General features: G+C 37.0%; 1 protein-coding gene and 1 long non-coding RNA gene across 5 annotated transcripts; one reads left to right on the top strand and one right to left on the bottom strand.

The window, feature by feature from the left end:
• Window positions 1–53,372: 53,372 nt before the first annotated feature.
• LOC110597595 (uncharacterized) lies at window positions 53,373–58,044 on the bottom strand. Of its 3 annotated transcripts, none has more exons than XR_013423684.1 (3): window positions 56,599–58,005; window positions 54,304–54,393; window positions 53,373–53,974 (listed from the first exon to the last, which is right to left on the bottom strand). It is a non-coding gene; the product is annotated as an uncharacterized LOC110597595 (long non-coding RNA). The 3 variants fall into 3 exon arrangements; XR_013423686.1 differs by lacking the exon at window positions 53,373–53,974 and having other exon boundaries at window positions 54,207–54,393; window positions 56,599–56,688; window positions 56,811–58,005; XR_013423683.1 differs by lacking the exon at window positions 53,373–53,974 and having other exon boundaries at window positions 54,207–54,393; window positions 56,599–58,044.
• On the top strand, window positions 57,602–70,435 carry Isl1 (ISL LIM homeobox 1). Of its 2 annotated transcripts, XM_005319648.4 has the most exons (6): window positions 57,842–58,409; window positions 59,227–59,416; window positions 62,080–62,339; window positions 64,105–64,391; window positions 65,566–65,733; window positions 68,052–70,435. In XM_005319648.4, exons 1-6 carry the CDS (start codon window positions 58,382–58,384, stop codon window positions 68,166–68,168), a joined length of 1,050 nt encoding a protein of 349 aa, XP_005319705.1. In that variant the 5' UTR covers window positions 57,842–58,381; the 3' UTR covers window positions 68,169–70,435. The 2 variants fall into 2 exon arrangements, with proteins under 2 accessions (XP_077872635.1, XP_005319705.1); XM_078016509.1 differs by lacking the exon at window positions 65,566–65,733 and having other exon boundaries at window positions 57,602–58,409.
• The last annotated feature ends 1,654 nt before the right edge of the window (window positions 70,436–72,089 follow it).

The following is a 72,089-nucleotide window of genomic DNA, read 5'->3' as shown; positions in this document are numbered from 1 at the left end:
AGAGAGAGGAAAAGAGAGGAGATAGACCTGTCTGACATACACAAAAACAACCACTACACCTACTTGGAATCTTCAATGAAATGGAAAACCCTTGTGAAGTTATGATTGACAACACAGAAGGGTTATCTCCTTCATCATCTTTCAGCAGTCACTTGATTTTCCTCAGCATGTCGAAAATATTATCATGTCATTTTTTGATGTATAGTTTGAAAGGTTGGAATCCTGATAATCCACTGGGTGAAGAAAACCTGTTGGCAGCATTTTGGTGGAGGAAATGATTATGTTAACCCATAAGGGAACTGAATTGATCCAGCAGCAGTGACCGTATGCCTTCCCCCAAAGAAGAATTTATATTATGTGTTATATTATGTGCATGAGAGCTTTAACCTCTCCTTTGTCACTTGATGGTCTACTTAGAAAACTTCACATTTATTTTCTGATAAGAGTAACTATAAAGCTTCTTGATAGTACCTCTATTTCCCTGAAAATATGATTCGATTCAATAAAGATTTATTAATGTCATTTGATAAGCTTGTGTTGTGGCCAGAAAGAATCCTAGTCAAATTATTGGTAGAAAATCATCACTATATATGTGGTTCATTTTATGTGTATTTAGCTAGGCTCTAGTACTAGGCTCAAAAGTCAGTCTAAATGTTGCACTGAAGATCTATTCAGATGTGTTTAACATTTAAGTCAGTAGACTCTTAGTCAACCAGATTATCCTTTATTATGTGGGTGGGTCTCATCCAACCAGTTGATGAACTTAAGAGAAATAACCATGATCTCTGGAGGAAGAAGGAATGCTGCCTCCAGACTGTCTTAGTACTCAGGACAGCAACTTTAGCTTTTCCCTGGGTCTCTAGCCTCCCTCTGCCCTGTAGATTTCAGATTGGCTAGCTCTCATAATCACTTGAGCCAATTTCTTAAAGTAAATCTCCCTTTCGCTCTCCTTCTCCCTTTACCCCGTCTGCCTCAAGAATCCTGTACAGTAGACAATAACGTTTGGGTGTTTGCTATGGGCCACTCTTCTAAGCTTCTGAAAGTATCATTTCTTTTTATTTTTGCCCCAATTTTATGAGGTGGACATTGCTGTTGTCTCCAATTATTAAAGAAGAACCAGGGACCCAAAGAGTTTCGATAACTTGCTCAAAGTTGCAATAGTAAATTATGTAGCCAGGGCTGGTTACATAATTTGTGCAACAGAAAAAAATGTGAAGTTCCTTGTTCAAATAGCAGGGGAGAGAACCATTAAAAGCATTAAAAGGTAAAGCTTTTTCCTCTTATCATAGGATTTTTGTTAATGTCATTTTAAGCAAAGAAAATTTGAAAATTTACATTATTGGCAGGATTTTACCATTCACCTTTATGTTATACAAGGTCAGTTTTAAACACAGATGTAAGAATTCTTAACTCCTATGTGGAATTACCAAAATTATACAATTTATATTTCCTAGCTTTTACATGTATACACGTTTCCTTTCTGACCAGAACCATGAAACACTCCACACAACTGTTTTTATTTCAATTCTAGATACACATACATTTTACTAAAACTACATACTTTGACTTAACTGCTGATAAGGGAAGCCCAAAAAAGAAAAACAAAACTATGCATTGCTTTTTTTCTCTCTTTCTCTGCCATAATTTTCAGCATGAATATTTGACTAGTGAGGACACATAACAGGATGAGAAAGTGGAGTTTCTTGATTATCCAGGTTCTTACAATCTTATTACTATCTTTCTGCCTTGCAATTTTACTTCAAACAGAAAACCTGGCCTCTCAAGGCTACCAGAGCCACCAGTTACTCAGTGTTAGATATAACACTTCTGATAATCATTTTGAGCATCACTGAATCAACCCACACATTGAGTCCACTCAAATTCTGTACTCATCAATCATTGCAAATGCTATATGCAAATAGAGCAGCAAAAACATGGTGGACATGCACACTGTGCATATTTCATCTGTCCATACAAAGGTTCCATTTTTCCATCACCAGCAAAACACCAGTTCCAAGTTAAAATTATTAAAGATTTCAAGACAGCAACTGGAAAGCATTAAGCCAAGTAGGATCTCTGCTGAGCCCAGGGTTTAGTGCAATGCCCAGGTCACACATTCTTGGGTCCTGCTCCAGGGAGTAGCCATGATTTGAGCTTATTTCCTCTGACTGGTGCTTCTAACTCTAATGAGGGAAGTGAGAACGTGTTTGCTGCAATACAGCAATTTTATCTACTTGAAAGTTAAAAAAAAAATGTTATGAGAAAACATTGTGGAAACTTCATTGTTTCTAGGAAACAGTTTTTATCTGTTTTCTATCGATTGGACAATTCTTTGATGCCCCTGGGTTCTTTACCTTTTTCTTTTAAATTTACAGCTTATTTCTTAGCAAATGATTCCATCAAACCAGGTGAAGACTGATACCAGGTATCTTTTATGATTAATCTTTGAATCTAAGCTACCAGAACCATGCAAGATTCATTATATCTTTTCTAAATTAGTAAATTTTATTTTTTAGAGAAGTTTTAGATTCACAGTAAAACTGAGAAGAAAGTACACAAGGGTCTCATACACCTCATTTTTCCACATACACATGAAACATCTCCCTCTGTGGACACTGTATCAAAGTGGCACATTTGTTGTAATCGATGGACTTACACTGACCCATGGTTTTCACCTAAAGATTGTAGTTTACTTAGGTGTCACTCTTCCTGGGTCTTGATAGAAGTATAGTGTCAAAATGCATCCACCATGACAATATCATGCAGCCAGTTTTACTGCCTTAAAAATCCTCTGCCTTATTCCTTCTTTTCTTCCTAACTCCTGGCAATCACTGTTCTTTTTTACTGTTTCTATAGTTTTGTCTTTTTCAGAATTTCACATAGGATTACTCTACACAACCTTTTTAAGCTAGCTTTTTTCCACTTAGTCATATGTATTTTGGTTTCCTTGTCTTTTTGCATAGTTAATAAATTTTAGCACTAAATAAAAGTTCCCTGTCTGCATGTACCAAGTTTTATTTGTCCACTCACTTACAGAAGAACATCTTGGTTGCTTCCAAGTTCTATCAGTCCTGAATGAACCTGGAATAAATATCCATATGCAGGTTCTGGTGTGGACAGAAGTTTGCATGCCATTTGGGCAAATACCAAAGAGTATAATTGCATTAGTGCCTGTGGAGGTGTCTATTTACAGGCTTCTGCATTGATGTAATTCTCTGCTTCTTCCTGTCCCTCTCTCCAGGTTTGGAGACAGCAGTGTGCCCTGTGTCCTCACTTCTCTCATCTAAAGAAGTTTCATTGGGTTTTCAAATTCAATTTTTACTTATTTGGATACAGTGCTGACATTGAAGATCCTTATATCTCAGGACTTCAAACCAGAAATCCTGATTCATTACATTTTTAATGGTAAATATCTGAATTCTAACAACAACAACAAAATTAGGTATTACATATTTTGACATCAATAGCTATTGAAATAGGAATTTTAAGTAAATTCTGGTATAGTACATGTTTGAAGAACATATTAAGAAGAATTTGGGGGGATATTTTCATTTAATACGAGTCTAAAGGTGGACATTCAATTAGAAGAGAAACAAACTGTGGCTTTTGTTCTGATTAACACTGACACAGTCATTTCTTTCACCTCAGAGGCTAACCTTTGAGTCTCCGCTCATGGTTTTCATCTGTAAGATAAAGTACCATCAGTGTTTTAATAATTCTGTTTATATGTACATTTTTGGTTCTTAAATAGTTATACATGACAATAGGATTCATTTTTTATGTAATTATAAAAGCATGGAATATGATTTGTCCTGATTCAATCCCCAGTGCTTCTCCTTTTCCTCCCCTCTTCTCTCTCCCTGTTCTCCTCCATCTGTACTACTGATCTTTCTGCTATAACCTTACAGTTGTTTTTTTTTTTTTAATTAGTGTCTTCTGGTGAGGTTTGCTGTATTGTTTGGTGTATTCATATATGTACGTAGGAAGGTCAGTCAGATTCATTCCACTGTCTTTTCCTATCTCATCTCACCTCCCTTCCTACATAGGGAATTACCCCCATGGATGCTTCTGCCTCTCACCAGTGGGAAAAGAGGGTGTTATCTTTGAGGGCAAAAAAAAAGCCTTCTTATCATTGCAGTCATTGTGGCTGGTATCGAATCCTTGGAAGCAGGCAGCAGGTGGCACAGCTTGACCTTTCAGATCAGGCAGATTAAGAACATTATATTTTCCACCCCATCAATGCAGGGCCCATGGTTAATGATTACTTAAAGTCTAAATCCCACAGCTGATTTTCTGTAATTTGGAAATGATCAGAGCCCATGTCCAGCAAAATCTGGCAGTGACATTTTTGGCAAGCTCTTTCAACAGCAGATGCTTTCAAGAAAAAGAGAGGGCAAGTGAGGATGGCAGGCAGAAGTAGCCTATGTTTCAGGTAAATTTTATTTTGCTGATAGTTCAACCCTACACTTCATTCTTTGAAAATGTGTTGTTGACACTGGAGACTTTCAGCATGGTAATGAATCACATGTCACTATTAGGGAGGAGTAGAATTGCCTTCTTGCTTATTCCCATTGTACAACTGTAAATTCTATTTCCATTGAAAAATAAAACCCATTGTCAGAAATGCACTGAAATAGCATCAGCCACTTCAGGTGATAAGTTTTTTTTTCCCTTAATCAGGATAACTTTCTCAGGTCATTAAAAAGGGAAATCAGAGAGGGTCACATTTATTATTATTATTATTATTATTATTATTATTATTATTATTATTATTATTATTTTAAAGAGGAGTAGAATCAAATGAGGAGTAATGTAAGAAAATGTGGAAGCTGATCCTAGAGGTGACTGGAAGATATTCTTTCCTTCTGTTCACCATTTTCATTGCTGCTTCTGTTTCCATTTCCTCTCCTTCCCCTTGTTTATAACTGCTTGCATTTAAACTGCTGGCTGGAATGGACGGCACTATATGTCTACTAAACAAAGGGCCTGGGCTGAGCTGGGCTGGAGATGGTTTCTAGACTGCAAGATTTTCCTATAGTTTTCATCTGGCCCCACTCCATGCACCACAAAAAGCAAACACAAGTCCTGGTGACCTATGTTTCCCTACCTGTGGGATGTGTTCCACAAATACAATGACCATGAGTAGATCCAAATCAGAATTTTAAGGGAATCCCATGTTAGCTTTTGATCCTTAAAGTTTTGTTTTTCTGAACCCTTTATTTGCTACCCTTTAGTTGCACAGGGCTCTGACACTGGCCCTTTTATTATTCTCTATTTCACCAATTCTACCTAAGGCTCATCGTAACCAAGTGCTCTATGCTCCCAAACTAAACCTCTGTCACCATCAAACTAATCTCCAATCTAAATTTTTATTATTCTCCTCTAATGTCAATAATGTTTTTTTGGGGGGGCGGCGGGTGAGTGGACTTTATGATTATATTATAGATATCAAGTTATGACTGACTGATAGGCAACACTTTCTGAAGCCTCCACACATGAAAGGAATACCTACTAATATAAATTATTTGTGTGTGATAAGATTACTAAATTCAAAGGCAAAGGAATAGTGCATCTATTAGACATGTGACAATTTTTCCTCTCCTGCCATTTGCATTAACTAATGCACTAACTAAACAAATGTAGTAAAGTGACCTAAAAAATGTAGCTAATGTGGGAGTGGTATGGAAATACTACCATTGTTTCCATGTGGCTTCCAGCAAGTCCAAGGCAGCTGCTCTGTTTATTGCCATCGCCCAGGATGTGGGCGAGAAGGGAAAGTTGGAGACCATTTTAAACACCATTTGATTGACCAAAATGCTGTCACATGGCCACACAAACTGCAAAGGAGTTCAAAAAATATACTTTTTAGCTAATAAAATGTATTCCTAGACAAAATTACCATGTTTAATGAATATGACCATTATATAATCAACTTTTCTTTTAAAAAGAGAGGTTAGTATTAGACAAACACAGGCACTGGCATGCTGTGTTTATGAAATGGGTGGGAATATGGATGAGAAGACAGTATTAGTAGGTGCTGAGTAAACAATATAATGCAGAGAGTTTTGACTTATGTCTCAATTGCAACTTTATATGGTTATTTCCTGAGGTAAGTCCAAGAAAGGCTTCACATGGGTCCTACCCCATGTACCACAATAAGCAAGGATAGAGAATGTGTTCTCATCAATTTTAAGAATCATATAAAAGTGAACAGTTCTCCAAAAGTGAGAGAACTAAACTTAAATCTGGGCAGACTAAAATAGTGAGCTAAAATTAAAAGGTAGAAATTAATAATAATTAAATAGAAAGTGACAAACTCAAAGCTATTGTGTAAGAATAGAATGACTTAGCAGTTCACATATTCAGGATATATAATTTCTTTTGAGAATAAATATTAAGAATAAATCTAATAAGCATTACCTACTCCAAGTGCTAAATCCACTTACATAGAGAGAGTTACGATTCTACTAAAGGATGTATCAGATGAACACACAAAATATGTTTCTTACATATTTCGGACAATTACATTTTATTTGTCAATAACTTGATAAAGCTTAGAAAGATAATAAAATTAAAGTAAAATGGATTCTAGTCTTGTGGAAGTATTCTAAAGAAAGTCTCAATTAATTAGAGAAAAAAATAAAAACTACTGTTTACAGTTGCTTAAATAAAAACACTGTCTCAGTATTCTTTAGGGTCAGGTGAAATTTTGGTGCTTAAAGCTCATTGCAAATGTAAGTTGTGTACAGAGTGGACAGTCCCATAAATTATCATATTATTCATCTGTGGTGCAATGAATTTATTTCTTTACATGCAAATGAAATATTTCAAAATATGGAAATGTAAATTAAGATTATTAAAGGTGAAACTTGAAGTATTTCTTAAGCTGCATATTTTTCTGTATTATTAGCCTAAAAAGTCATAGTTGAAATATTAACAAAAATTTCCTTTCATTCAACCAGAAAGGAAATTCTGGGGTCATACTACACATTTCACTTTTAAGGGTAGCATTTTATACCTCTCAGCATAGAACTTTGGAAACATCTTAAGCCTCCCTCCCTCTGCAATTACATGAATTCAGATTTATTCACTAGGCTTTGAGTCTCTCATAGCCAAACATGGTGTACATTGTGCTGGTTTGCTAGGGCTATTGTAACTAGGTACTCAAACAGAGTGGCTTAAAACAACAGAATATTTATTGTCTCACAGTTCTGGAAATGAGGTGTTTAATTCAAGACTTTGGCCAGATAATGATTTCTATGATGCCTCAGGAAGAGGATGTTTCCTTGCTTCTTTCCTGCTCTGGTAGCCAAGGTCTGTTGCAACCTAACTCCACTGTCTGCCTTCATCTTCTCACGGCTGTGCTCGCCCTGTGGATGATGTGATGTCTCTGCATTCTTTTCTGTGTCTTTACATGGAACAGTGTTCTCTCCTTCCTTGTGTCTGTATCTTGATATTCTCCTGCTCTACTAAGGATAACAATCATACTGGGTTTGGGCTCACCTTAATGGCCTCAATTTCATTGTATAAATAACAGATATAACAAGGTCATATTCATTGTTACTACAATTAAGACGTCAGTATCCTTTTAGGGGAACATAATTCATACTTATAACCTCAGTATCTATCAGAGAATATAAAAAATTCTAGGCATTTCATATATATTAACTAAATAAATGTTATTTTTATATCCTACCAAAATATTCACAATGTCATTTAAAGTTTTGTCATTTATTCTTAATTCAAGAAAACAAAGAAATGAATGAATAATATCATTTGGAAAACATTCAGTCTACTTGAAAGTTGTGATCCTTTTGCCATGTCTTTTTACAATTCAATTATTTGGATACTTCTACCTTCTATGTAAATACTATTTTCTAGTCGTCAATCATCTTTGTTTCATGCACTGTACCCTAAAATCAAACTCGTAAGTTTTCCCTTCAGAAATATGTTTTGGGTTACTTCAGACCCCCAAAACAATTTATGTAAAAGAAAAAAAACATTTTATATGGACAATATTATTTTTAGTAAACTCCTGTGCTGACACCTTGGTGTCCTATTTTCTCCATGAAGTTCTGACGGAGATCCTGGATGCTTATAATAACTTTAGTTTGAATTTAACAATTTTTTTCATGTGGAATAACCAAAAATATGGCCAGAAAGTTCTTCTATAAACTTGATGTTTTTTTTTTCTTTTTTTTACTTTAAAATGAGAAAAAGTCACATTTGAAAGCTGCAAATGTTAAACTGGCGTGTTTCACCTAGCCCTCCAAGGTATTTCTTCAGTTATGTTGTAGTAAACTCTGTGAGTCACAGTGCTCTCTCTTGGTTCAAGGCTCTTTGGTACTTAAGGGTCTTATTTAACATCAGGAACAGCTGGATTTCACACCTATATTTGTCACCCTTCTAGATCCTTCCTTCCAAGCTTATTAACACCATCCAACAACTACTTTGAAGATATGCTGCCAGGAAAAAATAAATGTTTTCTTCAAGGAGCAAAAAGGTTTTCTATTCCCATATGTCAGCATTTCAGTTCAGGCCCATTGCCAATAACTAATAGCATTTAAACAATAGTTCATTCAGGTGAGAGGAAAATGCTCCTCTTCTAAAATGATTCACCAGATATTGTTATTCAAAAGTGAAAAGAAAATTGGCTGATTTTGCATTTAAAAACTACCAAAGCTCATTGAAAATGAACCTAGGGATCCAGTTCATAGACCAAGCTTGTAAAACTTACTACTAGGTGATCAACTTCCACATGACCTGTCAACATCTCCATTTTCTCATACGGCAAATTAAGAGAATACTATCTTCTTTACCTACTCATTGTGAAGAAAAAGAGCTACTGCATGTGGAATCATCTAAAATTACAAGGCACTAGGCATATTTGATATATTATTTGTATCCCAACTTAAGTTTAAAAATGTTAAAATCGATAAATTAAGAGATTTAGCAAGAAAGAGAGCCTTTGATTAATGGTTTCTTACTTGATTTCTCATTCTGTGATTGCATTTAGGGAAATTAGTTATTTATATTCTGTAACTTGTATATAACTTTCAACCTAGAATATAATGTGATATTTTCATTTTATTATTGTCTCACTTTTTTTCTGATGAATTTTACAGTACATTGGAGGTGACAAGTTCCGAATAAGTGGAGTCACACACCCATGATCCTAGTTTGAGGGGTTAAATAAACTCAGTAAGACACTTACTCCTGTCTTATATTTATAGCCATTGTATTTAGAAATTAATGTGACCAAATACTTGTGGATCATAATAAGGAAAACTAGACTGATGATCTATGTTAGTTAGATTTGTGTCACTGGGACAAAAGTATCTGACAAGAGCAACATAGAGGAGGAAAAGTTTATTTGACTCAAGGTTTCAGAGGTTCAGTCCATGGAGGACTGCCTCTATTGCTTTGGACCCAAGTGAGGCAGAACATAGTGGTGGAAGGGCTTGTCAGAGGAGCACTGTTTGGCTCCTGGCAGTAAGAAAGCAGGGAGAGAAAGGGGAATGGGTCTCAGGGGAGAGGAGCCTTTCCAGGGCAAGCCCACAATGACCTATCTTCCACAGCCACAACTCACCTGCCTATGGCTACCATCAGTTAGTCCATTCAAACAAGGATGGGCCTGTTAGGTTACAGCTCTCATGATCTAATCATTTCACTCTCTACATTAACACAGGAGCTTTTGGAGGACTTCATATCTAAACCATAACATGATCATAATATCCTATGAACCTAATAAAGAAAATGAGTAATGATTGTAACTCCAAGTCCTTGCTTAATTTCAAATTATCAAGAAAGATGAAAGATCTAATCCCCTGATTTGAGCAGAATTTTGACATAGCTTTGATGAATAAACACAAATCAGATAAAAGTTTTAACAAAGTAAAGATAGTGGGAAGGTGCATGATTTTTATCTTACGTTAGCTTTCATCATATTTATTTATCTTGCTATAATGAACATTATTTACCTTTAAAATTTAAATAAATACATACATACATTTAAAGAAATAAATCATTATCCAATGTCTAAAGCTCAACATTGATGTCTCTCCTAGATGTTATCTTCACCAACTCTCAACCAATAGGAATAGCATTTTCACTTAATTCATAGCTATTTATTTCTCTTAAAAACTTCAAGACTGCTCCTACAATTCAATTTAATAAATAGGCTCTGTATTATGTTCCTATTTGCATATACTACTGTGCTTAGCACAGAGCCTTGTAAGAAATAAATATGTATCGAATGTGTTGAATTAAGAAAGTCATGATGACAAGGTGTGATAAGTCCTTGGCACCAAGTACAGTCATCTGGTATATGATCATGGAATGAGAAATCTAGTATCTGAGATGTGAAAGTTTCTTTAAAGCATTTGAAAATACATTTGGAAGATGTGTTAAAATGAGTGAACAGCCAGTGGGGTTTTTGAGTAGAAGTCTAATGTTCTCTATGCATGAACTCAGCTTCAGATAAATACACATAATTATTTGACAGAAAATGTCACCATAAGATACTAGAACTCCGAAAGAATACAGAGATTCAAACTATTGAGAAATCAATGTGATGAGGACCCTTGAAAAGGTTAAGGCTCTCAAGAAGCAATTTGAAATTGTTATTAGCAATAGTATTCTGCAGGGAGAAATGTGATGGTGTGATGTTTTGAGGTGATAAGTTGTCTTATCTGGGGTCTGTGAGGGCAAAGACAAAGTTCATAAGAAAAGCACATTTTTTACTTAGGTTACTAAACTTTGTGTGTGGATTTTTTTTTTGGCATTTAAATGAATGTTAAAATACATGACTATGGACAGAAGATCTCTGTTACTCAGTGATAACCTTGTTGGTTTTTACACCAGTCCATGTGATATAAAAGAGGGTCATTTTCTGGAATAAAACTCACTTTCTATTTACGGTTGGTGACACAGATTACTGACAGCTGGAGCTATCTGGTGTATGGCATGGGACACAGACTCCTGTATTTGACATTGCAAATTGGTTCTGGTCAGTAGGAGATAGAAAACATTTAGGTCACTTTTTTTTTTTTTTTTAAGCTCAGCTAGCTAGCTTTGCTTTATGGGTATGAGACATACAAGGGAATGCACTTCCTAAATTTTCCTTCAATAAAAACTTGCCTCAGCTACTAGACTTCGGTCAACAGTTTTCACCTGTTTGCCCCTTCAAAGAAACAAAGGAGGCACATCAGCTGCAGGGAGCCACCTTGGTCAAGTTCACATTCTTCAAAGAGGGGTCCATAACTGATTGATTGAAGCAATAAAGACCTGGCCATTTCAGCCCAATTTAAGACAACTCTGATGGGTCATTCTAGCTCTACAGCTTCCTGTGGGGCCAGCTCAAGTTGTTGTTGGCTTGCTTTGCACCTTGACTTCTCTCTTGGCCCGATTCTGTTTATTTTTTCCTGCCTTTTATAGACAATTACTCCTTAATATACGTGCTTCACATTTTAAATTTGACTTTGGAGAACGCAATCTGTAAAAGAGCAGAACTGATAGACTTGAAAGGTGACATTTCCTGACTAATAACACAAGCAATGATTCAGAGGAAAAAAACTAATCCTAAAATGCTAGAGAGGATTTTAAGCAGTATGAATAGTTCATAGGAACATTCCCAGCAGGACAGAGTGTGACCTGGGTGAAGCTAAGGAAAGGAAAGCTTCATCAAAGAGAGGAGTGTCACAATACGAGGCTGGAGGAAAAAGGTAACTTGAAAGATTACAACTGACCATCACTAACAGTAGGAGAGTGTGGCCATATACTGGAGAATACTAAGAATAATAAGAGGACATTTCATTTGTGATCAAAGAGCAGATAGTGAGTTTTTTTAAATAAAGGTGAGAATTATGTTTTAGGAAACTCTGAAGGAGTCAGCATGAAAGACAGATCACAAGAAGAGAAAAGATGGAGACACAGAGGATGACATCAGGAAGCTATTAAACCAATCCCACCAATTCCGCCATAATGAAAGCCAGACTATTAAATAAGAAGGTGTGTGTGTGTGTGTGTGTGTGTGTGTGTGTGTGTGTGTGAGAGAGAGAGAGAGAGAGAGAGAGAGAGAGAGAGAGAGAGGAGGGGGGAGAGCCTTAGGGATAATTTCAAAGGAGAAATGTACTCTAAGAGACTGCTATGTTTAGAAGAGCAGTAGCCCTTCTAAAGCCTTCTCTGGATGTCAAAAATCATATAATGAAGACCATTTATTGAACACTTAAACATATTCAGCACTGTTCCAAGTATTTTAGATATATTCGATCATTTTAGTACCCTTTTGAGATACATATTTCTTTTCTGGATTTGTAAATTTAAAAAAAAACTCAATTTAAAAGTGCTTGAGAATCCATCCAATATCATCCAATTAATAATGTCAGAGCTGGGATTTTAACACAGGTTTATCTAAATTAATTGTCAGTTCTCTTCACCAATGTAATACTACATATTTAAGATAAGAAGACTTTAATATTAAAAGAAAATTTTCCCTTTATTAGTAAGTAATGTGAGGCACAGAACTGCAAATCTTCCATCCATGATTACTTATTGATGCCAATATATTTTTGAACCAGTATATTCCTAAGCCATTATGTCACACAGATTCAGGAATACAAGTAAACCATTAGTTATCTGAAATTAGACCTGCCAGGCAAATATGGTTACCTCTTCTCCTATTGGCATAATCCATTAATCTGACTGAGGTTTTAATTTGTGAACCTGTCTTAATATTTAGTTATCTGCAAAAGTTTCTCATCTTTTACTTTAGCAGATGAACCCTTCAGGAGAGTCATTGACCTTTTAACACTGAATGTTTTGTGCCATTTAATAAAACACAGCATGTTCTCAAAATGCTTTGAGTTGTTTTATGTTATCTGATCCCCAGTGGAAAATCAGCTTTATGGTAGGTCAGTAGTGAAGATGGTTAATTCTGGAAACTGGAGTTGACTGTGTCAGCAATAAAGCTGCATGATGATTATGATAAAAATTTTCTTAAATTGACATATAAGACAACATTTATACATTGTTATTTGTATTATAAGTTCTCAATTATGTCTAGAGGAGATGACAAGGCTTATAGAGAAATATTACTTCATTCAGAAGGGCAATGGTATTTAGACAATATTTGTCGAGTGACAACAAACCTACTTAAACTTGTTGGCCAGAAGCCTCCCAAAAAATGCTATTCAGATACTTTGAGATAGCTCCATTATTCTTACAATGTAACCATGTACCTAACTTTATAAAAGGAACCTACTCATAAATTTCTTAAACTCAATTGATGGTATACTTATGTGCTCCATATATTTTATGATTGCTGAAGAGGTTAGTGATAAATCTAGGAACTCTTTGCCATATCTGTTAAAGTTTGTTCTCAAACCTAAGAGAATCTTCTAAGGTTAATGTGGATTCATAACAAGGCAAATTGGTCATATCCTATGGAAATGTTGCTGCCTTCAGGTAATAATGTGTCTTGGCATGCCCACTTTTTCTTCAATTTCTTCATCCCCAAAATCAACTTGCAGCCACAGAAATGCCTTCAGTTTCAAGGTAATGTCCCATATAGATAATTAATTAATGTGCTACAGAAAATCACAAATAGCAAAAAGGTCACACCACAAAGAGTTACAAAACTGTTCTCTTCTGTGATTATGGCTTGGACCCCTTCAGGTAACCTGCTACCAATTGTTAAGAATAAAAAGATCAATGATAGTAGAGCTTAACATTCTGAAAAGTGTTATCATCTTGACAGGTCAATTTCATGGCATAATCATATCAAGTAAAATATCAAGCAGGTTAGCAATCATGGCATTTTATAAAACACTTTTACATACAAAATGTCTTCAAACACACAAGGAAAACAGAATTCCCCCAAGGAGACATTAGGTGCATGTTTGGATTTCATGAGGTCATGGAATGGATGTCTATTGTTTGAGGAGTCAATATCAGTGGTAAGGAGTCAATATGAGTGGTATCATTTTTATTCAAGGTCAATAGGGATTTCCAAAAGCCTTTAAATTTGTCCTTTGATAATCAGACATGATCAGAATGTGGTTGGTTATCCTTGTCATTCAATGTTCAGTTTCAATATCATTCCTTTAGAAAACCTTCATTGACTATCAAATTCAAAGTAACTCCTCTTTCTCTGCACAATCCTCTGCTTGTTTTATTTTCAATTAAAGTGCCACTGCTTGATATTTTCCTTTTGTCCATTTATGTAATTTCTTTCTTTCCAAACTTAGAATTTAAGCTATATAAAGGTAGAACCCACTTTGGTACATACTGTAGTCTGAATACCTTAATCTCCATATAATGGAGGATTTCCATAGAAATGCTTGGAAATTTAACACTACCCAAGTCTATCTAGATGATATATTTCAACTAACATTTATTAAGGTCAAGTAATGTTCCTGACTCTAAGTTAGGATATATAATTATACCACTTACTCTGCATAACAACCCTGTAAAGTACATATTGATATCTCCTCCTACAGATTAGAAACTTAAGGTTCAGAATTCTTTTCTTTTTTAATTAATTTTAACTGACTTGTAAAAACAAAGAGTGTATATATTAAGGAATATTATGTAGTATTTTTATACATGTGTACATTGCATAATATTTAAATCTGGTTAACATATTTCTATCTCCTCAAATAATCATCTCTCTCTCTCTCTCTCTCTCTTTGCAGAACTGGGGATTGAATCCAGGAGTACTCTACTACTAAACTAAACCCTCAGTTCAATTTATTTTTATTTTTTTAAATTTTGGACAGGATCTCACTAAGTTGCCCAAGCTCATCTCAAACTTGAGATCTTCCTGTCTAAGTCTCTATAGTTTCTGGAATTACAGGCATGTGCCGCATTTATAGTGAAAACTGTCAAAATCGTTCTTTTAACTTTTTGAAATCTACAAAAATTGTTGTCTAGAACCATCCTACCGTGTAATAGAACACAAGAATTTCTTTTTTCTGTGTACATGTAATTTAGTACCCATTGATTAATCTTTCTTCTTCCCTATTCTGCTGGCCTCTGATAACCACCATTTTTACATTTCATGTATGAATGAGATCATGCTATACCTGACTTATTATCTCCATTTCCATTCATGTCCCATATAGCAGGATTTCATTCCTTTTTTTGTGGTCGAATGTATTCTATGGTGTATATTTACCTCATTTTCTTTATCCATTTATCAGCTGGTGGAGAAGTAGGTTGTTTCCATTTCTTGGCTATTGTGAAGAGTGCTGCAATGAACATGGGAGTGCAAAAGTCTCTTTAAATACTGATCTTATTTCCTGGATTTGCACACATTGGTGGGATTGCTGAGTCATATCATAATTCTACTTTTAATTTTTTAGGAACATCCATACTGTTCTCCATAATGGCTGTGCTAATTTACATTCCCACCAATGGTGTGCAGGCATTGGCTTTTCTCCACATTCTTGCCAGCACTTGTTATTTTTTGTCTTTTTGATAATAATCATTGTTCCTGTGATACATGATATGTCATTGTTGTTTGATTTGCAAGAAATCTTTTTTTTTTGTATTCCAGTGTTCCACATGATCTATCACATGATTAAACATTCATATTTTAGCTTTTGGCCAACTATACCTTAAATTTCTTAATGACAGGGATATCTTCTATTGGTTTTTGTCTTAACAGTAGTATTCATTACAGGGCTAAGAAGTTTTGGGTGTATAAATATTTATAAGTAAAATGGCTATGTAGGCAGATGGAAAATGCACCTCCATAACTGGGATCAGAATATGATCCTTTGTACATATTATGAAATCTCTTTTCATGTCTTCCAGGAAATAGATCCCTAACTAGGAATCCAGAATCAACTCACATATCTGCTCTGACTTAAAACTAATAACAGACATGATAAAATTCTACATATTTTGAGATTCCTTGAAGAAAGAATCTTTTGATAAGCAGTATACAGTAATATGAAAATATTACTCATTTTAAGCCTATATTGATAATTCTAGCTTTTATCCAGGAAACAAGAAATGGAACAATGAGACTTAAGTCCCTTCTAATCTAGGAAAGTGTGAAGCACATGATGTGGAAATGACTGTGATGTTAATGTTTAATAGGTGTCAAGCACTTTATGGGTATTGGCCTTCTCATTCTCTCAAATCCCTGTCTATAGACTAGGAAACTGAGATACAGAGAGTCTGAGTAACATGTGCAATGTCATATGGTCAGTTAGTGGCTGATCTAGAATTTTGGCAAAGATGTTGTAATTATGATGCCTAAAACTCCAGGTCTGAGCTAGTTCTTCTGGATGCATCCCCCACCTCCAAAATAAATTCAAACCATGTAGGTGCTATGAATGCAATAACTTCTATGCTAATAAAAATTTGTCTATGTGTGCTTTCTCAGAGTACTCAATTTTAAGTCTCACAAATAATAAACTTTCAAACATTTAAATGAAGATTAAAATAAAGAGCAAAGATCATATGCATCTTAAAATATTTATAATGATAGTATACTACAAATAGGCTTTTTAAAGCAGCACTGAGTCATTTTTAAATAAAATTAATAAAAAACTCAAAATGGATCTTTTGCTATAATTTCATACTAAAACACTTTGTATTTTAGTCTGTGAAATTTCCTTTTGTTAATTAACTAGAAAGGTATGATGAATTAAACATGCTATTGCATGTACTTTTGACAAGCTTCAAAAGTAAGGTAATTAAAAACAATTTTGTTTCCATTTGTATGGTCCTAGTGCTAGTGACATTTAAGTAATGCTTTAGATAAAGTAAATCGGTGTTAGAAATAATGCTGTACTTTAAGATTTCTAACTTAATAATATAGGCTTATGTTTTAGGTGATTCTATTGTCCCATAGCCATTATATATTCTGTTTACATTATATCTGGTATAAGATGTGTTAAACTACTGAAAATATGGTTTATCTTCATGAAGCAGTTATAATTTCAATCTAATTAATGCATTTCTACTAAATTAAGATCCCTTGAAATTTCTTTTTTTTCCCTTGCTTTTCCAAAATAGAGCTGCAGATAGCCACAGGAAGTAAACTGGAAGAAAATAAAGTCATTAAGTAATCTGATTTAGTAAAGATATTTTCACTGGACACCATCTTTTAAACAGATAATCTCTTCCTTATTTATAATTTATTATTCATTTCTGGTACTTTCAGTTTAACATTCTTTTTTTCTTCAATAAAATATATTTTTTTGTCAATTCCAGAGCTGACAAATTTCTTTGTAATACAAAATTCCTTTGTATTTTTTCCAAGGAATTTTGAATACATTTTGAAAACTGTGAAAGAAATGAATTCAAAGGAATAAAATGAACTCTCTTGGCACAAAAACATGGTACATGTATACAAATTGTTCATTTGAATCACAAAAACCCATAAATACAGGCTGGGTAACATATTTGCACACTAACCAAAATATAGCCTAAAACTATATTATCATAATTTAATTACTTTATTTATAACTTAATTCTTTTACATTAGCTACAAAATATCACATTTAATGTTTTTGTGTGTCATAAAACATATGTATTTGTAATCATGCAACCATATTAAATAGATATCCTACTTGGAAAAGGAAAATAGGAAAAATCCATTATTTATTTTTGTATTGAAAGAATAAGAAAACCTGGCATGGGAGTAAGCTGTCAAGTGTGTAACTCGTTTTAAATTGTGCTGGGTTTCCCTTTGTTTACATGACAATGGTACTCCTTCTCCACAATAATACAGAACAGCTTTTCCATTTTCAGAATTCTTATCTGAGACTTAACATGCTCCAAAACTGCAGCATGCCTTGCTGCTCAACTAAATCTATATCTTTCAATTTATAGATGTAGGGAAGAAAGTGTGCAGTAAAAACACATACTTTCAGATCCGATTCCTTTAGAATAATTTTCTGGTGTTTGTTGTAAGCACTCAGCATGAACTGAATAATTATATTTTAGGAGGTGATTATTTTAATTCTATATCAAGCACAGTACATTTATTGAACTAGCAAAGCAATGTGATAAATGCGTGCCATGCATCATTTAGATCTAATGAATTATTAAATTTTATCAATTTGTCCAGTGTTCAACTTACCTAGGATTATAGAAGAGCTTGATTTGAAACATGTTTTTAATGTGTTTATTTTCCATCCAGAAGATTATATCATTTGGTACTAAAGAGAGAGGTTTTTATTTTAGAAAAAAAAACTAATCTCTGGCTTAGGAATTACCAGAGGAGGCTTTGCAGTTTATGTTTATAAAGAAATATTAACAGGAGTGTCAATAATCAGATCAATTGATCAATCTATTTGTAATATGAAGCAAATGATGTCAGACCAATTTAAAGTATTTGGTATCTTCTTGGAAAAAGTTATGCACACTTTTCAATTAACACCACCTTATTTGATATATTCTGATATGTTCATTTGTGTTTCTTCCCAGAAATTTAACACAGGCATCTCTTTCCTAATTCCACAGATCTGAAGCTGTTCAAAAGCAAGGACTCCACTTACTCTTCCTCAAAGTGTTTGATTCTGTGCTTTAAACACAGTACCAAAAAAAAAATTGTTAAGAAAGGTAAATACGCATGATTAAACTTCTGACAACTGTTACGATTTTCTCATTCACAAAAAATTCAAGCACTTTCAAAAACTATTTTCCTTTCAATATGTTTTTTAAAATGACATTTAAACCAGATATGGTGGGACACACCTATAATCCCAGCTACTCAGGAAGCTGAGGTAGGAGGGTTGCAAATTTGAGAAAAGTCTCAGCAACATTGTGACATCCTAGCCAAAATTTAAAAAAACAAAACAAAACAAACAACAACAACAACAATAAAAAAACAACAACAAAAAGAAAGAGTTGGGGATGTAACTCAGTGGCAGAGCACCCCTGGATTCAGTCCCCAGTATCACATACACACATACAAATCTAACATTTAGATTTTTAATGACTAAGAATATAAACCTGAACCTGGGCTGAGGGACAATATTATTATTTAACAATGTTTTTACAAAGAGTAAGTTGTAAATGGATGCTAATTCAACAAAGATTGGTAGAATATACACCAGGTGCCAGGAACAGTGCTGGGATATGACAGCAGCTAATTGTGCACTGGTGGGAAACTATTTCAAAATCAAGTTGCTTCAATAATATGGTATCTTGCCCATCATACAACTGGAGCCAAGTGATTATATAGCCAACCAAGTTTCCCCTAAAAATTATAACATTGGCGAAGACCTGAATATTAGGATATTATATAGGAATATGACCCCAGGTAGCAGAAGTAAAGGATGGGATAGTTAATAAGCTGGTGTCATCTGAAGAGACAGATAAGATACATTTCAGAACTCTCAGACCAGAGGGTTGAAAAGGGGAAGCATTTATCTATCAGCTCCAGTCACACATTGGTGAAGGGTGACCCCACTGGCATTAATTTTAGGAAACTTCAGTTGCATGTACATGAATGCTGGCGGGTTTAAACAGCCTCACCATGCTAAGGCCTCAGTGAAGGGCCATGTGAAGGAACACATGAGAAATAAGAAGCAAAGGGCTACAATGAGGTTCTGTCCAGTTGTACCTGCACGAATGAGCCAAAGATCAGTGAGGTTGTCACTCCTGCTGGAACACTGGTTGAAGTGATTGCAGTGAGAAGACACTGAAGGGCTTGATACACGTGGTCGATACAGAGATCAAAGGTGATGCTGCAAAGAGGAAAATTGGCCTCACCAAAGTTCTAAGAGGGAGAGGGAGAGGGAAGCCCTTTCATGTACACTACTGCATGGCCCAGACTGCAGTTGGCAGGCAGTGTGGGACTTGGAAGGGTTTTTAGGTAAGGGAGTAGGAGTGTGTTCAGATCTGTGATTTGTGCCACAGTTAATTTTCTCATAATGAATGAATTTTGTATTAGTCTGACATTAAAACTCATAAAATTAGCCCATCAACTTTAATATTTCTCCTGGTAACAAAGAAAACCATGTTAAGAGCACATGGGAAGTTCAAATTCATGCCTACAACCACTGTTAGAAGAACGTCTTAATAATACCCACATTAAGAATTAAGTTCATTTATGAAGACTTGAATTGGGTGTCAACATACTTCATATACAAACAGAGATATGAAAAATTGTGGTATATATGTGTAATAAGAATTGTAATGCAAAAAAAACCCCACAAAGTACATGTATAAAGGCATGCTTTGTTGTGACTACTTCATATACAAAGATATGAAAAAGGGTGCTTTATATGTGTAATAAGAATTACAATGTATTCTGCTGTTGTGTATTTAAAAAAATAAAATCTATTAAAAAATAATCCAGAACCAAAATATTACATTTACGCCTTAATTCAAAGCATCACAATTAATTCTTTTTGTTTGTTTTCCACACAAATACACAAATAACCAGTTCATTAAAGATCTTTCTAATTTAGCAGCTTGTATAATTTGACTAGAGCATGCATTTTTTTTCAGAAATAGGTTGCTCATGAGATAATTTTAATGTTTATGTCTAGAATTGGATGTGACTAATTTAAAGGTCAGACTTCTTAACTGTTATGAATATTTTCTATGGATCTTTGACATTATAAAATGAAATATAATCTTATAACACTCTAAAATTTCTTTACCCTGGAGATTTTATTTCATACCATAAGCAGTTTCACATCTTGAAAGTATGGGATTTCAAGCTCAATTCTTAAAAGAAAATTAGCCAATATTGTGAAATTGATTATAGTCTTACCCAACATGAATAGCACATAAACTCTCTTTAAGTGTCATGCAGGATAAAAACTACTAAAACCAAGTCATTGGGAGAAAGCCAAAATGCAATCATCTCTAAACTTTAATCAGAATCTGTATTTAAGCAAGATATATTTCATACTACAAAATAAACTTGAAAGGAGACATCTAATTATAAAAAATGAAACGGAGATTGTCAGTATGCATATATCCTTCAACACAATGTCCAAGTTTCTGAAAGTATGTGTTCACATTTTCTAATGTTTTCACATGTAGAATTAAAACATATAGAATGTTACACAGAAATCATGAAAACTCTCTGGGCACTACAAAATGCATGAAATTCTAGTTGGAGCATTAAAATTGCAGAGTACTGTCTTTTAGATGACATGTTAAATCAAAGTTTTCCAGAGATTAAAGATTACATGGTAAATCTGGTAAAAAGAAGTGGATATAAATCTAAAACCCTGACAAATATCTTCAAACTCTTATCTCCTTTCTAAAACAACAGCCTGAATGCAACATTAAATCTTAGAAGTATTTTCTGATCAAAAAGCTGCCAAGACGTTATTGGATATTCAGTGTTGTAACACACATTTATAATTTGTAATTTATGGAATGCCAGTTTCACGGTTATGGTCAATATTGTTTCTTTTTTGTAGAATGCTGAATAAATATGGGTTTGTTTTACCCTATAGAAACTTGGAATTTGAAGTGTAGTTGTGAGGTATTAAAGAATATTGATTTAAAAAGAATCTTAGGCCACTGGCTTGAAATTTCAGGGCTCTTGAGAATTTTTATAAAGGAATTATTTTCTTCTTTTATGTTAAAGTAATCTAAAGGAGAACCTTTTAAACAATAAAATATTTAGAATTCACAGTTGCTTCTTTTTCATTTAGTTCCACTATTTTAATTAAATACAATTTTGGAAAAATTAATTTTGATATAACATGGTAGTCTGTCTTGACTATTAAGTGGCTTCTTTTGGGGGTTGGGGGTGTACTGGGGATTGAACTCAGAGGCACTTAACCACTGAGCCACATCCCCAGCCCTATTTTGTATTTCAGTTAGAGACAGGGTCTCACTGAGTTGCTTAGTGCCTTGCTTTTGCTGAGGCTGGCCTTGAACTTGTGATCCTCCTGCCTCAGCTTCCTGAGCTGCTGGGATTACAGACATGTGCCACAGTACCTGGCCTGTGGCTTCTTTAAAAGCACTATTTATGTTAAGAGATTTGGTTTTGATTTAGTAAAAATTATGAATTAAATTATTGCAAAATATTTAATTTTGTCTCATATTTTCTTTTTTGGTAAGTCAGTACAGAGCTCCTAAAATTCCATATAGACTGTATCTTTAAAAGTCTTTTGGAAAGCACTTCTCAGAAGGTAGAAAAATAAGGACTATCCTCCAAGTAAGAAACAATAAGTTCAAAGAATTAGTCAAATTCCTAGGGGCATTTGATAATACTTAGTATCCCTGAGTATAATTGTTAGCAGACAGGTTGGTAGTCAGAAGACAAACTCAGGACTCATGAATGAAAATAGATTATTAAATCAGAGACTTCTGCATAAAGTCAGAGGTCTGTCAGTGGGAAAACCAGAAAAAAAAAAACCAAAAAACACATGCCTCACACAGGGAATTGGAGGCAGCCCTTGTTCATCTGACCTATATTCAAGGTGGAGGAAAAATTACCAAAAAGCTTCCTAGCACATTCCTACTGATAAATCAGTCCTCCTTTAGACCTGGCACAAAAATTCTTATGTTCACAGAATCTGGAAACTCTAAGCCCAAACTCCATCCCAAACATTGAGAGAAAACATAATCCTAGTGTCATCAGTGCATCCCAGGAACATGAAGGAAGCACATGTACAAACACTTTGAGTGGGGGGTGATTTAATGTGAACCCCTGGCCCAGGTAACACAAATTCATAAGGAAAAAGTGCAGAATGTGCAAGGAAACAAATGAGAGAAAGTCAAGAAATAGAGTAACTGCAGAAATATTCCCACAAAAAAATTGTAGTTGCTGTAATGACCAGAAACAGAAAATAAATGCTTAATATCTTTAAAGAAATTAAAATAAAATATCAAAAGTGTAATGAAAGACAAAGAGATTATCAGAAAGAAAATGATGGATTGAAAACAATAATCACTAAATAAGATATCTAGGGATAAAGATAATAATAATAATAATTAAAAGGACAAAAGACAGGTAAGTCAATAGATTAAACACAGTTGTCACAATTAGTGAAGTGAGAGAAAGATTGAAATATAACTCAGAAAATAGCAAAGGTTAAACAAAGAAATACATATATATTTTAGTGAATCAATCCTGGAGAAAACAAATGTTCTAAAATTTAAGCTCCTTTGATAGTGTGCTAATATACAGCCTAAAGAAAGACTGAAGTCAACTCAAGGAATTTTTGTTGTTGTTATCAGGGATTGAACCTATAGGTTCAGGGGCTCTCAACCACTGATCCACATTCTCAGCCTGTTGTTATATTTTATTTTGAAATTGAGTCTCACAAATTTGCTCAGGATCTCACTGAGTTGCTGAAGTTGGCTTTAAACTTGTGATCATCATTCCTCAGCCTCTCAGAAAGTTTTTAAAATTAACAAGAAAATGCAAAATATTTCAATGTTTATAGTGAATGTCACTTTAAATACAATATGAATAATACTTAATCTAATAGGAAAGTTTATATTTAACACAAAATTAATAGAAACTATACATTTCTATTATAGTTTACATTATCCATTATATTTATAAACTTTATGAGACTAAATTGACTTGTTAAATTCCCGTACAGTTTGACATCTAGAAAAACAAAGGCAAATTATAATAATTTGATTTATTTGATATTCAAAATGTGTGTAGTTAAAATTCTGTTAATGTATTCATTTCATCTTTCAGTTCTGATACTATTTTAGTACCTATTATACATGCTAGATAAAACATTTTTATTTGAGAAAATTACAATCAAATATAAACCATTCAGCATTTTGCAAATTGTATAAAAGAAAACCTGATCAATAAATATGACTGATAAATAGTCAACCCACATATGGTAAGCCACTGTGAGTCTAGTATGAGATACACACAGTAGAGGATATAGAAAAGTAGAAAGTGTGATCCATGAATGAATGATATCAATATATTTACATTTAATAAAGAAGACAAGAGTACATACATACTTTTTTAGAAATTAAAGAAAATAAAAGAACATGTAGAAATGTAAAAATGCATATAAGAATGAAAATGCAATGTGATTGTTCAATTATTTGAAAACAATTTCTATTTATCACATAGGTTTAAAATTAATTGAACTAGGCTCACATTCTCAAATTAAAATGTTTAAATCATTGAATATTTATGAATAAAAGAAGTTTAAATTTATTCACTTCCTTAAATTCTTTGCTTGAAAGTAATCACATATTCATATTCTTTCTTTTCTTTTCTTTGATTCTCTTCCTCCCTCTTCCTCTCCTTTGTAGATTAACTTAATCACATAATTGTTTAAAGTGTAAATATCTTAAATGCTGTTGGCTGATACTTAGATTTGCACCATAAATGATTTATTTATGCATGTTAAATATAAAAATAATCTAGATATTATTGAAGTACATATATCATTTAATATAAATTATTTTAAACACAGATCATGAATGACAGTAGCTCTGTACATTAAATATACCATCATTTATTTTAGCTTCTTAAATACTTATAATTCTGACACAGGGTATAATTCCTCATTTGTTTTCTACTGTACATTTGGCTATATTATAATAAAAATAGTAATATGTAACATAGTTTTGAATGATTCTACTTGCTTGAAGTGTGGATGTTGAATCTCATATTGAATATAACTAGATTTTTCTATAAACTGTACATCCTATTTATTCCAAAAATGGTCACTGTGCAGTCACACTAACCATGACAACTCATTCACCATTATTGAATATGCCCGTTCATGTTCCACAGTTGTTTCTTTTTGTGGCCTTATTTATGGCTTTATGACTTTGTCTACAATTCAGATATTACAAATTACCAATTGCCTCAGATATTTAAAAATAAAATACAGTCTTTGGTAGGAATAGTAATAAATGATTAATTATAACTTAAAATTCTTTCCCACATCTGAGAACTAGAAGGAAAAAAACAAGGAAAAGTATAATGGGGCTTAATACTAACTTTCCTTATTGACTGTGAAGATGAATCTGAAAACACTTTGAGTTAAAAAAATAATAGTATTTCCCCCTCAAAAAAAAAGCGATAGTATGATAGTATCCTTCAATAATGGGGGTGAAGTGTATATTTAAGCTATAAACAAAATGGGCAGGGACCTTCAATTCTCCAATTGATGTGGTCAGTGATGAAGCTTGTTCATGAATCTTCACAAGCACACGACTGGTCTTCAGAAGGAACCACTCCTGGGGAACAGGGAATAGAAGGTAAGGGAGATTGCAAAGGAATATTTTTAGAAAAGAGTACTTGAAGGTGAGCCTTAATTTATACTGTTTATAAATAAAATTTCCAGGAAAGAGTAAAGACTGTATTTCTGGTTTCTAGAAAGAGGTAAATAGTAAATGACAACAGGTGACTTGTTTTATAATATCTTTTAACAAAAACTGAAGAGAAACAACTGTAATGGAGGGTAGGCAGAAAACAACCAAGTTTTCTTAAAGTCTCCAGGCCAAATGCCAACATTAAAACAACCATATTAAGTAACTATAAATGGAGGTGGTTGGGCCCAGACAGGCTGGCAAATATTACCTTAAGTGAAAAAGGCACCAAAATGCTTCCTCCTCTATTAAAAACCCAAAGAATTTTAATTTAAACTTAATTACAGTTTTAAGTAAAACATTACACATTAGTTATCCAGTCTCCAAGGACATGCAAAATAATGTCCTTTTGCAGGAAGTTGGTTAAGCATTGATTAGTTGCCAACTGTCAAAGTAAGGGATTTTTAAAGGGACCTGTATGCGGAGGTTTTAAAAGGAAGAGGAAATAAAATAATATATATGTATAAGTAATTAGCATTACTCCTGTTATAATTCTCTGAGAGACCATAACATTTATAATGAAAGAGAAGTATAGAGCAAGTTAAAAATTATTATTTCAATGTTTTAAAAAATGTGAGAATATATTATCATTTTACAAAAACAAATGCTAAGTAAGTTCCTCAAGAAAATATACAAGTTTGGGGGCTGGGATTGTGGCTCAGTGGTTGAGCACTTGCTTAGCATGTGTGGGACCCGGGTTTGATTCTCAGCACCACATAAAAATAAAGGCATTGTGTTGTGTCCATTTACAAAAAAAAAAAAAAAAAAAAAAAAAAGATTCTCTTTCTCTCTCTCTTTAAAAAAAAAAAAGAAAATATATAAGTTTAGAAACTCATACACTAACAACTCACAATTATTTTCTAATTTATTCTTGGATATCTATTTATTCAAAAAACAAATGATGCATCTACACTTTAAACACAAAAATTATCAGTAGTGTTATCTAAATTAATTAATAAGTTAAAACACAGGAATTTCTCATGTGCAAAATGTGTCATTTATAATCTTCAAATTTTACATGTACATCATACAAGCAATTAAACTCAAAACACAGGAAATAATAATTCCTGAGAGTCTAATGTTTATTATGAGCCTAGACCTTGGCACAGTCTTTTATAAATAAGAAACTTTTGCAAAATTTCAAACCGCTGGTAACTATTTCAACAGAAATTAAAATAAATTCTGGCTCCCAGGAAAGCAATTGAGTTTCCATCTTCCTCCATCTCCCAGGAGTATTTTGTATATGTCATGTGGACACCATTTTAAAATATGAATGCTTACATAAATGGAAAACTATATTCAACTTAAATGTTCACTGAGAATAATAAAATTAACTCCGGCTTTAAAGTTTTTTAATCCCTGTTTCCCATCTTCATTCTTTTTCTCTTCCCATAGAAACTACTCTAAAATGTTTAGTGTATAAAGTTTCATTGTAGCCATTCTTGTGTTTTTTTCTGTCCAGGTATTTAAATTTATAAAAATATTTTAATTCAGAATTCCTTCTGCTTCTTTGTTCTATTTTAATACAATATTCTTTTTTTTAAAGATAGGTCATTTTATTTGTTTTGTGATAGTACATTAATATGCAATGACAATAGTAATTTCTAGTTGTTCAAAACATTACAAAGCTCTTGACATATCATATTTCATGCATTTGATTCAAGTGGGTTATGAACTCCCCTTTTTACCCCGTTAATACAATATTCTTAAGATCAGTTTTTCCACGTTACATTTAGGCTTCTATGATAGTCTCTAATGACCCACACTCTTGTTAACTGCACCCATGTGTGATATCCCTCCACATTAAATGTGTGCCCAGTAGGATGCAGTAAATATTATGCTTTGTGATGTCTGAGGCTAGGTTATGACAGGCAATATGACTTTTGTCTGATTTTCTCTCAGGACTTGGAGTCTAGAAATCATACTGGAAGGATTTCCAGGTCAGAGGGAGAAACCACATGTAAGCATTCCAGTCAACAACCCCAGCCTTAACCAAGAGTCAGTTTCAAATGCCAAAGATGTGAATGATTTAGGGTTTACATCATTGTAATCCCTAATCTTTGAGTAGCCCCAGCTGAGGCCAAGTAGAATGAGATATGTTACACTTGCTTAATTTTAGACCTATGAATGTATCTGTTAGAAGCTCTGAGAAGCAAGTAATAAGAAGAAATTATATATGCAAAAGATTGGTTGTGAAAAATACCTGTGAAGGATAAAGAGGACAGAAGCATGGGAGGAGGAAAGAGCCTACCAAACTTTTCAAGAAAAGACAATTGGGTAAGAGCTTCAGATTACATTGCATTTACAAAAAATTCTTGGCCACACTTATAGGAAAACCTTAATAAAGGTCGCTTTTAGAGACGATTCATCTGAAATTAAAGTGATGGGGCATCAGTTCCCTTGCTGTGTTTAGCTGTTGGTTGTGAGGAATTCTGGGAGAGGATGGTTTTGGCAGGAACACCACAGTAGATTCAATGACAGCTTGAGGCTATCAGTTATCTGTTCTCCACAAGGAAGACTAGCTCACTGCATCACAGTCTGGTTTTTACAATGCACTGATCCTCTTCTCCAGGTTTCTTTAAGAAGCAACTTAACTTTGCTTCCCATGAACTTGGTCACCTAAGGAGAACTTCCTTCTTAAAGTATCATATTCTGATTGTGTTAGATCCTATTGGTTCTCTGTTCATTCCTGAGTCTAGTTGGCCAATTCATTTTTTTCTGAATATCCAGGTCTTATCAGGAACTTTGTATAGATCCTTCTTTTAAAGATGGAGATTGGTGGGACAAACTACAGCCTTCTTTAATGCAGTTGTTCTCAAGATCACAATTGTATTCATTATCTCCCTCCCTTACTGTCCTTCATCTCTCATCTCTGCAGGTCAGAATGATGACGGTTTGTATATATGTACACACACACACACACACACACACACACACGGTATATTTACAAAGAGTATATATGTTTGTATATATGTACACATGAAAAGGAGAAGGAGAGATATTATGAAGAACTTGCTTGTGTGATTATGGAAGGTGAGAAGTCCAAATATCTGCAGGTGACAAGTTAGAAATCTAAAACCAATGCATAGTTCCAGTCAAAGCGTGGGCAGTTAGAGACCTAAGATTGGCTAATGTTTCAGTGTGAGTCTGCAGGCTATAAAAGACCAATGTCATGCATATCTAAACAGAACAAATAATAATAACAAAAGGCGAACACAGAAGTATAAGCCATCATGTAGGAGGAGATCCCTCCAACTGAAGGAGAGACAGCCATTTTATTCTATACAGACCTTCAACTGATTAAATGAAGGCCAATATCATTAGGGAGGGAAAACTGCCTTACTTATTTTACCAAACCAAATGTTAATCTCATCTAAAAGCATTCTCACAAACAGACCCAGAAGAATGCTTGGCCAAATATCTAGGCAGCCTGTGGTCCAGTCAACTTGACATATAAAACCATCACATATAAAACCTGGTAGAACAACCCAAATCTTCATTCCTGAGGGGGCTAGGCTTTTGATAATCATATTGTTCTCAGGCCAAGGTTGTTGCACATATCCTCTTGCAGTTATAACTAGAAAAGATAGAACCTCAAGGTCAAGTGAACAACCTGGATTCATCATATATTCTTCCCTAACAGAATTACCTTCATTAGTCATCATTTTGCCTGCATGATATTAAAATTTTAAAATCTTGTGCAGAGTATATGTGGATCTTTTCTGTTATCTGATATTCAGCATCATGCTAAATGAATTATTTGGTGGTAAGTTCTTCAATATTTTCAATATTACTTTCTTTTAAAAAATATTTTTTAGTTGTATATGGGCACAATATCTTTATTTTATTTTTATGTGGTGTGGAGGATCGTACCCAGTGTCTCACGTGTGCAAGGCAAGTGCTTTACCACTGAGCCACAACCCCAGCCCCTCAATATTTACTTTCATAAATGTAATTTCCTTCATGAACTCTTAGGTTTTTTTGCTTCACAGCAATCATTTCCTTAAAAGAGCAACAACTTGTGGGACAAATATTCTTTGTATATTGTGATTCAATTTTGTTAAAATCTGATTGATAAAGTTCAGGCACCTTCTTGAGGTCAAGACAATACCACACCTCCAATGGAGCTATGTCACACGAGATACTGAACATAATATTTGAGAGGGGGAAAAATAACACTTAGGCTCTTTCTAATCAATAATACCAGAGGCAAAAGAAACTAAATACTTAGATAGTATCTTCCTAATCAATAAAAAAAGAGGAATGTCTAGGAATATTATCTATTATCAAGAGAAGCTTGTTTGCAAGATTTTCTTTTTTCATGTACCCTGTTATAAATAATCACAAAGATAACACTCCTATAGTGATCAAACACTTGCTTCACAAAGCAATCTTAAATGCTCTCTTGAGGTTAAGCAGTTTGGGGAATAACACACCAACAAAAATTTTAGCTTGATAGTACCTTGCAATTTCTACTGAAAAAGAATGTTTGCCAATCTTTGGATGCTTTAGGTTTGGCACCATTTTCTCTTCATTGTCTGTAATAAACCTACAAAATAGCATTTATCTCCAATGATATCCAACTCCATTAGTACTGAAATTTTGCTTGCATAGGAACTACATTTATCATAGTTTTCTGGAATTCACCATGAAAGACCACTGCAGGTAATATGCAGTAGATAGACGACTTACTTCTGACCTTCAAATTACATGACCTTGTATGACTTTTAAATGTCCTGAAGAATTTTTGCCTGCTCAAACTGAGGCCTTTTAATGAATGCTTTCTCTCCTTCTTAACTTTTTTCTTCAGATCTTTAAGATGCACAGTGCTTTCTTATATATCAACATGTGTCTCAATGGCACTCCACACAGGCTGAGATTTTCAGTACACAGCACATGATTATTTCTCTAGTTTTACAGTATTTTACAGCATTTCAGTGATGTGGTAAATATTTGCAGTGCCAACAAGACTTGTCATATTTTTTTCACTGTGCTTTCTTGTAGAAAACCATTGCATGTTTCATAATGGAGACAGGTGCATTGTCAAGCTTATGTCTTTTATGAATTCTTCTCTCTCAATCCAAGTTAATACAGTTGTCCCTTACTGATTCCAGAACCCCTGTTGGATAGCAACCGCTGTTGGATAACCCTGTTGTTCCTTACACAAAATAGCAGAGTATTTGCATATAACCTAAGCACATCATCATGTATATTTTAAATCATCTATTGATTACTTATAATGCCTAAAATCAAATAGATACCATTTAAATAATTATAATACTGTGTTGTTTAAGGAATAATAAAAGAAAGTCTTTACATTTTCATTTCATTACAGATATGATTTTTTTCTGAATATTTTCTACCTATGGTTGATGGAGTCCATGAATGCAGGAACCATGGATATAAAAGCTGAATGAATTTATAACTTTATACCAATACAGGGATTTTCTTTTTCTATACCTTCAGGAAAACCTAATTTCTTAAAGACATTTTCACTTGAGCATGTAGGGAAGAGAGTAGATAATGCACAATACTTTAAAACAATGATCCTAGTAGGAAAAGAGATAATATATGACTCTAACACAATCCATATTCTCTCATTCAAACTCTTAAGCAACTTAGATGTTTTCACTGGTACATTACACTGTTTTCAATTTCAATAATGAGTGTGGGGGAAATTTTGTAAGTAGTTATAGAGAATATGTGGTTGAGAGTTCATATAACTAAAGCTACACGTAGATCCACAGTATTATATGATTCATTGATGAGTCACTCACATGAGATGAGTACATGTTTTTATTTGGATCTTAAAGCAAGTATGAGTGGGATACAGCTGTCAAGAGAATCTGAATTTCAGAGTGTGGGTGGAGCAATGCTTTTAAAACCAGAAAAAAATAATACTATTTACATTTAAAAACATAGACTGGTGGGAAAAAAAAGATTGATCTGAAAAATAGGACTTAAGGGGAATGCTGTCATTAAAGCAAACAGAAGAGATTATATAATAAATTATGTCAAAAGTTTGAGAAAACACCAAGTATTGTTTTCACATAGAAGATAAGACTGCCCTTAATAATCCTACATTTTTACAGTTGGTCGTTATTTCAAGTAACTTTTCCATTTTTATATATCTTAGAAAATAATGAGAGAGAATTTAGTTATATCTTGTAATTTATGGAAATTTTCATGTCAAACATCAAATAATGAACTCAGATGCTGGAGATGGGGCAAAATATAGCTGTCTTTGGATTACTGTTATTAATTATTTTAAAACCTAAAGTCCTTTAGCTATTAAGAATACATCACCACCTTGTGGAATCCCTTTAAACTACAGACACATGATCCCAAGAGCCATATAGACTTAGGAAATTGACTATCAGATCAACCTATTTTGTTTCCATTTAATTTAATTTTGTTCTTATTTCTATATAGTTCTCAAATTTTACTCTCTGGACCTAAACCCTCTCTCCAACCCTAGTCCTGTATTGGCAACCGCTTGGCTCACTTTCCCACATGATATTTTGTAGCCACTTGAAATACCATACTTCAAACCAAATTCTTCTTAAGATTTCTATGTAAATTAATGTACATCTACATAGTGTTTAGTCACCCTGGTTAAAAATTTTGGTATTCTTGGGTCTATTCTCCCATGAAGATCCATTTCACCTTAAAATTAGTCACCACATTCCATTAGCTATGATTCCTCAGTGTCTTTTTCATTTATCCTCTCTTTTTTTGTTGTTGTTGACAGCATCCTAAGTTGATCTTTAGTTAATTGAATAACTATGCTTCTAGTGTCTCTTCCTCCCCACACTGCACTGCAAATAATGCATCCCTCCTATGTTAATCAGCTTTCTTGGATTATAATTCTCTTGGGCTTTATTGCCTCCAATACTCATCAGTGTCTATGTGTCCCTTGTTTTTCTCCCACCACTGTGTTGAATGTTTGATGCTTCAACCATACTGTGCTTGCTAAATCCAAATATGCTCTGATCTATTTTACTTCAGCTCCCAAACTCATATGCCCACTCCCTGGCATGCCCTTTAATCATATTTGGGTCTACAATGGAATCTGTTGTTTGAAGGTATTTCCACAGGGTGGGTTTTATATTTTAAAAGTAGCATAGATAGCAAGAATGTCAAAATCCTTGTATAGGTATGTGTTATAACATTTTCCTAGTAAAGTGTAATGAGCTTAAATCCCTCAATGGAAAAAGAATTATTTGTCCTTAATCTGTGAAGATATTCTGCTAGTTATTAAAGGGATACATGTGGAGTAATGGATATTCACTTAACAAGAAACATAGTTAAATCCTTTTTAGTAATGAATGACATTAAAATATGTTGCAGGGATGAGAGTAAAGTTCAGAGGTAGAGCACTTGCCTAGCACGTACAAGGCCCTGGGTTCCATCCCCATCCATCCCCATCACCACACACACACACACACACACACACACACACACACACACCTATTGCAGCCCTGGGACTGTCACATACAACAGTCATATTTCTCTTCCAAGAACTAGACTGAGTGCCTTTATGAAGATTTTCTTTATAAACCAACCAGATGAGATAGCTCATTTTTCTTTACTTCCACAATAAGCTTTGAATTGTACTTATGTGGACTAAAGTTGTCTAACATCTGCTTCAAGAGTGTAAGCAAAAATAAAAAATAACTTTCTTTGGTCTAAATTACTATAATTCCTAAGTTATGAGTTTTCTTCCTACTGATATTAACAAAACAGAACTTTGTATCTGCACTTAATTTAATTCCTAACTCAACCCAAAGAGTAGAAAATGGTGACTACCTACCAATATTCCACTTCCCCAACATACTTCTCTTTTATCCTTATAAAACTGAAAGGGGACCCCTTAACATTGATGATGATGATGAACTTAGAGACACTTTACCACTGAGATACACCCTGGCCCTTTTTTATTTTTCATTTTGAGACCGGATCTTACTAAATTGCTGAAGTTGGCCTTGAACTTGCAATCTTCCTGCCTCAGCCTCCGGAGTCACTAGGATTATAGATGTAAGTCACTGAGCCCAGCACATGTCTTAGTTCTGACTCACTTTGATTCACATTGTTCAGGATTTTAAACAGAAGGAGCAAAAGTATATAGCATTTGCTTCTGTTTAAAATCCTGAACAATTACTTGACTTAGATTTTAGTAGGCACTTTCATCTTCCAGGTTTATTTGATAACCCAAATCTCCTTATTGACCAATCAAATGAATCTTACAGTTTTTCAAAAGAATGATGCATATAACTTTTATTTTTCAATAGATGAATTCTTAGTACTGGGAGAGTTGGCCTAAGGAGAGTTGGTCATCAGGTAATGACTAGAGCTAAGCATATGTTTAAAATCAGATTGGGTCACTACTGCATTAGGATTTGTTCAGCTTTGGTGGGATAGAGGAAGCAAAATCGGTGACCTGTTAAACATCATAAACTAGAGACTGAGATGAGCACTATTTAAAAGATCAGAGGATGGAGTCTTTGAAGTTTATATGCAGCACCAAGGAGAGCTCCTTGTACTTTGGTCTCCATATTTAGGAAACTAATAGTGAGTTCTTCTACTGGTGGCAGTCAGGAACCTTGCAAATGGACTTGATTCCCAAAGGTAGTTCATCTGACAACATAGGCCTCAGGAGTGTTTAGTCAGATCTCAATCCTCGGTGAAGGAGGCTCCATTCTCATCCACCAAAAAAATATTGTGATATATAATACTGGTTGATTTGCAGCTCAGTTTTGAAGGCTCATTTGGTGGAATCAGATTTTTTTTTTTGAAAGTTTCAAGTTCTTTCTGGTGCAAGGTTTCTTTCTCTATGATACCACCACCCTAGGAGTGATTATCTAAGATTATACTTCCCTTCTCAGACCAGCCCACATCCAATGATTGGTAGGCAGATTTACTGTTATGAAGATCAACTTCTCTGCTTCCATGTCTGGGAAAGTCTGAAGGGCCATTACAACTTCAAGCCTCCACCAGGGTCAGCTAAGTCCTGTTGCAACTGTTCCCAACTTCTGATTCAACTCAGTCTTACTTCGTTCCCTTCTCCCACAAGTATTGATCATGAGAACAACCACCATGTAAAAGAGAATAAACAACCTGATAGGTAAAACAATTTAGCCGGTTGACATGGGACAACATTTGTCATCAGTTACCACAGTGCTGGTATGATGGGTGTGGGTCTGGAGTAGTCAGAATGACAGGCATAGTGCCCAAGGATAAAAAAATAAAATGTGTGTTCTCATTTACCAAGGCTGAAAGAGTGACTGATGCTTCAGAATACCAACTTGCTAGTAATAGAAACCCACTGCTGGGAAACCAATGTGGCATTTTCCCTGGAGGAAACCACTTGGTCACTTGGTAGCAAGTCTATTTCATTTGATCTCTTCTACCTTGGGAAGAGGCAGTGATGTATTTTGTTGCTAAAAGATATGTAATACAAGGGTGAGTGTGATGTTTTTATCCAGAGCCGTGATTACTACCACTCTCCAAGGGCTTACAGAATATTTGATATGATATGATGGTACACTATCACCTATGACTTTGCATCCATTGTTTGGTCTCATGTTATAGAAAAGGTGGTATGATAGTGAACACATGACCATGAAATCCACTGTTCCTAACATATACTACACACAGTAGCTGCCATCTTCATACAACATGTTACACTTTATTAAAGATACAGCTGAATTTCAGTTCAAAGATGATACCTTGTAAGATAAGTGTTATTCTTCAGGACATAGCATACTAACTACATTAATAACTATTATATGATGCAAAAATTACAATATACCCAGTCTGGAATCCAAATGATAGAAATAGAAGTAGTCCTACTTACCATCATTTTCAATGATTCATTTGAATAATTTGTGTTTCTCAGTTCTGAAATTCTGCCACCTGGGAAAGCAGATAGAGTCTCATTAAACTTTAAGCTACAGCTCTTGCCTAGGCACTCTGTTCAGCTTTGGTGGGCTAGAACAGCAAAAATAGAAAATAACTTTCTTTGGTCTAAATTACTATAATTCCTGAGTTATGAGTGCCGAGGTACAAAAAAGCAAAAAGAAAAGTTATCATCATGGCAGGAGTCATTAACACCCATCATCAAGAAAATGCAGGTATGTGGTTAAACAATAGAGATAATTATGAAAGAATATGTTTTGTACTCAGGCAGTCAACTAGGGGTGGTTTTTGACACTCCCTCGCCCAATATTAATGTCAAATGAACAAGTGCACAACCTCAAAATAGCATGATTGGGATGAGGATGCAGATCAGTGGGAGAGCTCTTGCCTCGTATGTGCCAGGCCCCAGGTTCAATTTACAGCATGATGCGGGGAAAAAAGACCCTTGTAACCAGGAGCTTAGATTTCTCAGGTATGAGGATCTTGGTCATCCTACTAGATAAAGCTATCCAGACAAGAAGAGTTGCTAACTGAAGACAAGGCAACTCTAGTATTGACATTAAAAGAGACAAATGCTAAATGCCAGTTGCAGCCTTGAGACCAACTGCAGCCAGCAAAAGCTGAGGATCTTCTGTTGACTTTCTCCTATCAGTTTCCCTGAGGAAAAGATGCCCACTACAGTCCAGAATAAAGAAACCAGTTAGCCACATACATAAAGCAAGTGGAGCTAAGTGGCTAAAGTGTTGGATTTTGGGGATGCTGGGCTATACTGCTTTAAAGCCTCCCTTCCAGACCTAAGAAAGGATTCTCCAGTTACTGGGAAGTTTGTTGAAGACTCTCAGATCTGGTTTTTAGCTCTTTTCTCAGACCTGTTCTTAGCTCTTTCCAGAATTATCATAGCTAAACATTAGTAAGCACAGGACTTGAAAGTCAAGGTTTCTCCCCATACATTGGGACAACCTTGAAGGGCTGGCTGTTCTAGCTTAGAAAGGGAGCTACCCATGAAGTTTAGATGAGGCTTTTTTTTTTTTTTTTTGCATTTGTATCCCAGACCAAATCCCCCCTCTACAGGAGGATCCTGCTTTCTAACCTTTCCGAAAAGCACCCTACTGAGATTCCTGCATTCTAGTCCTCCATTTCAATATCTGCTTCACAGGGACTCCATCTGTAACATCTATCAACATATAATGAATGGGATAGTTTTATGGATGATAAAAGCTTTTGTTAATAGCGGAAGTAGACAGCCTTCATGGTCTGAGAAACAAATACCCCTTATATTGTGTACTTAGCTATATCATCAGGGTGTCCAGTTGCTGGAAAAGTATATGTTCTCTGGACTAATTACCATTTTCTCAATGGGGATGTAGATACATACATTTGAAAACACCTTTAAATGTGAAAATATATTAATATCAAAGAGAATTAAATTTTTAAAGACTTAGTATCCATATACCATAATTATAGCCAAATATTACATTACATATATAATTTAATTTTTAACCAAAGCATCCCAGAGGTTTCAATTTCAGGAAGAGCATTATTCAAATAGTCTCAGAAATTCTATTTATCTCATGATCAGGGAAAGGAATGCATTGGTTAATCATACTCTTCTTAACAGAGATTCCATATGTACTATGTTTGAATTATTAATTTTCAAATAATTAGAACATATCACTATATAGTTAATATTAAAGTGTCTATGAAAATAGAATGACAACTTTTTATGATTTATAAATCATTTTAGGAACTTGTTTCTTCACCAATTTGTCACATAGACATTGTAATTTAGAATCACAGGAACAACCATTAAGGGGAATTTCTGACTGATCTGTTGTTGGATCCCAATATGTATATTATATTGTCATAATACATTTTGAACTATATGTTCTAGGCACAAAATAGAGACCATCATGTTATACTTTAATTGATCCCACAATTGAAAGAAGAAACAACTGTTTGTTCAGCATTGAAGTTATGAACTAGATGTTTAGTATGTGTGATTGTTTTACTCAACTTTTTCACTGCTGTGACCCAAGTGCCTGACAAGAATAATTTTAGAAGAGGAAACATTTATTTGGCATTCACGGTTTCAGAAGTCTCAGTCAATAGAGAGCCAACTCCTTTGCTCTGGGCCCAAAGTGAGAAAGAATATCATAGTAGAGCTGTATGGAGGAGGAAAGCAGCTCAGGACATGGCCACCAGGAAGCAGAGAGAGAGCTCTGCTTACCAGAAAATAACTTGTACCCCAAAGGTAGACCCCAGTGATCCACCTCCTCTATCCATACCTGACCTGTGTATAGTTACTGCTCAATTAATTCCTACCAGCAGATTCAGAACAATGCATGAATTAGGTTAAGATTGTCATAACCCAATCATTTCACCTCTAAAATTTCTTGCATTGTCTCACATGTTAGTTTTTGGGAGACACCTCATATCTATACCATAACAGTGACTTAAAAATAAATGTGAGAAAATAAAAAGTTAACAGTTGTAATAAACAAATGTAAAATTGCAATGGCCCAGGGCTGAGTGTCATGTGTACCTATCTCCTTGGCACCATGGAAACCATCCGAAATGTGAAGCTCCTTCATTAGCATCTTTGCCTACAAAAGAAGACAAGTTTGCTCTGATATATTTCATTTTAACAACTATAGCTCACTTTGTGAATACACCTGACATATATTCTGTGTCATTTCAATTTTCATCCTGCCTTGTTGTCAAGGAAACAGATATCATCACTTAGGAAGTGGTGAAAAGAAACAAGAAAAGAACAGAAGTAAATTGTATATTATGGTGGGCAAGAACTCCCTTTTCTGTGAAATAACTTGAAGAGATTCCCATATTGATGAATCCAATCCAAACTCACTGCAAAGCATGACATCAAAGCATGACAGATAAATGTTATGAACAATGAATACTGATGGAAAAATAACAAGGGAGAACTGGTCTTATATGTACAAACTGATTTATTACTGAAAACACTCATTATATACAACCTATGGTATGCTATGTTCAAATTTGAAAATTATGAAAGTGGCTTAATTCAGAGAGTTAGTCATTTTTTTAAAAAGTCATTAGAACAAGTATATAAGTAATTGACTAAATGCAACTAATTTATTTCAAGTTATAAATTAATTTGCTTTTGAAATATTCTTTTATTAAAGACAGTATATTGAAATGACTCCACTTCTGAAATCAAATATCCTTATAATCAAATTGCAGCTAACTTCCAAAGGAAGAGAAAAGATAGCACATTCAGACCAGTTTATTTGGAAATAATTTAATAAAGTAATAAGTTTCAGAGATGTGGGAAGATTGAGAGAAACACCTAGGCATGGTGAGGAACCCAGGAGCTAGCAAAAATGGAAAGGCATTACTAACTCTAAGGACTCAAGACTTAACAGTGTTACCAGAACTTGGGAAGAGTGGAATGAACACCTACCTGACAGCTATATAGGGAACAATTGTATAGGGAAGTCGACTCTCTACTGCAAGGAAGGATGGGAGCAGAATAGGGAAACATAACTTCACTTCTTTTACTCTTAAGAGTTTTGCTGATATGTTCCATTGGTTGAAGCCAACTAGAAGCCAGGGGGAATAATCATGGAAGATAAAGTTTTAATAGTTCAGCCTCCCAGAGCAGGACAGAAATGCAAAGTGGATCTGGGGAAGCAAATGGAAATGATAACCAACATATCCTCCTCTTATAGTATCAAAGGCAAATTACTTAACCTATGTGTCTGCTCTACCACCTTTGAATAAAATTAATGATGCCATCTGTCTTATGGATATTGTGGGAATGGTACATGAAAATGAGAAAAATCATAGCATTTCAATAATTTTTAGTTATTTTTATTTTTACAAGTCAGTTTATTTATGAAAAATGTTGTAGTATTATTGCCACAAGATTAAAGAAGGTAACTTGGGATGTTGAAATTTTAGAAGACGTAAAAATATAAAGGCTTAAGCATATACAACAATGTTAAAATTAAATAGAACAGTAGTTCAATTTTCTCATTTTTTTTTCCAAAAAAGAAAAGACTTTTCAAAGTATAAAAATGAATTCATTTTAATTGTACAATGTGTAGATGTAGTCTCTAGTTTTAATCTATCTGTATTGGAGACTTCAACTTCTTTCATATTCATAGCTGGTTGGAGTATGTGGTCTGTGTATATAGAAAAATGGCTTCCCACATGTTAATCCCAGAACCTGTGAATGTGTGCACATTGCTGCATATGGGGTTAAGTTAAGAATCTTAAAATGAAGCAGTTGTCCTAGATTATCCAGGTGGACCTTGTATCAATAAGGACCTTTTGAGAGGGAGGAAGGAGGGTAAAAGAAAGACCCCCGTGATGTTGAAAGCAGAAATTGAGTGATTCAAGAAAGCCCCCAGGAGTCAGGGAATATGTGTAGATTCTGGACCCTGGAAAAGGCAAGGAAATGAGTTCTTCCCCTCAACTTTTCAGAAAGAATTTAGACTTACTGACATCTTTAATTTAGGATTTCTGACCTTCAGAACTGTAGGATGATAAATTTCTTCTGTTTTATTAGCCACTAAATTAATGGTTACTTGTTACAGCAGAAGCAATTAATAAAGTGTCTATGCTAATTGTTTCCCTCTGACTTCTCAGATCCATTTTGCACCCTTTTTTGGCTTGGTCTAAGACACAAGATGCAAATCTCTAGCTTCTAGCTGAGATCATTGAATGGGCAGCACCGTCAGGAAGTGGGAAGGGCTGAAGAGAGAGGCCAAGAGGGGTTGTCCCTTAGAGGCTTTTGGATCAGTAGAGCGTTGGCAGTGGTATTGGTTCTCTCCAACCATCACTCACAGCAGCACCTTCCCTTCAACAACTTCCAGTATCCCAGGCCTAGGTGGCAGGAACTTTCCACTGTTGCTGGTCCCTGGTGCTTTAGTTTCTGCTCCTTCACTTAACCCTGTTCACACTCCCATAACCAGTTCCTTCTTCTATTAAACCCTGTGACTGTGGCATCTGTATGCTGTCAGGACACTGTCTGATTCAACACAGAATATCTTTTCTATAACGATTTATTGAGGACTCATATAGCCAAGTCTAAAAATTCCCATAAGGTACTCTAAAGGAATACCAAATGTAGAAAAGTTTAAGACAGTATGGTGGTCTATCAGTAATCCAAGTTTTAATTTCTTCAACTTTCAAATTATAGTATAGCTGTTCTTACTTCAGGAAAACTGAATTATCCCCTTTAGCAATAAAAAAGCACATATGGTTTTCATATTGACATATAAAACATAACTTTACAGAAATGTTATGAAAATGCTTTCAAAGAGTGAAAGAATGTGTTTTAGTCATTTTTTCTAACTAATTATCAAAGGCAGAAGGAATAGTTATACTACTTAAGACGATCTAAATTCTAGGCAAATAATTGTTTGGCGATATTGCTTAGGAAATAATGATAAGAAAAACATCTATACTTGTTTGGCATACATGAAGTTGATTTTTCAGATATATTTGCAGTTAGCTGAATTTGTGGATGTGAAGGACTGACTATATAAAACGAATGGTACAGAAATGTATTGTAGTGATAGGGAAGAAAAATTACGTTTATTTATGTCTCATCTGTGTCTTCCAACTAAGACCTATACTTTACCTTCTCTGGGAGAAGATTTTCCATTTATACTTATATGAAATCTGAAGCAGATACCTGAAAAATGCCTTTTCTGGTTTGGTGCTTTAAAAACATGAACAAACTTTAGTCAATGTAAGGCTGCCCCAAATCACCAGAGATATTATCTGAGAGTAATAACTGCACCTTATTAACCAAACAGAAGTAGGGAACAAACCTAGAAAGGACAGTCCAGAGCTGGGAGAACTCATCCATTGTAAGAGCTCAAGTCATAATGGTGAGCACTAGAAGTCAATCAGCACCAGCACTGGCATCCAAACTCTACTCCTCATTCAATTCAGTTACTCAGGACACTCAGCAGGGTCCTAAGGCATCCTGGCCACAGTATCTGACAGCAAAAAAGGAACTGGAAGGTGCTAAAAATCAGCTTGTTTCATCATTCTGCCTTCTCGAGAGTAAGCAATATCCATTCTGATTTCCTTTTGAATCACCAGGTAACTGGAATATGAAGCAGCATTTGAGATCATAGACTGGGAGGCAAGTAGATAGAACTCCAGTTAAAAAAAGTACCTGTTCATTGTCATGGCGCAGGCCTGTAATCCCAGTGGCTCAGGAGGCTGAGGCAGGAGAATCATGAATTCAAAGCCAGTTTCAGCAAAAGCAAGGTGCTAAGCAATTTAGGGAGACTGTCTCTAAATAAAACACCAAATAGGGCTAGGGATGTAGCTCAGTGGCTGAGTGCCCCTGAGTTCCATCCTGGTACCTCCCCTCGCCCCCCACCAAGTCACCTCCCACTCCTGCTGCAAAAGAAAGAAAGAAAGAAGAAAAGAGCACCAAAGGCTAGGCATGGTGGTATAAAACTGTAATCCCAGCACTCAGGAGGCTGAGGCTGGAAGATTGCAAGTTTGAGGACAGCCCCAATAACTTATTGAGACCCTAAACAATTTAGTAAGACCTTGTCTCAGAATTAAAAAAAAAACAAAAACAAAAACTATAAAGGGTTGGGGATGTAGCTCAGTTCAATAGTGAAATAGTGAAAACACCCTGGGATTAAATCACCAGCACGGGGGGGTGGGGGGGGAGGATTGGCTACCAAACTGATCCATCATAATTATTGACTGACCTTAAGTAAGGATCCATGTAAACTGCATGTTCTATGGCATCTTTCCAGGAGTAACAGAGAGAAAAGAAGGTGCAATATCAGGCTTTCATTACACCTTTTGAACCACATTAAATGGAAAAAAAATTGTGGAAGAATTCATCCTTTGAATACTGAAATTCAATACAAACACAGATAACTTTCATTTTCTGACTCTCCCCCCTCTTCCAAAATTACAAGTTATCCCAACTGGTCAGGCAAGAAATTCATGATCCCTTTTAGATAACGCTAATTATTTTGTAGACAAGATTTATAACACCAACTTGGAATATTAGAAATATGATAAGTGTATATTTTTCAGTGGGAAATTCAGAATGAATTTGGAAAGCACCTTATCTTCAATAGATGAAAAATAAGGCTGCATATTGAAGTGGAACCTCTCTTCCATCAACTTTGGAGAAAATTATTATAGACTAGACCTATTTTGAACTGAGAACGTTTAGATTACTAGTTATGAAGAGAATCTGTGTAAATGTTAGGAGAGAGTTGAACAGTTCTTCATTTTATTTCAGTTGGAAGTATTTATTTGCCCACCCAATAAGATTTTCAAAATATAGCTTATTGAGATTATTTTAAAAGATAAATATTTAGAAGCCCACAACATACTCAACATATTTTTAGAAAATGTTGATATTAGCAGCAGCAGCTAGTTGTTTATTTTATACAATTTTGAAACAAAGACCAATCATGATAAATCCTGTGAGTTCTAACTTTGTACTGATTCAAGATGTGATAATGACATTTTCTCTTTTAAAGCATATACATAAAACATATGTATAAAATGTGTATTTTACCTATGCATATATATGCATATGTATAGATGTATACATGTTCACATATATGAAACATGCTCTGTGTTGAAGGGATTAATATATTCATGTACATATTTAAATAGTGGGCATTTTTAACACTAAAGTATGTCTAGTAAAGTTTAAATTAACAACTACATTATATACCTGCTTATAATTTTATGTACAAAGACAGTTTATAATTCTTCTATCCCTAGTGCAATGCACTATGTCACCTCATTTGTATTTTTCTTTTTTCTCTCATCAAAGAGATTATCTGGGGCAAAGAGAGAAACAGTCCCTGACATATGGGAACTGGTCTGAAACTTGCAGTTGGGTTTCAGTGTCATCAGGAGCTGGATTGGTTCTCACAGGAAGAGTTTGGTGTTCTCTCGTTGGACAAAACATTGGACAAAAAACATTCTCACAGAACATTAACATGAGACAAGATATCTTTGTGACTGTGAAGACATGATGCAATTAATGAGACCACTTTATAATTTTGTCTAAGGATAAGACAAAAGCAAGGTCATTGAAACCACAGAAACCCCAGAAATGTCAAAGCACAGAAATACCAGATATCTTCCTCTCTTGGCTAACTTAGGTGAATACCAGATATCTTCTTTCTCTCGTGGCTAACTTTAGTTGCTTCTTTAACTAAACTGCAGCCTTATTTCCTTCTAGTCTTTCCTCCTTCTGGAAAAAAAATATTTATGATACTCAATCTCAGAATTACCCCCACTTCTTTTTTTTTTTTCAAAATCCAAGAAAGCCTTTTTAAATCTAGAAACTGACAAATTTTAGATTTACATGCAAATGCAAGACATGTAATGGCAAAACAATCTGGAAAGAAAGAATAAAGTTGGTGGCCTTGTATTACTTGATTTCAAGGCTCGCTGCAAACTATCTTAATTACCCCCACTTCTGATAGCATTCAATCCAGGGTAAGAAAATCCCCATTGCTCTGAACTCTCCCCCAAATCACTCAAATAAAGTACAAAATCTCTTGACTCTAGCACTGTGTTACTAGCACACTCCACGGTTCTCCATGGTGTGTGATATTCCTTGTAAGAACAATAAACCCAATGTGTCCAACTGCAAGTAAATTTCTGGTGGTCTTTGTCTGGAAGGTAGTAACTTGTAAAATCTTTAGCAGAATATTACACATATGACTCAATTTGTAGTATAGATGGATATATATGTCTATATATAATTGTTTTATTGTGATGTATATATATATGTGTGTGTGTGTATATATGCACACACAAATAAGGGGTTGTGTGTGTATGTAAAATTGCAACAAAAAATGACTAGAAGAATACGTAGAGAGTAGCTAATGGTATCTACTCTAAGGAAATGATAAAATACTAGAAAATTTGAAAAAAGAGGGTTTCCACTTTTGACTCTTCTTTATATGTTTTTGTATTAGCATATGTAATTAAGATCCCAAATCAGTTGCTTTTGAATTAATAAAAAGGGATATTTTCCTGGGTTATAAGACTTTGTCCAGTGAAATTTCTTAAAAGTGGAAATAAATTCCTGAAGACAGATTTTCCCACTGGCCTTACAGAAGCTAATAGCCATGTTGTGCACTGGAGAGATGCCATAGGGTGAGATCTTGAACTATTTGCTGCCAGCAGCCCCCCCCCCACTAGCAATAGCTAGCAAAAGAAAAACGGAGATAACAGTCATGCAATTGCAAGTAAATGAATCCTTCCAATCATCTGAGTGAGTTCAGAGGCTAATTGTTCCCCAGTTGAGCCTCCTGATGAGAAGGCACTTTAGCTGACACCTTGATGGCAACCTCATACGATTCTGAGCAAAGAACCAGCTAAGTCCAAGTCATGCCCAGACTTTGGATCTGAGAAAACTGAGATAACACATGGATCCTGCTTTAAACTGCTGAAGGTAACTTGTTATGCAGCAGTAGATAATATAACAACCCAGAGATGGTATGATGGCTCTAGAAACTAACCAATGGCCCAGACACCACCCACTACATCTGATTGCCATCTTCAATGTCACCCCAAAATGATAAGATGGCCAATGGAACTCCAGCTGTTATGTCAGAGTTCCAATCATAAATAAAAAGGAGACAGAGAGGTTCACATCAGTTGTCTGTTCCTTTCCACATAGCAACCTCCATTCATGCTCTATTCCTAGAAAATAATTGGCCATAAATATAACCAATAGGGGCTGGGATTGTGGCTCAGTGGAAGAGCACTCACCTAGCATGCATGAAGCACTGGGTTTGATCCTCAGCACCACATAAATGTGAAATAAAGATATTCTTAAAACTTAAGAATAAACATTTTTTTAAAAAAAATATAGCCAATAGGTAAACAGGACTCTATTATTAAAAGAGAGTCTGGAAGAAAGAAGGTAGGATGATATGGGCAGTTAGTGAACAAATAGTAATATTTTCTTTTCTTTTTTTTTAAATACTTATTTATTTATTTTTTAGTTTTCAGCAGACACAACCTCTTTGTATGCAGTGCTGAGGATCAAACCTGGGCCGCACGCATGCCAGGTGAGCGTGCTACCGCTGAGTCACATCCCCAGCCCAACAAATAGTAATATTTTCTATGGAGGGGGTAAAGAAAAGGAAGGAAAAAAAAATGCATCACTCTTCCAGTGTTCTTTTTCTGTTTTAAAAGTCTTCTGATAGGAGAATTTTTTCAAAGTAGAATGCTTATAGTAAACAACAATATGTTATGAGTTAAGTCAGCTGTGCACCTGACTAGAAAATGAGGAAAGATTTCAATCAGTGCTATGCTCTTCATTTCAGTTCATCTTTCCTATCCCCAAGTGTTTAATACTCATCTCTGTCTTTGGCCAAGCTATAATGTCTTCTGCTGTGTCTGTCTTGCTCTGTAAGAAGATTCAAAAAGATGAGCCACAAAGAAACTAGTCAATCTTTTCCCTGATTAGTGAAATTTAAACTCCAAATCCAAAACATGAAGAGAAATAAATCTTATATTCCACATTCCATTTAAATAATTTATTTTCCCATTTGTTTTTTCCCTCTCAGAGAAGTTTGTGATTACAGGTGGAGCTAATATGATTGTTCAAAGATCAGATATTGATTTAAGATCACAGCAACTAAAGTATATGAGGAAGAAGACATGAGATAGGAACACGCCAGAGATGCATCTACAATAATCAGAAAGAGGAAAGTGGCTAACCTTTCTGGAAATTCTTGGGCTTAATTGTTGGAATGTTTGCCTAAAGGAAGTAAAGAACTCCCAACTGAATCAGATCTTCTTTAGGACCCACTGGAGAACTAGCAACCTAGGAAATGATGCTTATGTTCAGGTGAATATTTGGTTAAATCAGCAGCTGATACCTGGGAAAGTTCAGCAAAAGGTCAAAGGACCCTAATAATCAGTCTGGGGGACCATGAAAAAATTCCTCAAAGATTGGTAGAGAATCAATAGTTCATAGTAATGGACCAGATATGAACTCTGTCCTCAAAAACATTTTAGTTTTGTTTTATTTTGGAAGTTGGTGCTAAGACCCAGACTCAAAAGAGAAAGTGGTATGTCATTAAAATATTTTTAAAAAAATCTATAGAGTACTTGGAACTGACTGAATTAATTTGACTTTGGGGGAAGCAAGATATTAGAAAAGACATCTTGAAAGTACATCTTGGGATCTCTAATAGTGATATAACAAGAAGGAAAAGCACTAAAAATTAGAGTATTAAGTAATAGAAAACTCAGGTTTGGGTTCCTGAGCAATGGCCAACCAAACACCAATTAAGTTGAGGTAAGTTCCTTTCTCTTTCCCTTCAAGCACCTGACTTCATTGTATGCAATACTGTGCATTTGCCCTTCCCCCACCCCTTCATTCTGAAAATTATATAATAATGTGACCATAGTAGCAATAATAATAAAGAATAAGGCACTATAAGGCTCACAGTTTCTTTCTTGATTTAATAGCATTTTGGAGTTAGATTGATATACAATAAACTGCATATATTTAAAATAAATAATTTGACATATATATGTTAAAACTCACCAAATTATATATTTGGTCATAATAAGAATTTACTTATCACCTCTAAAAATTTCCTCCAGTCCTGCTGGAATCTCTGCCTTCCACATTTCTGTTTTGCCTTCCCCATCTGGAGCTGCCACTGATCCTTCTGTTTGTCTTATATGACTCTATATATCCCAGAATTTTACATAAGTAGAAATATAGTGTGTCCATTTTTAATATGGCATCTTTCATGAAGAAGATCATTTTGAGATTTATCCATGTCATCACATGTATAATTGTTCTTTCCTTTATTAAAAGGAAGGAAGTATTAAAAGGAAAGCCAAGTAACATTGTATACATTGTATATGACCTATTTCTTGGCCTGTCATCTTGGTTTTCTTTTGACTCTTTCCTTTACTTCTTTTTCCCCCTTATTATTGACATGCTTTTCATAGAAACTTTCATAGAAAGTACAAAAGGGTAAAGAAACATAAGCTGGGTATGGTGGTGCATGCCTGTAATCTCAAGTAGGAGGGTTTGAGGCCAGCCTAAGCAACTTGGTAAGATCCTGTCTCGAAATAAAAAATATAAAAGACTTGAGACGTAGCTCAATGGTGAAACACCCCTAGGTTCAATCCTCAGGAGGAAGGGAGGAAGGAAGGAAGGAAGGAAGGAAGGAAGGAAGGAAGGAAGGAAGGAAGGAAGGAAGGGAGTGAGGAAGAAGAAAGAAAGAGAAAGAAGGAGAGAGAGAGAGAAAGAAAGAAAGAAAGAAAGGAAGGAAGGAAGGAAGGAAGGAAGGAAGGAAGGAAGGAAGGAAGGAAGGAAGGAAGGAAGGAAGGATTAAACAACAACAAAAAAGATCACCTTTAGAAAGATTTGGCATTTGAGTTAAAAATCAATAAACACAATCAAACAAAACCCTTGAAAACTAAGGAGACTTAATGATTTTAAAAGTAGTAAATCTGTAGTAGATGTATTTGTTGTGCCTCTAGTTTTATGTGTATATAGATGCTTGAAGTGGATGCTATTTCAGTCTGGGTGGCCTTGTCTTTTACACTGCACAATTTAGTGGCTACCTATTCAGTCTTTTGAAGATTGTCACATCAAATGTTCTTGCTTACTACAAATTATCTCAATGAGGAGAGATTATACAACGATTATACAATGAGTCAAAATGCTAAATCCAGAAACACAAGGGCAATGCATTAGAAGTGAAATCCCAGAGAGCCACAGGCTAATAGTAACCAATAACATTTATAAACTAATATTATCCAAAAGTGAATGTCATGAGCATTGATGGGGAATGCAATTTTGATTACCATGTGTATCAGGAATTTTCCCATTGAACTATGAATTATTTTCTTTTTTAAATAACATTTTAAAATCCTTAGGTATTCTTCATCTGCCATAGGGTATACTCAGCAGCTAGTTCTTTTACATTAGTCAAGATGAATCTGGCTGTGTATGGTGGAACAAGCCTATAATCCTAGCTACCCAGGAGGCTGCAGCAGGAGGGTTGCAAATTGGAGGTAGTCTGTGTAAAATTGTGAGACACTGTTTCATAATGAAAAATGGGGAGGCATCTCAGTAGTAAAGCATTTCTGGGTGCAATCGCTGGTGAAGGGGAAGGAAGAGAAGGAGGAAGAGGAGAAGGAGAGGAGGAGGAGGAAGGGGAAAGGAGGAGGGGGAAGAGGAGAAGGAAGAGGAGGAGGGGGAGGAGAAGGAGGAGGAGTATGATAAACCTTGGCCAATTAGCTTGCACCTTGAAAAGTATACTTTGTGAAACCTATGAATAGAGAATTTTTGCTTATCAGAATTTTTTATCTCTTTTGGTATTTTACTATGATTAATCTCCAATCTATCTTCCTTTCTGGCTGCTCTGTTGCTGCTGATAATGCCAATGCTGTCGGCCTCATATTTCTTGTCCATGATAGACACTTTTGGAATATTGTTAGATTTTGACTGGATGTGACCTTTCATGGGGCACTGCTGCCTCCTATCAGGCTTTTATGGGCTGGCTGGTTTGTGCATGTGTGCAGGCATTTTGACCCCATGACCTCCAGAAAAAATTCCATCTATCTGGCCTTTCCAACATTTTGGACCCTCTAACTCTTCCCAAGTGCAAGGACATGGAGAATGCTCCCTTATGGTTTTGGTTTGCATTCTTCTCACTTCAGAAGAACTAGTCTAGGAGAATATGAAAACTGTTCAGAACTGCTAAGATAACAAGAATGCTGGCAGCCCTTCAAGTAATTTTGCATAAATTGGAACATGAGCAGTGTTTTCACAACACCTTTTTCTTTTTATTGTGGTTTAAGTAAGCAGTGCCAAATATCTAAATTATACTCTGTGGCATAATCCAATCTGCAGAAAGGGCAAGGGCTAACAAAAAACTCTGAAAAACTTTGAAGCCATTTTTAAAAAATTCCTTCTCAAATCTAGTCTCCTCTCCTTTCTGAGTCCTGAATCCTATTGTTAAATCAGCTTAGTTACATAAAAAAAAAAATAGGATCCATATTAGGGTATTTCTAGTACTTTCATTTTGCATTTTTTTTTTCTGTATCGATATAGTGTAAGCTTGCCTTTGGAAAACATTCTAGTTTAATATATTTAAATATACAAGAAAAGTTATAAAAATCATTACAAAATAATCTATGTTTCTTACCCCCCCAATTTCCTTAAATCCAATTTTTCAAATTGTAAATTTCAGATTAAAAAAAATATAAAGTCTGCTTTTCCCCATCCTCAATCTACTATCTGTGCCACATCTGAGTTTTGCTTTTTAAATACATCTTTTATCAGGATGAACTAGGTCACGAAGCCCCATTCCTTTTTTTTTTTTTTTTGGTCCCTCTTGACATTTCCCCTGCTTTCTTTTTCTCAATAAGCTTTCTCTTTTCAAAATTGAATACTTTTCTCATCTTAGCTGAATATCTACTAACATCCTCTCTTTTGATGGCTGATAAAGTTACCTACACTCAATTCTTTCTACACCACCACATTTAAAAGTGTGATTTTTAAAATCTACTTACATTTTCCTCCACTTTGAGTGCTATACTCATATTTCTTCCTCATTGCTGGTATAATAAAAAAAATTGCCCTGGCACAACCTATCCAAAGTCACATCAGCAGATCTGCTTTGGCTTGGGTACAGGCCTATGCAGAAGCACATCATGTGATATTTGGGACAGCCTAATCACAGTATGTCAAGTCTAAAAGACCTGATTTATAATTTTCCATAGACCATATGAGAAAAACTCAGTGAACCTATATATAGTTTACATTATTACCAAATGTCTGTGCAGCTCATAAATAGGAGAGTGTACAAGAAATCCTAAAACCAGGTCAAGAATATTAAATAGCACATTCTACTTCATTGTGAAATAAGGCATAAAATAATTTCAGTCCTGGTATTTAAGTGAAAGTTGGCAATCCTACTGACCAGTTATGAGTAAACATCTAATTTCTGACAGCATTATAGTTCAAGGTGCAGGGATTTTCCTGGGCTATTACAATATTTGGGGGAAAGGCAGGGGATTCTTAAAATATTGGAAAGTATGAACTTAGCTACATCTAGTGAGAGCACACATCATATAAAGTTCAGTGTTTTTATAATTAGACTCAACTCTGAAAGCAGAGTGATAGCTACATATTTGTTAAACATGTGAATTTTATCTTTATTATGATATTTTGATAAGAGACTCTTAACTGGACATTGCAGAAAACAGAAAGATTGTTATACTTCCACTTCACATTGATTCTTATAAAATATGAGTTGATATTCTCTAGTTATATTGATATATTTCCTTGACACAGACATTTAGACAACATACAATATCATCAAACCACATAGTTGTTCCTTAAGCATTGTCCATGATGTATTCAGGTTTGATTTCTTGCTGTATGGTATGATTGAAGATGTCAAACTAGTAACATACACATTTAAATTCACACCTTTAAAAATGTTTGTTTTATGCACCTAAAACGAGGATATGCAAAACATAAGAATATTTTTCTGATAGTATTAACACATAACAACCTGGTTATGGACCAATCTGCTTGATATAATTTTGGCTCATGTTGCTTCAGATTTTGTTCTATTTTCTTTATAAAAGCACCCTTGGATATTATTTTAAGCCTGCCAATTATTTTCTTGGAAGGAGGATTTTATCTGTATTAAAAATAGTACTTCAATTTTTTCTTTATGGAATTATTTTGTAGTGTTAAATGGTGCTATCATTAGCATATAATTGCTTTATAATTATACCTAAATGGTAAGCTATACACTTTTGATACATTTCATGTATTGGAGTATGTGGTACATAAAATCTATAAGTCACTTAAAATTAAAACATATTTCTGCTACCATTATTATCTTTTTAACTTAAAATTTCTTATTTATATTTTTGGATAGGATTTTGTACAACGACATCATATCAGATATAAGTGAATAGTAGACAGTTGGGAAAAGATAACAAGATAATTATTTTTTCTTGTCTGGTGATTTCTGAAATCAACAAAGGAGCCTCTGGCTAATCAGCGGGCTTGAGTTCCACACCTGACAGCAGAGTACCGAAATGCATCCACACTGTGGGGGGGATTTTCTAATTAAAATATTTGCAACACAAAGTGAATAAAACAAAACTGAAAACAGATCAACTAATACTTTGGGGTATCTATATTTTGGAGATGGTATTTAGTTAAGCCATTCAAGAAAATTTTTCTGAAGCAGTAATTGTGCTGTTAATCACTCCCAAAGACTGTCACCAAGACAAACGCAGAGGGAAAGCTGTCCTTAATAATTTTCTGAAAGTAGACACTTAGCGAAAGTTGAGTTTCTGGCAGATGGCAGAAAAGGTGATATGACAGACTTTGAAGGAATTAAAATGCTATCTTGATTCATTCATTTCCACGCGTGTATTCACTTTGGGGGGAAACGGGGCGGGGGGCGGATTGGGGCGTGGATGTAGAGGGACCAACCTAAGACCAAAAGTTGATCCTCCGAAAAGGGTTACGTCCATGAGTTCACTGTCGGAGGTTGCTCTCTTTTCCCTATTTTTTTTTTTTTTTTTTTTTTTTTTTGCGTCTAGAAGGCTGGGGGTGGTCTACCAGTTGCCAGCCCCCAGTTGAAGCTGGGACACCTCCCGCCCAGAATTTGGTTATCAGCGGGATTTCTGATTGCAGGCGACCGGATTCACCTTTGTTTTGGCGTCCCTAACCGAACCCACCAACTAACTACCAAGCCCATCCCTTGGGCACTAAGCAGATTCACTTTTAGGAATTAAGTATGCCCTTGCCATTCTGGAAGGAAGAGAGATCTGCAGGAGTTGATTTTTTTTTTCCTTTCCACTATTAGGAACGAGGGGCAGGGGATGTAGATTCTGTTGGATTCTTCCACTTCGGTCAAGAGGAAGATTAAAAAAAAAATGTCCTTGAACTCAAAACATTAGGGGTTAGAGAATGACCCTGCAAGAAGGTTGGTTAATGGAAATCGGGAAGGGGGCAGCCCAGGGGATCTCGATGAGGATTCTCTTTGTTTAGTGCTTCTGTCATCCCTGGACACAGTTTAGGCTAAAGTTTTAGTGATGTGTGTGTGGTTGCACGTGGGCCAGAGGGGTTCTTGGAAAGACCGGTTTGCAGGGCTTCTGAGCTTGAGAAGGGTAGGACCTGAGTCCCTAAGCTTCGAACAAGAGGCTACCTGGGGTAGAGCGATTGATCTCAGCACCGGCAGGAAGGTAAGGCATTGTTGACCCTTTCCCTGAACAAGTTAATAATTCAGTCGAGTTGATCTAGGGACATTCTTTCTGAAAGGGGTCGCCTCCCGGGCCCCTTTTTCTCTTCTCAGTTGGTATTTAGCAGGTAGAGGGGCAGGGCAAATTCTTCTCTCGACGTGAAGTCGCAAAGAATGGAAGCGTTTTAACAGCGTGGAGGAGGAGGCGTAGAAAATTCTCAATGCACACGCGGCCGGAGTTCACCAGCTGATTCACCTCCACCCACTGGCGGCAGACATACGGCGACCTTCAAAATTGTCATGAAAATCTGTCTTACTGACTAGGTATTTACTGGGATTTGGAAGATTTTTCTCCACTGATAGTCTACTGGTAGAGGCCACCTATGGGCATCCTCCCCCCCCCACACACACACACCGTCCCTATAAAAACTGCCCTCATCCAAGCACCTCGGCTGCACTAAACCTCCCTTACACATTTTAGCGGCCAGTTTAATTCACATAAAGTAGCTGTAATTCTTGACATCACCTCTTCAGCCCACCCATGGACTCCAGCCCAGAACACCTTATGAGGTTTTTTTTTTTTTTTTTTTTTTTTTTTTTTTTTAAGGCGCTGATTCTGAAAGACTTAGGGAATGTTCTTGAGGCATCCTGGTAGATTTCCGGGCTTCCTGCTCCCTCCTTCGCGTGGCTGGTAATTTTCTGCTGCTCCTCCTCCTCCCCCTCTTGACCTCCTCCAAGGTACCTTCGTCTCCCCTCCCCCGTTCATCATCAGGGAAAAACCTCCCGCCAGCCAGAGAAACAATCCCTTGGCATTAAATTCAGAGCTGCCCCTTAGATAAGGCTGCACTGGGGGGAAAGGGTCCCTTCTTTTGGAAAGAATAATCAACTCGATTTGATTGATTTGATGAACTAGACTGAGTTTAATTGCTCAGGATTTCACGAGCTCGGGAGAAACAGTGAGTGTTTTGCTAGATTTAACGCAGATCTGATAAATTTCAGCCGAACCGCTCAGGACATAGGAGAAAAATAAAGCATCCTTGCCTCTCTCGACTCCAAATACCTCCACGAGAATCCGATTCATTTAACGAAAGGTTTGCTAAATATAGGGTTCTATGATCCTTGGGTCAGACCTCTCAGTCAGCACACTGCACTCTTGTTCCAACCTGGGCTCCGCTCAGATCTTAGTTAACAACCGTCTGCTCCTGAAGTTTTAGTTCAGGAGAAGAGGGGCAGGGAGAGTTTCATTTGAAAAGGGTTTCAGCGGATTTTGTGAAGTCATAATAAATATTTCCAGAAGCACAATACGAAAGGGTGGAAGCAAACTGCTGTCCTCGCTTGACCAAACTCCTTCCGGGAAGGAGCTGTGGACCCTTGCATGTTCCGGACTGACCTAAGGTTTGTGGCTTCGTCGTCGCTGCCCAGAGCATGCAATGCTATCTAGGCTGAGAACCAAGCAACGAACCGCACGGGAACGCTGCCTTGCAGGCTGTCATCTGCCAGTAAAACAAAAACAAACAGACAAATAAACAAACAAGCAAAAAAAACTAGGAACGCTGGTGATCCAAACAATTGCCTTAACTCGTGGCTAAGAAGCTCTCCGCACGTAAGAAAATTTTGCTAATTCACCCAGATTGTTTTATGTGGTTAATAAAGCAATTGACACGAAACAAAACCACATTCGAAGCAGGAGTCCTAGGAGATAAAAATAAGAATCACGACTAAAAGTTTGTTATTGTTAACAGCTGCCTTTATTATCACTGCTTAGTTTTTTTTATTTTTTTAGAGTACAAAAAACGATGGAAAGAAAAGAATAATTTCATACCCCTTGGTACATGGAGGGAGATTCCTTCTCTTTCTCTGAAATTAGAGCACTGATTCTCTTGATCCATTCTCATTAAGCCACCAACAACAACTGGAAGAGAGGCAAATTAGCTCTAAACACCCATATCCTGTTCTCCATGGAATACAAATGGTTAAATCCCAACTCTGTTTAAGTGCATATAATTTTATCTCACCCTTGGAGGTGATTAAAGATACCAACAGTCTATATAGCCTTATTTTACATGATTAGAGACAGAAAAAACTGAAAAGGAGAAATGTTACACACACACACACACACACACACACACATACACACGTGTGTGTGTGTCTATATTTTATACCTATTTTTGGAGCTCAATAAATTTGTTCACATTTCATTTTGAACCCCAAATAAATTATTTGTGGAAAACCAGAATATAAAAGTCCTTCAGTTATATATTTTCATCTGAATACCTCAATCATTGAAACTAGCAGCCTAATTGTTCTACTCTTTCAAATCTAGTTCTGGTATGGACTAAACAGAGCAACATCTCCCTGAGGGGGGGGAAAAACTGCCAACCATATTCATAGATCAAGTAAACTAATCGAAGCCCCTCTTAGGGGCCAGTCTTTCTTAGGTGGGAAGGAAAAAGCTTTCTCGCAGTACATAATTTCTGAAAAAAACAACTTTCAATTCACTTATATCTGCCAGAAGTTGGTAGAAAGAAGTAAATTCTAAATGTATAACTTTACTTTTCAAGTGCAATTAAAACCTTTTAAAATATTTTGGAAAGTAACTTGACTTCATGATGTTTGTTCAGGAATCCACATCTGGCATTGTCTGATCTAGAATGTTTAATTTTAATTAGAGCAGAGGAAGAAAGTAACAGCTCACAAAAACAGGCATAACAGCTCACTAGAAGCTTGGATGTAACAGCTGCATTTTGGAAGGTGTGTAAAAGTGCATGTGGGCAAATGCTACAGACTCAAGAGGAGCATATTCTCAGCATCTCTGTTGTATTCAGACCAGACACTATAAGGTACATTGGGTCAGCCTGGAGTGATTGGTACTAAACTCCACAAATACTTATTCTTCTTTTCCTCTTGTCAGTAGAGGAGATCAAACCAGAAATTCACACCACTGATGTTTTGAAAGATATATTTTTGACCTAACAGGATATACAAAGGTCAAAGTGAGTCCAATTACCACAGGAGAGTGTCTCATCTCCCCTTTGAACACAAGAGGTCGCTCCTGTGATCAAGTACTCTGGAAAAATATTGCTAATCATACTTTTATGTAATCAGTTTTATGTATTTTAATAAACATTAAAATTTTCACAGATATATTTAGTATGCTAAATCTACATGTAGCAATTAACTAAGGAAATGCGGATCTGATCACATTAGGACTTTCAGGTAAAGTGAAATAATGCTGCCAACCGAATTTTGATTTTAATGCAAAATGTACTATCAAACACATAGATCTCCAGAGCGTATTCATCATGGAACAACATAATTATTGGGTCCCATCGAAGAGAGTATCTTATGCATGGATCCTTGCTTCTGTTAATTTAGGAACTAAGAAAATAATGGTTGACAATAATGGTTTGGGCTAAGCAAAAGAAAACCTGTTGTCTTCACCATTATAGTGAAACTGCTTATTGCTGCAGGATTTCATCAGAGCCACATGCCAGATTTTCTACTTAGAATTGCTATCATCAGCAATATTTCTTTGTGATTGCTTATGGGTTTAAGGAGTTAAAATACAACTCTCTCTCTGTGTGTGTGTGTGTGTGTGTAGAAAGGAGGGTGGGCAGTAAAGGTGTTTTGTGGGTCTCAAATATAACTCACCAGGGTGTTTCTGGTGTTTAATTCCATGTTATAAACATGGCAGGAGGGAATATGATTGTTTCAAGTCTTCTATTTACTTTCTGGTGTTATGGTGGTATCTTTTTTACTAGGGTCAATTTGGTTATCTGTAAGGGAAACATGCCCGCCCGTATACTGGGAAGGCTTGCTTAGTGTAGTGATTACTACCATCAGCTTTACAGAACCAGCTTGACAAAGGGCTCCATGCATACACCAGAGACTAGAAACATGGATTAAAACAAAACAAAACACAACTGGTAAATTTTATCAACCTATGTCAATCTGACTTTCAATTCCACACACGCACTCCAGTCATTTTTAACATACTAAGAATGGAAAAGAAAGTCTCAAATTTGAAATCTTTTTTTGAGAGAAAACAAAATAAATAAGACAATAATATTATTATCAGTTCTTGGTAAAGTCCCAGCTATATCAGGAGGGAACTCACGCATTTTAGCTGCTTTTTGTAGAGGCATATCCATTCAAACCCAGCCACTGAGGCCATCCGAGAGCTCACAGGTCTTATCAAGGGTTAGATCTGGTGAAAGATACAAAGAAAGGAGTTTCCTAACCCACAGAATCTTCTCGCCGCCTCAAGATACCGAAATTAAGCCTTTGACGGCTCATGATGCAGGCTTTTAAAGATAAAATTCAAAGTACCGCTAAATAAGGGATGGCGGTTTATAAGTTTTGGAAATGTGGGAGTTCTTCGTGGCCTTCCTGTGACTTTGTCTTTGGGAAACTGTAAGAGATGATGGGAGCATGTAAAAAATTATTGAGAAAAGTTACCGGCGAGATGCAGCCAACAGTCTTCTCTCTCTCCAGGTAGTTTCCGGAGAGAAAAATATTATATCCACTCTTAGTGCAGTGAAATGGGCATTTCACTGTTTTTCTGTAAGAGACTCCTTCCTACTGGAGCTCTTAGACTAGTACAGTTTTTTAAGTCTCTAGAAATGTACGGAGAATTGTCTTTATAATTATCAAAGCAGGACTAGCTAATTGCGCGAGTCTGCTTAAAAACAGAGGGCAAGAGATCACCAGAGAGAAACTGGACATTATATAACCGCTTTACTTCAGCCTACCAGAAGAACATTTCACTCGTTGGCTTCGGATTAGTACACACTTTAGTCCTAGAGTTAAACTGAAAAGCAGACTTCGCGGGTCAAAAGGAGAGAGGCAGTCCGCGGAGTCAACTTGGTTTTACCTGTGCGTTTCCAACCTGATTGTCCGCTATGGCCAGAAGAGCCCCTTTCCTCCCACCCCACGTTTTTGGAGTTCTGAGGTCGGGGTGATGAGGTAACGGGGTAGCAGTCAGCGAGCAATTCCTCTGGGTCTAAGCACCCATTCCCTCTTCTTCTTTCCCTAGCAAGCCTTGGGCAGCCAGTTCGGGAGTTCAGGCAGTAAAGACGCGCCAGGCCCTGGGCTGTGCGCTGCAGCGTGGGACCAACCAAGCTAAACAGACTGTTCCAAGTTCCCCCTTTTCCTAGAGCCCAGGAGGGACTTCGTCAACACGAAGACCTACCCACCAGCCACTCGCCACCGGCGGCAGAAAAGTGAGCCCCGCGCTCAACGCAGCCAGCTGACTGTGGGGACCCCAGGAGCGCAGGGCGGAGGAGCAGCGCGACGGGAGGCGAGCGCGCAGGCGGAGCAGCCGGGAAGGAGCAGGGAGGGGCAGGAGGAGGAGGAGGAGGAGGAAAGGGAGGCCAAAAGCCAGAGCAGCCGAGCAGCCAGGCAGCCTGAGCATCGGGGGAGAACAGCCTGAGCCCGGAGCAAGTTGCCTCGGGAGCCCTAATCCTCTCCCGCGGGCTCGCCGAGCGGTCAGTGGCACTCGGCAGTGGCAAGGCTGAAATATGATAATCAGAACAGCTGCGCCGCGCGCCCCGCAGCCAATGGGCGCGGCGCTCGCCTGACGTCCCCGCGCGCTGCGTCAGACCAATGGCGATGGAGCTGAGTTGGAGCAGAGAAGTTTGAGTAAGAGATAAGGAAGAGAGGTGCCCGAGCCGCGCCGAGTCCGCCGCCGCCGCAGCGCCTCTGCTTCGCCAACTCCGCGGGCTTAAAGTGGACTCCCGGATCTGCGAGGGCGCGGCGCAGCCGGGCAGCGGCTCTCTCAGCTTTGGCAACCCCAGGGGCCACTATTTCCCACTTAGCCACAGCTCCAGCATCCTCTCTGTGGGCTGTTCACCAACTGTACAACCACCATTTCACTGTGGACATTACTCCCTCTCACAGATATGGGAGACATGGGAGATCCACCAAAAAGTAAGAGGCTATTTTACCTTGTGGGGCTCGGTTTGCTGTTCTTATGCGGGGGTATCTCTTAGGCACGGGTGCAAAGGGCTCTTCGGAGTTGAAGTCATTGCCTGGAGAGAAAGAAAAGGTGGCTTTTTTCTTGTTGCCGCCTGCATGCTTGCTGTTGGTTCTGATCTTCGGGAAACTGATTGTACCTTGTGTTTGAATTCTGTGTGCCCTCCTCCCAAAGCCTAGTCTTCTGGTGCTAAGCGATGATTTCCTCCTTTGGAATTCTGAGCTCTAGGAGAAGGTTATTATGTTGCAAAGGTCTGCCGCACATACAATATTCCGGAGATACGAATTAGCATTAGACTTGCAAAAGAGAACGAGTGACAACTGTATTGATGTCTGCTATTGCTAACAATATCCAGTCCTATGTGCTGTTTAAGAGCGTGCTTCATGGAAAATATAGACATCCCTGCGTTCACTTAACGCTTCTAGTCAAAACCTTTTCTTTGACTTGACTTATCCATAATCTTTCCCAATGATTATAGCAAAGAGGTAGGAGGGGGAAAATACAAAATGAGCGGGTTTGATTGCGTGCTAGGCTTACAAATGTAGACTATTCAAATCTGCATTTTACATATATTCCACCTCCTTTTAAAAAACGAGTCAAGATTTTGATGGCACACTTCAATTACCATCCCAAAGTGCAATACTCTTAAAAAGGGGTGGGGGGGGAGAAAAAACCTCCCAGAGTACGCCCTATAAGAGAACGACACTAAAAGTGTGTTTATCTCTGTAGGAAGTAAACGGTTAGTCAATCATGTATTTATTTTCATTTCAGAAAAACGTCTGATTTCCCTATGTGTTGGTTGCGGCAATCAAATTCACGATCAGTATATTCTGAGGGTTTCTCCGGATTTGGAATGGCATGCGGCATGTTTGAAATGTGCAGAGTGTAATCAGTATTTGGACGAGAGCTGTACGTGCTTTGTTAGGGATGGGAAAACCTACTGTAAAAGAGATTATATCAGGTATGCCATTATCCTTCTTTCTTAATTGTGTGAGATTTCTCTGTCTCTCCCCATTTCTTGTTTGTGTTGTTTGGTATGGCTTTGTCTTTTGGGGAAGTTTGCCTTAATGGAGTGTAGCATGCAAAAGTTGTCCAAGTGTATTTTAAAAATTTAAGATACGCTCTTCATTTCACTTTTTAGGGGGGATAAAGCCCTTCACAGTGGTGTCATAAATTGTGTGGTATTAAGTAAATTACTCTTGGAATTTGTGATGCTCAAATTATTTCCTCCTTTTGTCTTCCCCTTCCAAAACAAATAAAAACTTTAAAGATTGATAAGTTTGAGTTTCTAAACTTTAAAATATGGTTGATTTTCACTGTATAAAACAGTGTTATTTGTTTACTTTACTCCTGTTTTATTAGTAACTTAAAAATTCACTGGAGGTGTCACTGAAATAGATAAAAGTTTGAAGCATGTTTGGAGATGAATTTTGAAAGAGCAAGTAGACATATTGCCCCTTTTACTTTTAGGGTAAGAATTCTTTCCTGGAAAATTTCAAAACCAACTGAAATATTCCTTGCAAAAACACCGGAAATTTAATCTTTTTAAATATTAACCCTTTGGTGACATTTGACTGTCTTTTCTTTCTTATCTTATCTGAGCTGATGAATTAGACAGAGCAGATCAAATTGCCCATCATCTGTCTAGGAACAATTGGTATATTTAGATAATTGAACAGCTTCCTTTCTCACATTAAAATCTAGTAAGTGATAAAATTAGTGATTTGCCCATACTGACACAACTGCAACTACATAGGAACTTTCTGAGTTTGATTTTGTTGTTGTTATTGTTCTTTCAGTTTACTCTACATGGGGCTTTGCTAGTCTCAAGTTTTCTTGGACCTGTGTAGATGTCAGAAACTTTGTTTTCTCCCTTAGGAAACCAGTACAATTTCTAAGAAAACTGTATTAATTTTAATAACAAACAGAAGAGATTATCATTGCTATTATGTTAAGTGGTATTTTAAAAAATTCTCCAGTTGCTATTAACACATAATTAGATTTTGTAAGTTGGAGGGTTTTGGAGCTTGAGAACTTTTGTTGAAGTTTAATTAAGATTTAATACACAATCACAATTTTCTTCTGTTCACATAATATCCAATATTTTTTCTCCTTTTTAAAATTGTGAAGCAGAGAGTATAATTTTGATAGATAAAATTGAACTGTACACGAAGGGAGGTTTTTTTAATACTTAGGGGGATAGTGGGAGGAAGTAGGGGAAGTGGGGTACAGGAAGGGGGAGGGATTTTCTAAATTGTTTGGTCATAGGCAAAGTCCTCATCCTATAAAATGGAAGATCTCACATTGGGTAGGCGGAGGGAGGAAAACTTTTGAATCTACCTCTAACCTTTAACAAATGAGCTGTTTTCTTTTTTCTTTCCCCTTTTTTGTCTTTCTTTCTTCTTCGATTGGCATGTAAACTCAAGATTCTGGAGAGTTACTTGACATCTCCAAGAACATCTTTACTCCTATGGAGATACTGTTTTGCTCAATTGCACAGACCTGCACGTTCCTAATTCTGGATACATACAATTGTAGAAGAACCCAATTGCTCTTTTACTTTCCTCCACTCTGTAACTCTGTGTTTGTGTGTGTGTGCACTTGCCCTTGGAAATACTGCAGTTGTAAAAACAAAGCAGACAGACCATTTGGATTTCAAATTTTTCAAAATCTCCCCATGCTTTGTGTGCATCTTTTTCTCTTTCTTTCATTCTCTCTGAAGGAACGGCTGGGCTTCTGTTATTCTGATAGTCACTAAGAGGGCCAGGCAGTGCAACCTTAGGTAGAACCTATAAGGATTGTCCCTTGGTAAGGAAAAGAAAGCAATGAGGAAGACCTCAGAAGTGAGTCTTTCCTATTTTTTTTAGACTGGTCATGGCTTTCAAGGAAACTGAAATAGATGTAGATGCTTCCACAACTTGAAAAAGAGAGAGGAGATGCAGATTTTTAATATAATAATAAAAGAAAGAATGGAGAGGGAACTTTTCAATAACATTGTTGTTACCTATGGAAAATCTTTGGTGGGATAAAGATTTGAATGTACTAGCCTTAAAAGAGGGGACCTGGAAACCCCCAGAGGTTTCATTTTGTTATTCTCTGTGTGTATTTGTATGTGTGCACATATGAAGTGCAGTGGCAATCCCATTCCCCGGTCCCCTTTTTTGTTGCAATATCAGAAATATTTCTAGCCACTAAAATTGAGAAATAAGAAAACAAAAGTGGAGGAGTACTGGTCACCAGAGTACCCCTGAATTCCTTCCCGCTAAGATCTACAAGGAGAACCTTGGGACTGGTCGCAAGAACAGCGACAAAGGTTTTGAATCCATGAATGAATTTCCCTTGTTTGGGGTGGAGTATTCTGAACTAAGAGGTACCAACTGAGATAAAAAGGGAAAGGAAAAAGGAGAGGAAGAAGGAGAAGGAAAGAGATGGAGGGAATGGAGAGAAAGGTTTCATTTCTATCCTCCCGTTTCCTTGCTTCTGTTCGGTAAACTGATTTTTTTTCTGGGCATCTCGGGGGCTTACAGCTGGGATCACTGAAGATCTTGGGCCAGGGCAGTACCTGCCTGAAGTGACCCCCTCTCCTTGTGCTTGTCTCCTGTCCCCGGCTGGACCCCTACGCAGGTTGTACGGAATCAAATGCGCCAAGTGCAGCATCGGCTTCAGTAAGAACGACTTCGTGATGCGCGCCCGCTCCAAGGTGTACCACATCGAGTGTTTCCGCTGCGTGGCCTGCAGCCGCCAGCTCATTCCCGGGGACGAGTTTGCGCTGCGGGAAGATGGGCTCTTCTGCCGCGCGGACCACGATGTGGTGGAGAGAGCCAGCTTGGGTGCCGGCGACCCTCTCAGTCCCTTGCATCCAGCACGGCCGCTGCAAATGGCAGGTACTCCTCCGCCCTGAGTCAGACCCAGCTTGGGGAGGCAGAGGCACTGGATGTAGCAACCCTGGTAGCCACAGGGTGATCGCGACATCAGACCTGCAGTTAAATGAAGTGTTATATGTGTTCTGCTCTTTTGCAGCAAGGTTCAATGCACACACTGTCTGCCTTGACGCCGCAACCACACCTACAAGTCTGTGTGTCTATATATGGGTACACACAATACCGCTTGTGCTCACATGTATACACAAGCCCAAACAGTACTGTCAGCTTACCTTGGCTTCCAAACCATAGCTTTCTGAAAAGGGCTTCAGCTCCCCGCCAGGTATTCTCTGAGCTGCCTAATTAAAGGGGTGGAGTTCTAGATTCCAGGAGCTTCCTTTAGCTCAATGAAGGACGCTTAGATGGCCCTAAGTCATTTATCCTACCAAATATATTTTTCCTTGAGAATTACTCCCCACTCTAAAACATTTTTAGATTTTATTTTATCATTTTGTAGGAGAATTGGCCCAGAAAAGTGAAGGTCTTAATAACTGCAGGCCACTGTGCAGAGCTGTAATTTAAAACTGTCAACAAGCTAATCTGCAGTAATTGAATTTTAAAGGAAGCCTGACTCTTTAAGCCATTCATTCTCATTCTATATGATTCCATGAGAATTTCATCTTCAAGCCTGTTGCTGTAGCTCCAAATTGACCCCATAGGTGTTGGACTGACCCCAGGGGATCTTAGAAGGTGCAGGATTTCTACCATATAGATCAGAAGGCCAGTTCCCTGTAAAGGAAAGTGGAAACAGAGCAAAATTGGCCAGTATCAAGACTCTGGTGAGGCACTGTTTCAGTACCTAACTTTAGTTCTGAATAGATTTGCAACCCCTGCCCCTCCCCCACACCATGTAGTTTTAAAGTATCAGTTCCCATATATTAGAGGTGAGGAAAAGACAGCTCTTCCCTCCCACCCGCAGCTGGCCCCTTACTAGCAGCTCTTAAGAATTCTTTCTCTAGGGATTTGTGAATAGCTTGTATAAAGGCAAAGCCAAGGGTGGGAAATACAGAAGAGCCCAAAATATTGGGGGTTGGATGTGGAAGCACATCATTTCCTAGTCAGTAGTTTATCTCTAATGGAAGCAGCTCAATAGAGTTTCAGTTTTCCTTTGCTGAGGGTAGGGCCTCCTTTCCTGCCCAACCCATGTTGATTCAGTACTAAAATGACCAAGGAATGGAGAGATGGGAGAAATATGGGATTTTTTTTTAAGACCATTAAAAGGACTGTCTTCTGGGACTATAGTCCAAGGCTTTCTAGCAGAATTCTGGACCTTCCTTTTGCAGACATTCTAGCTGTCATTGGGATGTTCTGCATTTCCTTCCCTAGTACCCTCTGTGGCCTTTACCCAAGAGGAAACTCCCAGTATGGAGGTGGGGGTGCTTGTTGTAATCAGAGCCCATTCTGGATATGGGGAATTAGGGAGGAAGGAGGAAAAAGAACACTTAAAATATTGTCTCTGATGTGAGCTGGGGGAACCATCCTGAGCAGCCCTTTCCTTGGCTAAGGCTGTGTTGATATGAACAGGAGCAAGGGCTGTGTTCAGACCTGTATTACTCAGCATTAACCCTTGTAGATTACAGAGCAGGATCGAGATTTTATTCTGCTTTGCACATTTCTCACCACCACCTCTGCTGTCCCCAAAGCTCTACTTATAGTCCTGAGAGGCCTGGTCTAACTGGCTGGTGAGCTAGTAGCCTGGACTGTGCTCATGGTGCCCCTTGCCCCGCAGCGGAGCCTATCTCTGCCCGGCAGCCAGCCCTGCGGCCCCATGTCCACAAGCAGCCAGAGAAGACCACCCGTGTGCGGACTGTGCTGAATGAGAAGCAGCTGCACACCTTGCGGACCTGCTATGCTGCCAACCCCCGGCCTGATGCACTCATGAAGGAGCAACTAGTGGAGATGACAGGCCTCAGCCCCCGCGTGATCCGAGTCTGGTTTCAAAACAAGCGGTGCAAGGATAAGAAGCGGAGCATCATGATGAAGCAGCTACAGCAGCAGCAACCCAATGACAAAACTGTGAGTGGCCCTGGGGCCCAGGCAGGGGACTCAAGTGTAAAGGGGAAGGAGGAAATGCAGAGCCTTTGTGTGTCCAGTCTAGCCTGCACCAGCTGAAGTGCAATGGGGTGGCCCTCCTATCCCCAGCCCCAACAAAGTATGGATCAAAGTGGCTGGGGGAGGCCACCCTGATGCCCAGCCTGTGCTGATCTGAGCACTGGATAGATTAGAAAGGCACTTATCAAAGTGATAGGAGCTCACCTCCCTATGGGTGGGCTCAGGCTCTGAACCTTACCAACATGTGAACCTGAAGGACTCAATTGCCCCCTCCAAGGGTAGGTGACAATGAGCATTGGGGACTGTCAATTTCTCACAATGAGTAACACCTTGGGTGTTAGTCTAGATCCTGGGGCTTGGGGACTAGTCATGTTGCCAGTCTCCAGGGCCTCCCCCACTACTTGATGAGACTTGCCCATGCACTTCTAGGCTGGGGAGGTCCCCCTGGGTGATCTCCTCCTCCACCCTTCACCCTTGGTAGAGCCCAGGCCTCCACAAAGGCGTCAGGCCACTGGCACTGTTATCCAGGGCAGCACCCCACTGCAGGCTTCCTGGTTAAGTTAAGCTAAAGAGTTTCTTTCTTTCCTTTTTTTCCCCCTTTCATTTTACTGCTTGCCCTATTTTTAAATGCCATAAAACCTGCTGTCATTAAACTTGGCAGGCCAGCCGAGACTGGGCCAGGGTACTTTGTAAGTTGGTTAGTACATAATAGCACAATAGCTGCCAGATCCAAAGACTTGGGAGTGGGGGCTAGCTCTGGGAGGAGAAAACCGCTTGGAGAAAGTCTGCAACTAACTAAAACTGCCCAGAAAACCACCATGTCCTGAGGCAGAGGGGGGAAATTATGGCTCATGAAAGCCCATAGTTGGAATTGGGGATCAGCTGCAAAGGTAAGGGAAAAATCACAGTCAAAGTAGAATTTGTTTTAAAAAGGTCTATGTAGACCTAATATAGACTACAGAAGTAGAAAAACAAAACTGAACTCCAGCATATATCCATAGGTGCAGCAGATTAACTGAATCAATAAAGGGCCACCATAGAGATAAGATAATACCCAGGTATATTTGCTTAGCCTGTGCAGACAATGGAGGGAGGGAGTTTGCTCATTAACATGTTGGGATGGGGGGGTTATTCACAGAATATCCAGGGGATGACAGGAACTCCCATGGTAGCTGCCAGTCCAGAGAGGCACGACGGTGGCTTACAGGCTAACCCAGTTGAGGTGCAAAGTTACCAGCCGCCTTGGAAAGTACTGAGCGACTTCGCCTTGCAGAGTGACATAGATCAGCCTGCTTTTCAGCAACTGGTAAGTGTCAGCTCACAGAAAGAGAAGGGCAAATTCCCAACAGAAAAGGGATTCTGGTTTAACTGTCATATACTGAAAGATTCTGGGGGAGGGTACTCCCTGACCCCAGGTTGGGGAGAGACTGAGGAGGCATGGTGGTAAAGAGAAGGGAGTGGGGCAAATGTGAGGAAAACAAGCCTCTCTTTTTCTCTCTCTCTCTCTTTTTTTTTTTTCATGAGACTGGGAAATTTGATTCCATAGGTTGAATTTTTTTTTTGTATCAGACATGCTTTTTGGGATTAACTTCAAGGTACTCAACTAGATGACTTGTGTGAAAGGAGATGCATAAGGGCTGCAAAATTAAACACCTTAGACTTTTAGAATTTTCAGGAACTTTAGAGATCACCTTGGCATTTGAATCAACAATCAGCATGTTTATTCTCTCTTCAACATCTAGAGAATGGGATATTCCGGGGCCCAATTCAAAGTGATTGTAATACATATGCAGTGTTATAATACATAATCAATGTTGTTATCAATAAGCAGCAGGCACCTGTCTAGGTACAATTTTCAGATTTATCAGTATAGAGATTTATTAATTAATTGAATTAGTTCAAGTAGTTGATCAACACTTTTTGTTACTGTATCCCTTTCTGGGAATATTGTAATATACAATGCTATACAATGCTATATTGCACATACAAAAGACTACTTAAACGTTTTTTAAGTATATAAATTCAAGTGTCATATAGTCATATACTGTGGTGGCATTTATATAGGAAAAGGGACATAGCTCTAACAATCAGAGTGCTTATTTAATCCTGGGAAACCCATTTTACATTAATATGTTTTACACATTCAGAAAGGATAATTATTTCCCCCTTTTTAACCTCTGAAAGGCCAAGATAAATATAAGTATTAATTATGTGTCCTTTGTAATATGGTATTTATATATACTTAACAATCCTTTTCTTTTCTTTTTACCACCAAGTAATCCCCAGTTCTTTTTGTTTTTATTTTGAAACAGTCTCACTGGTGGCTGAGGGTCTTGGTAAGTTACTGAGGCTAGTCTCCAACTTGTGATTCTCTTGCCTCAGCCTCCCAAGTTATTGGAATTATAGACATGTGCCACTGCATCTGGCTTATAATTTTTTTCTTAAAGTGTCATTAACCCTATAAAATCCTGTCTTATAGAACATGAAGCTCTATCCTAAAAGCATGATCCTTCCTAGAGCAGTAAAGATAAAGCATTAGGAGAGGACAGTTTTTCCACCCTCCTGTTTACCCAGAGGGCATTTGCTTCCCTGGTGTAAACTGTGAGTAAAGGTCTGGAGGCAAGTGGTTGGCCCCAGGCCTGTGTCTCTAAGTGCCCCAAGCAAAGGGTAGGCAAATTTGAGAAGTTCATCCATTGACCTCACAATGGAAAAGTTTAACAGAGTAGGAAGGAAGGTAAGTAGATTCTCAAACTAGAAAAGAGCTTAAGTTAAAGTTATCAATCTGATAATTTGTTTGAATAAAAACCTGAATCACAAAAGAAGGTAAAGGGCAGATTTTGGACAGCCAGATGTTTGTACCTTCTGAAACTTTAGCGTCAGGTAGGAGCAGTAGAGGGGAAGCTGAGGAAGGGATCAGGATGTGGTCAGCTAAGGAGATTTTCAACAGTAATGCAGTGCTTTTTCATTTAAAAGGAAAAGCCGGATATTTATAATATGAGGATGTTATAATATATGGATCTCCTCTGTGAAAGAAGAGAGGTGGGGGAGAAATAGGGAGCAAAGGAGGAGGGAGGAAAAATGCAAGAGAGAGCAAGAAGCAGAGAAGCAGCAGGACAGAGGAAGAAAACCCATACTGTGAGTCCTCTAAGGAGTTAATCATTGTTCATGGAGCCTTCGCTGAATCTCCCGTCACTTGATCTGAGCGTGTGTTATGGATTTTCTAACTCAAAAAGAGAGGCTTTGATGCCTAGAGACTGAGAACTCGCCTGCTCCCAGGGCAACATGTTGCCAGCAGGATAATTTTATTTAGAGCAAGCATGGTTAGAGTTGTGATACCATTTTACAGTGGGAAACACATTTGTTCTTAAATAATTTAATGCAACATAATGTTGGGAATTGGGAATTCAGTTTGAGTTAAAACAGATCTTTAAGAAGATGGGAAACTGAGAGGATTCCTTTTTGACTTCTCTTCGTCATAGGCTTTCTATAAGCATGTTAAAATTATGTATGTATCTACATGTCCATCTGTTTACAAAACATCTGTACATACATACACAGTACGTCGAGTTTACTCTTTGAATACAATTACAGCCTACTTTATTTATTTCTCAACCTTCCATGCAGGTCAATTTTTCAGAAGGAGGACCAGGCTCTAATTCCACTGGCAGTGAAGTAGCATCGATGTCCTCTCAACTCCCAGATACACCTAACAGCATGGTAGCCAGTCCTATTGAGGCATGAGGAACATTCATTCAGATGTATTTTTTTTCCCTGTTGGAGAAAGTGGGAAATTATAATGTTGAACTCCGAAACTAAAGTATTTAACGACCCAGTCAATGAAAACTGAATCAAGAAACGAATGCTCCATGAAATGCACGAAGTCTGTTTTAACGACAAGGTGATATGGTAGCAACACTGTGAAGACAATCATGGGATTTTACTAGAATTAAAACAAACAAAACCTAAAACCCAACATACGCTATTCAATGACCTTAGGAGTACTGAAGAAAAAAAAAAAGACGTTTTTAAAACGTAGAGGATTTTTATTCAAGGATCTCAAAAAAAAGCATTTTAATTTCACTGCACATCTAGAAAAAAAAAAAGCAGAAATAGAAAATTTTCTAGTCCGTCCTAATCTGAATGGTGCTGTTTCTATATTGGTCATTGCCTTGCCAAACAAGAGCTCCAGCAAAGATCAGGAAGAGAGACTGGCCTCCTTGGCTGGAAAGAGTCCTTTCAGGAAGGTGGAGCTGCATTGGTTTGCGATGTTTTTAGTTGACTAAAAAGGGGTTAATTGAAATCCTGGGTCTCTTAGCATGTCCTATAGCTGGTTTCCTTTTTACTTTTGTCCCTCTCTCCTTTTTTTTTTTTTTTTTTTTTGAGATCCATCCTCTATCAAGAAGTCTGAAGCGACTTTAAAGGTTTTTAAATTCAGTTTTAAAAACCAACTTATAAAGCATTGCAACAAGGTTACCTCTATTTTGCCACAAGCGTCTCGGGATTGTGTTTGACTTGTGTCTGTCCAAGAACTTTACCCCCAAAGATGTGTATAGTTATTGGTTAAAATGACTGTTTTTTTTTCTCTCTCTGGAAATAAAGAGGAAAAAGGAAACTTTTTTTTGTTTGCTCTTGCATTGCAAAAATTATAAAGTAATTTATTATTTATTGTCAGAAGACTTGCCACTTTTCATGTCATTTGACATTATTTTTTTGTTTGCTGAAGTAAAAAAAAAGATAAAGGTTGTATCGTGGTCTTTGAATTATATGTCTAATTCTATGTGTTTTGTCTTTTTTTCTTAAATATTATGTGAAATCAAAGCGCCATATGTAGAATTATATCTTCAGGACTATTTCACTAATAAACGTTTGGCATAGATAAATAAATAAATGCAATGATTCAGGGTCCCTCTTTTATATGTTTATTAGCAAGCTTTTTAAATGTCTGAAATTAAGGATTGCATGTTGGATTGGGGTAAACTGATATACAGTAGGTGTGATATTGTATTGCAAGCTGTTAAGGTTGAGTTTGCAAGTTTGGATTTCAGTAGTTGGATCAAAGTTGATTGGAAGAAGCCCTTAGCTCTCAGTGGTGATAATGTTACTGGTTTTGTGAAAATGATATGCTGTCCTCTGTTCTCCCCCTACCTTTTTTCCTCCTGTTTTTTCCCCCTTCCCTTCCCCATCCATCCACACACCCCGCAAGAGGGTCCTGCTTAAAATAGTTTTTGATTTGGAGTTACTATCTTATTTTCTTAAAGTAAGTGCTTTACACCAAAGGCTCCTGCTTAGGATTGTTGAAATGATCCATATTTCCAAATATAATCTCTTGCTAAGAGAGAGACTTTCTGCCTAGTCAGTGAGGAATGACCATTATTTACTAGTGGTGACTGTCAGCAGAATGGAGAAATGCCGCTTTATTTGCGCAGAAGGAACAGGCAGAGAGAGGAAAGAGTTTTCTCAGCACAGTCAGTGTATGCATTTTCTTACCTCACTGCCTTACCCACCCCCATCACCCCTTCCTCCCTAACTTCAATTTCAAAAACCCTGGAAAGGGTAGCTGATGGAGAGAGAGGGTGGCCAGGGGAGAAATGCTGCAGACATTCTGTTGGAGAACCGTCTTTTATGGAGAGGGGAGACGGGGTCCTGGGCTTTGTGGGCCCCCATGGGCCATGGTTAGGTGCTTGTGCTCTTTGGGACAGAACCCCCACTACTCCCACTGGACCTCATTTAGCAATAGTTCCTGTCTGGCAGAATCCAGTGATAGATAAATGGCACTGCCCAAATTGGAATTCTCCGTGCTTCTCCATTTGAGGACTTAAGAGTTAGGACGTGGGCTCCATTCTGTTCTCCCTCCTTATGCTGCCCGCCCCCCCACCTCCGTACCACACCCCAGGGTGAGAATGATACTTTGACTCTTTGCAAAAACTAAATTCATTTGTATGCGCGAATGCAAAGCCCTTTTCAGTATCTGACAACTCTTAATAAATACGAAAACTAACGTACCCTAATCGTGTGTTGTGGCGCGTTGGGTTCCTGACAAGGATCAGGGCGGAGGCCAAGCTGGAGACTCAGCGAGCGCCCCGGCCCCCCAGCTCTCAAGTCGCTTTCACCCTCTCCAAATCGGCCGCAAATCAGGAAGGAGCCTCAATTAGGCTTTTGTTTGGCATCATTCTACATAACGGGTTAATTACAGGCTCTAACGTGGGGGCAGAGAGAAAACAAACTTTGCATTGAAAATGTTACAGTGCATTAGACATGCCCGTTGATTACTTTGATTGTTGTGTCTAATTCTTGACAGGGGGGTAATAATTTGGCCGGCGGTAATAATGGCTTGTAGTCCTCTGTTGAGAAAAACAAGAGTTATGTCTTATCTCACAGGAATCTTCTCCGGGGAAAGCCACCCGCCCCATTCTTTCTTTTCTCTCCTGTCTCCCTCTTCTAATCTCTTGTCACCGGACTTGACTCTTTTAGCTTCCTGTTTGATATATCTATTGGTCTGCCTTTTCGGTTTTCTTTTTTTTTTTTTTCTCACCGCGAAGCCGGCATGGCTAATAAGCCTGTGTAAGGGTGGCAGGTACGACATAAATATCGTGGCATGCTCACAAAGATCATCCAAGCCCCAGGTGGAAACCATTGAACCTCCTTCCCTAGCCGTAGCCTCTGATGGGCTCCCAGGATCTAGAAATTGGGGGGAAAAAACAACTTTATTTAGATTCTGAATGCAATGGAAGGATTTGAGGTACACATCTTTGTGGTCTTTTTTTTTTTTTCTCCTGGCATTGATTCTAAGATTAAAGGTATGCCCGTGCAGTGTGTGATGTTTTATATATATAGATGTCAGTCTATTCTGAAGTACACAGCTTGAATTTAAGCAAAGTAATTTAGGAGGGGGTGATGAATGATTTGGTTTCACTTGCTAGATTCAAGATATTTGTTGCCTGATGACTGAGAATGGCTTGATGGGTCGATAGCATTCTAGTTCTTGTATTATTCATATGAAAGGAGTGTCTTCCTCTTCTAGACTCCTCAGCATGCACTCTAAATTGTGTAGCTGAAATGTCTTCTTGTTTGCAAATCATCTCTTGCACATATTCTCCTCTTCTCTGCACACCTCTGGAGACTGAGTTTCAAGATTTGCTCTTCTAATGAAATTCCTTCTGTTTATTATTATCTATCATCTTTTCTCCTTTATTACTCCGAATCCTTCCTTCTCGACATTATGACTCATTTCCTCCAGCTTCTGCAAGCTAAAATTTAAGGCAGTTAAAATCATCTTGGATGCTCCCTTGGAATTAGGGTTTTATATCAGTATCTATAATCCTAAAGACAAGATATTTCCCTTTAGTTTCAGAGCAATAACATCTTCTAATTCATTCTATTGTCTCACTTTTTCCCTTTCATTGGAGGAAACTGGTTTTTCTTACCATTAAAAAGTTCTTTTTTGGGCTGGAGTTGTGGATCGGTGGTAAAGCACTTGCCTGGTATGTGTGAGGCCCTTCAGCACCCATATAAATAAATAAATAAATAAAAGACCCATTTGCAACTAATAATTATTTTTTTTAAAAAGAAAAGAGCTCTTTTTAAAGTAAAAGTCATATTTGAGAACATTTTTCCACCCTTGAAATGACATTCTGCTTAGTTGTGATTCTGCATGGATGTGTG

The sequence above is a fragment of the Ictidomys tridecemlineatus genome, chromosome 1 (assembly GCF_052094955.1).
Source record: "Ictidomys tridecemlineatus isolate mIctTri1 chromosome 1, mIctTri1.hap1, whole genome shotgun sequence".
NCBI lineage: Eukaryota > Metazoa > Chordata > Mammalia > Rodentia > Sciuridae > Ictidomys > Ictidomys tridecemlineatus.
The sequence above is the reverse complement of the archived record's forward strand: the minus strand, read 5'-3'. Positions and strand labels throughout refer to the sequence as shown.

Bases quoted from the DNA above. Each gene is read 5' to 3' on its own strand.
- Isl1 (XM_005319648.4), top strand. From the start codon at position 58,382: ATGGGAGACATGGGAGATCCACCAAAAA. The intron at 59,417-62,079 runs GTATGCCATTAT...ACCCCTACGCAG, and splicing joins TGTAAAAGAGATTATATCAG to GTTGTACGGAATCAAATGCG. The intron at 62,340-64,104 runs GTACTCCTCCGC...CTTGCCCCGCAG, and splicing joins ACGGCCGCTGCAAATGGCAG to CGGAGCCTATCTCTGCCCGG.